A 72,089-nucleotide genomic window follows, 5' to 3' on the forward strand; every position below is an offset into this window, starting at 1 on the left:
TTGGGGTGAGTGTTTATTTGTACCCTGGGTACCTCTGGAACTATAGCAGGGTGACTGTTACCCCAATGTTTCTATATACGTGTAACCTTGTTATGAGCTAAGGGGGCCCAGCCTGAAGGCCAGTTAGGGGGAGATTTGGGGTGAGTGCTTATTTATGCCCTGGGTACCCCTGGAACTATAGCAGGGTGACTGTTACCCCAATGTTTCTATATACGTGTAACCTTGTTATGAGCTAAGGGGGCCCAGCCTGAAGGTCAGTTAGGGGGAGATTTGGGGTGAGTACTTATTTGTGCCCTGGGTACCCCTGGAACTATAGCAGGGTGACTGTTACCCCAATGTTTCTATATATCTGTAACCTTGTTATGAGCTAAGGGGGCCCAGTCTGAAGGTCAGTTAGGGGGAGATTTGGGGTGAGTGCTTATTTGTGCCCTGGGTACCCCTGGAACTATAGCAGAGTGACACCCCAATGTTTCTATATATCTGTAACCTTGTTATGAGCTAAGGGGGCCCAGCCTGAAGGCCAGTTAGGGGGAGATTTGGGGTGAGTGCTTATTTGTGCCCTGGGTCCCCCTGGAATTATAGCAGGTTGACTGTTACCCCAACTATTTTGTGTCTATCAATAGCGTATTTACGGAATCAATTTTTAGTCTATGTTTGCACTTTTGCCTGCCCAAGATTGACATTTCTTTCAATTTAAATATGTTAGGATCAAAAATGTACAAAAATGTAAATGAATAAGTGATCTAAGTGAGAAACTACCACGAATAATAACAATAATAATAATAATAATAAATGTGCCAAACAAATATATATTTGACTTTGAGAACAAAATGTGAGACAAAAATGTGGGAGAAAAAGAAGTGGCCAAAACCAATACTGTTTTTCTTATTCATTGAATTGAAAAGTGAACAATTTCAAAACTGTTTTGTTAAATGGGAGTGACAGTTATGGTTTCTGGTACATTTCTGTCATCTAAAATATGCTCGGAGAGAGAAATTTCCCTGCACAAGAGATAAGAGCTTTCTGTTTACCATTTGATAATTATACCTCTTTGAAATGGCTGCCATAATGAGACCAATCATATTCTAATTATGTGTATGTAACTAACAAAGCAGATAGTGGGAGTGGGGTAATTTTAAAGACCTGTAAGTCCATGCATTGGTAGAAATGGCTGCAGGGGGTCAATGACCCATCAGCTGACAATAGAATGTAAACGGCCTTCGTTATGTTGATTTACCAGGTCAATATAAGCCTGTGTCCCTTAGCTACTCGTCATAACTCCGGTATTTAGAATTAAGTCAGGAGGAACTTGAATCAAGTGCACTTTAACACCCAACAAACAGGATTAATTGCTTCTTGTTTCTTGCCACTGGTTCTTCCCATTGACTTGAACAGGTTGGATAATATCCAGGAGCTTGTGCAGTTGAAGCCGGGACCAGATTGGTTTAAATTGACATGCTCCTTGTTGGCCAGAACCACCAGTGAACCAGGTAAAGGATGTCAAACAGCCAAACCTGGTGACCACAATCTCACGTTCTGCCTTTGTTCGTGATGTATGGAGAAGTGGGGCCATATTGAGTTGTGTGGGTGGTCAGTTTGGGAGCCGACGTTGAGATGCCACTGTAGGAAACTTATTATATGTAATAATAGAAAGGTATTCTCTGCCACCTCCCATTGACCTAAATAGAGGCCCGCATGGGTCTAATTAGAAACATCCACAACGTGTTACTAGAATCCATATTTTTACCTGCTCAGATGAACTGCTTGATCTGACCCGCAACTGCTTTCTCTGAAAATTGGCCACCATAAAACATAATATTGTCAACACAGACTAGAAGTGACATCATCATAAACTCATGAATGATTTTGTTATAAACCAAGAAATGCCATTGTCTGGGGGCCGGAGAAGGTGATGTGAGGAAGTGAAATCCATTTCTAGACCCAATCCAATAACCATTCCCACCTAAAATTCTGACCCTCAACCAAACAAATAAAAGCTTTGAGCATTAGTGAGTTTTTTTTGTCTCAACCTGTTTGCAATTTGCATTGGGGATTATCAATTTGAAGACGTGTTAAAGCTATGTGCTGTCTGATGCTGAGCTCTAACGTCTCATAGAGCAAAATGTTGTTCAACAGCTCAAAGCGGTCTAAGAAGGTGTGCCAAATTGATAGTCTCTGGTTCTGACTTTTGAAAACAATGTCAGCCTTGTATGCTTCTTCCCAGGTTTGTGTTATATTTTTTTATAGTCAGAACAGCAGTGAAAAGAAAAGAAAGCGACAAACACAGCTTTTTTCTAAGTTACTTAGAATGCAATTTTCTTTGAATATATACAATTTTAGCTCCGGGTTTATGCACCCTCCGGCTAAAATCCCAAACCCTTCCCAAATCATAATGACTTGCGGTGAAGCAATTTAATGAAACATTCCTTGCTGAATGCTGCTGCTGTAAACGTCCCTTTTGAAGATAAGCTTTATTACATGTACAGTATGGGTCATAGTATAGGTCAGTAAAACCAGTCGACCAGCCTCTTGCAGAACCTGATGGGACAGTTCTTTATTTAGCAAGGAAGCAAAACATGAGTTATAATACCAGGATCAAGTGACTAAATAGACTCTTCCAATAAGTGGGGCTTATCATAAATATTTATGAATGCGCTGACCTTAAATAGATGGTTCAAAATATTATTCAAATCTGGTCATATATAGAAGGATCACTTGGTTAGGTTCTAGGATGAGCCAATACTTGACTTTTTTGGGGTAGCATTGAATAAAAATTTGGAGACTTCAAAAAAGTGTGTATTTATTCCATATAGTTCAGCATGACACCAAATTGACCACCATACACAACATTTTGGAGAGGTGTGTAACCCAATCCTTTCCTCAGGTGCATCATGGGTAGCATCAAAATGGCCAATATGAACATCTATTTAACAAACAGATCACACAGTGGTGTACAGGGTGAACCAAATGGAGACACTCCGTTAAGCCATCCCTTCAAATGTTCCATGTGGGTCATACAGTCCCTTTAAAGACCTAGGGGATTTTTAGGGTCAAATCTCATGTGTTTGTAAATGCCCTCCCTCAACATGGGAGGTGGTTATTGGCTGCAGTCCTGGAAGTATTGAGCAGTTCCGGTCACTCGCAGGACTTTTCAGCTTGCTAATGGAAATGGGCAACCAGACTTTGATCAACTAGGATTTTATGGCATTACAAGATTGTCACGTAAAAACAATATTTTGTCCAAGGAACACACTGGGGTATATTTATCAAAGAGTGAAGTTAATAGTGAAGTTCCGCCACTAGATTGAAATTCGGGCACTCTCCACTCATTTCTATGGGATTTTTATAGGCGTATTTATCAAAGGGTGAACTTTCACCCATTGATAAATACGCCTTTCAAAATCCCATAGAAATTAATTGAGAGCTGCGGAATTTCACTCTAGTGGCGAAACTTTACTCTTTGATAAATTTACCCCACTGAGCGATGGACAGTGTCTGGCTACTGTTATCTATAATAGGCTACAAGATAAAAAAAAAAGATGTATTGTGCATTATTCTCTGCACTGTAACCCATTGTCCTGCCAAATCATTTGTCATTTGACCCTAATTTGAGGATTTTAGAGCCTCATTGGTTGAATGCCATAGAGAAACAACACTAATGGGGAATGACTCCAACAGCAATGACTTTTGTAGATCCTATTTAAAAATGTTCCAGAATTTCATCGATTTATTTTTTAACCTGAGACTTCAATGGACACATCTCCTCCTCCGTACTGTTTGCTACTGTTGACATATAAGTGGAATGAACTGCCTTTGGCTAAATATATATTAATAACAGGGTGACAGAAGAAGGGAAAGTACAGAAAAAAGAAAGGTGTAAAAATCACTAGGGGTACCAGCCTCGGCACCCTCCCACCCCTTTCATCAGTGACTTTAACATGTTATGTCCTAAAATGCTGACATTCTTATATCTCTTCACATGCTGAGGTACTTTAACCCATTTTGCCTCAGTCTGAACTCATTCAGGGGCTTCCTGCGAGCCTGAGGCAAAATGGCTCATTCTAGATATTTCGGGTAGGGCATAAATAATTGGAGTTACTAGGGGCTGCCTAATAAACTGGTTACCTCATATATTCTAACAAGGACTTTCTTTCTACCCCTTCACCTTGTGAATTTCAACCATATTCCATGACTCAAAATGGGTTTTAATTCTTACTAACATCTTCCTTTCTGGCAATTGTTGATAAATCTGGTACAAACTATCTCTGTGATCCATAAGAGTTATTTACAAAGAAGTGCAAGAGCACTAAGGCGAACATAAACACTTCCCTTAGTAATCATCCAAGGAACACTTTAGTCTGGCTTCCTTCTGTACCATCAGGGTTGTACTGGGGTGGCAGAACGCAGGGATAAAAATTTTGTGGGCTGCGGCCTTTTGGGGACCCGCCGACCCAGACCCGATTCCCTTCTGTAATCGTGTGACCTGACCTCCTGCCTGGCCCTGAGAAAAGGAAGTAAAGTATGTGCCAGTAGGGGGCAGAGGGGGTGGTGGTTGCACCAGGGGGCCAGATGGCTTGTGACTGGGGCAGGGAGTGGGTGTTGCAACTTGGGGCGGGGGACCTGGGAGGGTTGCTGCTGGGGCGGGAATGCCAGAGGGGTGTGTCTGATGCTGTGTTTAATGCAAGATCATCAGACACAAGAGCCCCCATGTGGTCCTCTGATATCACTCAAGTGGTGCAAGTAGTGGGGATGTTTTGCATGCCTCCTCTTGGCTGCTCCTCATGAATACAGTGCTACAGAGCAAAGGCAGCTCCATATTTTTGGGGGCTCTGAAACAAAGCACAGAGACAATCTAGTGTGAAGGCAGGTTGCAAAAATATTGAGGACTGCACCTTTTTTTTTGTAGCTTTCTCAGTTGTAAATGACCCCTTGTGCGTGCTTTACATCTAAGCAGCTCAAATTTGGGATACTCAACTCAAGTAGACCAGTCTGATCATTTCTCACTACGAAATAAGTAAACCATTTCCTCAGCGTGTGGAGCCTCATTTCAGTAGTCTGATAGCATGAAATAAAAAATATGATTATTGAGTAACCTTGGGGTTCAAACTCCCCATTTGTGTCCACTGGATTTTTAAATTGGTAGATAGTGACCAACTTTTTCTTTGACACAATTAGATTCAATTCAGATGATCTGCCCATGAACTGTTTATTATGGATTGTTTCCTCCCATTGTTCACTGGACTGATTCATTGTAAGAAGGGAGCTCAAAAGGTGCCTTAATGTTAGATACCAAATTTCTCACCCTGGAAGCTCCTTCTTGGTTTGCTTGCACAAAGTTGTCAAGCCGGAGTTACACTTGCAGGATGACTTACCACAAATGACATCATATTGAAAGATTAAAGATGCCCAAGGTCCTGAGACATAAAACCAGCCCAGATTAGTTGGGAACAAGTTGGAACCAGTTGGACAGCTCTGATGATCTATATAAAGCCAACCTCTCTGGGGGGGTTCTACACAGAGATATCTGTCAACCCTTAGTGCAATCCCAACAAAGGAGAAAACATGTTGGGATTCCTAAGCCTTATGTTGATTCTCCTCCATGAGACAGGTAAGGACGAAACCATTGCAACCTCCCATGGGAATTTGCAATTGTTTCTAATGTTATTTTAATAGTCGTATTGTTTCTGACCACCACTTATGGTGATGTGTTCCACTGTGCTGTGTTACTTTGTATCCCTGATTGAGATAGGGCCATTTATTGATGATTGCCTAGGATGTGCCTCTCAGTTATAAGACAAATAATTTATTTTTGTTTAATAACTTCTTGTTGGTCTCTCCTGTCCTTAGGGTCTGCAGGAGCAGCATCGCTATCAAGTAAGAAGAACTACCATACAATGTGAATGGAGGCATGCATGGATTAATACAAATGGATGGATAAATAGAATGGATGAGTAGATGGTGGACGGGTTTATGGATGTATAAGTAAAGGGTGGGGTAGCTAATGGATAAGTAACTGGTTGCTGAATGAATGAATTGAGGCATAGTTCATTGAATGCATGGATGTTGGTCATGGCTCAATAATGGGAACCAACAACATTTAAAATCTTTGTCTTCTTTCCTCCCTTCAGGTTCTGAAGAAACATATGCTCTATCAGGTGGGGGCACCATTTTATACACTGAGAACAAATTAACCAATTAATGAATAAAATGGTGAATGAACATGGTAGCTGGCAAAATTTACAGTAAAAATATAACACCAGGCATTGTGCGCTCAAGAGACGTGGATGCAGCCACCATATCCAGGGATTTTGGGTCTGAATGTGACCTTTAGAATGAATGAAATATCTCACTGTCTGTGCTCTCTCCCAAGTCTGCGGTGCGCCAATGGTATCAGAACGGATAGTAGGGGGAACGGACAGTAAGAAGGGGGAATGGCCCTGGCAGATCAGTCTGAGCTACAAAGGGGAACCTGTCTGCGGGGGATCCCTTATTGCCAACAGCTGGATTCTGACTGCTGCTCACTGCTTTGATTCGTAAGTCTGCAATTCTCTACTGCACAATTACTGCACAACTGTACTATACTCCACGTACCAGCCTCATCATATATATATATCTCCTATTAATGCTCTGTACCTTATCACTAACAGGTCTCTGTGTCTCTGCTGAGCAAACCTCAGGCTGCAAGTTGTATCTGCACATTATCTGCTCCTATATACTGCCTTATTCCTGCCTCTCTACTGCACTCTAGGCACACACTACTCTGTCTTTCTTCTCAGCTAACCCACAAATACCGCTTTGCTCCCCACACACACTTTCTACCATCTCGGTCACAGCAGTGGAATAGCCAGTGTGCAGGGCTGCCATCAGAAATCACGGGGCCCCGCACAACAAAATTTTCTGGGCACCCCTCGCCACCCCTCCCTCAGTATGAAGGCCACACAAGACACAGGCATTAAAACATGAAGTGCCCCCCTGCAAGTTAAAAAAATAACTTTGGTGCCCAGCTCCCTCCTACAAGTTTTGGTGGTCAGGTGGTGGTTAAAGAAAAAAACATTGGTGGCCAGGGCCCCACACATTTAAAAAAACCAATTAGCCAGGGCCCCCACACATTTAAAAAAAAAAACAATTAGCCATGGCCCCCACACATTTAAAAAAAAAAAAACAATTAGCCATGGCCCCCACACATTATAAAAAAACAATTAGCCATGGCCCCCACACATTTAAAAAAAAAAAACAATTAGCCATGGCCCCCACACATTATAAAAAAACAATTAGCCAGGGCCCCCACACATTAAAAAACAAACAAACAATGAGCCAGGGCCCCCACACATTTAAAAAACAATGAGCCAGGGCCCCCACACATTTAAAAAAAAAAAAAACAATGAGCCAGGGCCCCCACACATTTAAAAAAAAAAACAATTAGCCATGGCCCCCACACATAAAAAAACCAATTAGCCAGGGCCCCCACACATAAAAAAAACCAATTAGCCAGGGCCCCCACACATTAAAAAAAAAACCAATTAGCCATGGCCCCCACACATTAAAAAAAACCCAATTAGGCAGGGCCCCCACACATTTAAAAAAACTATTAGCCAGGGCCCCCACACATTTTAAAAAAACTAGCAAAGAGCCCCCACACATTTAAAAAAAAAACTATTAGCCAGGGCCCCCACACATTTTAAAAAAAACTAGCAAAGAGCCCCCACACATTTAAAAAAAAAAACTATTAGCCAGGGCCCCCACACATTTAAAAAAAACAATTGGTCAGGGCCCCCACAAGTTAAAAAAACTGCACGTACCTTAGCCAGGGAGTTCAGATGCCGGTATCTTCAGTTTTTTTTTGCTCTGATTCGCCAGTGAAATGTTAGTCCCGGTAAAGCCGCATGGTGATTGGATAAAGTAGAGGGGAGGTTCAAACTTCTCCCAACCAATCCGCATGTAGCTTTACCGGGACTTACATTTCACTGGCGAATCAGAACACAAGAAGAAGTCATCGGAGCTCGGATGCAGGGGCCCGGCTTTGCAAGTAAGTGCAAGAAAGTGCAGCACGGCCGGCCCCCTTAACACCCCAAAACATCCGGGCCCGGGACAACAGTCCCCCCTGTCCCCCCCCGATGGCGGCCCTGGCAGTGTGCACCCTGCTCAAACAATCTGCACTTTGACCCAAGTCATGTACAGGTCTGTATTTGTCTCTGCTAGGGATGCACCAAATCCACAATTTTGGATTCAGTCAAACCCTCGAATCCTTTATGAAAGACTCGGCCAAATAGCAAAGCAAATAGCGTATGCAAATCAGTAGGGGGGGGAGAAAACGCTGCATTCGGATAAAAAAAAATGCTGGCTCCCAGCAAAATAAGAGACAGCAAGGTGCACTGTTGGCAATAAATATGGAAATCTTTTGCTTTGCAATCTATTTATAGTATGCATTTTTGTCTCTGCTTTGCACCTTGCACCCTACACCCATACTTGTATCGTTCTGCTTGTATTACATAAGTTAGACACATCCTCATATAGCTTTACATATATTGCCCTCTGCTTTGAGATACTCAGCGTGATCCCTTCTCACATGCTGTTCTGTACCCTACTCAGTGACAACTCTATCATGTTTAGACAAATGAATAGGACATGGCTCTATCTTCCTGGCTCTACTCTTCTTGGCCTTGGCCTCTTGTCTGTGTAATCCTTTATTCAGTAATGTTATACTTCTCCTGATGACCCTACTCTCACTCTTCCCTGCACCATCATTGCTGGTCTCCTTCATATTCTCTCTGCTCACTGTTTGTATCAGACCCACATCATTTCTTGCTCCATATGATAATGGACTATAATGAGTCGCCTCGATTAGTGACCCAACGCATTATTATTCGAATGAACCAGATCTGCCTGCTGCTTGTTCATTTGCTAATGTTCCTTATCTATGCATGCTTCTTTTTGGTTTTCTACTAACAGATAGCCTGGGCACCTACCTCATCCAGAGAGAATTTGCACTAGATTTCATTAAACAACCCTGTATCCTCTTAAGAAATTCCAGAGCATGTATCTGTCAAATGAAACATACTCTTCACTCTTTTTAAAGCTGGGACCACAAAAACAGGAAAAATTTGCCAAATTCATCAACTACGCTACACTGGCTTTGTTAGGTTTAGTTCTGGTCTGTATGTTGCCCCCATACTTGGGTGCATTCCTGTTGAGTCTTCTCCTAAAAGTACAAAAAGAGCCTAAGTGCAGAAGAAAATACCCCCTCTGTGTGGGACGAGGTGCCTGGATCAATTCATGGTTTATTTTGTTACAACTAAATTCATTGTATTATTTCTGCTTGGGAAAAGTTTTTTGTTCTGAAATTTAAATTTTTTTTACTATTATTTTTTTTTTTAACATTCTGTTATACTCCCCATTATAGTTCACCCCTATAATGGATGGTTTTTTTTTTCATTTTAGGCAAAACGTTTCCCAATATAAAGTTTACCTTGGGGTTTATCGATTGTCTCTCCTTCAAAATCCCAACACAGTCTCCAGGAGTGTGAAAAGAATCATCATACACCCAGATTACCAATTTGAAGGATCTAATGGGGACATTGCACTGATTGAAATGGATCAACCTGTCACCTTTACCCCTTACATTCTCCCAGCCTGCCTCCCACCCCCAGCTGCTCTGCTTCCTGCAGGGGTGAAATGCTGGGTGACTGGGTGGGGAGATATCAAAGAAGGACGTAAGTTGATATTTAACGGCATTTGAGTATTAAAGAAGAACCTTTGTTTTGGCAGGTTTCTTTCATTTCTTCCTTCATTCTCTTACCTCTTGATCCTGGCTCAACTTCTTATTTATTTACTGCTGTTCTTCCTTCATTTTTTCCTGTCCCCTCTACTCTCTTTCTACATTACCTCCTGCCTTCCATTCATCCTTCTCTTTAGCCTTTCATTTTTGGAATACTGGGAATAAATATATCCCAATTGAGGGTTGGATAAAGATTAATAGGGGCGATCAGGTCCGGACTGAGAATTAAAATAGGCCCTGGCATTTCAGGTACACAGAGGCCCAAACAGCCCCCACCAGCCCACTAAATAGTGACTTTCTATGGCACCTTATAGCAGCCCCTCTGGCATTTGCCAGAACCCACAGATTGCCAGTCCGGGCCTGGGGGCGATAACTGGACGTAATGTAGAATAAGTGCTATAAAGTTAATACATTTATAACATTCCTGGTAGTTTGATATGCCTTATTCATTTTGCTTCATAATCCACTGATCTTACTCCTTTTACTTTTCTATGATTTTCTGAAGAGCCTCTAAGTAACCCTAAAACCCTGCAGAAGGCTACAGTGAGTCTAATTGACTGGCATAGCTGTGAGTCCATGTACGAAACCAGCTTGGGATACAAACCTAATGTTCCTTTTATCCTGGATGACATGTTCTGTGCTGGCTACAAGGAAGGAAAAATAGACGCCTGTCAGGTATTGTGATATGGAATCTTTCAATGCTTTTTCTCCCCCCCCCCCTTCGAATTTTCTCTATTTTTTATGCACCCTATTACTCCTTCAGACCTCAGCCATTCTGCCTTAGATTTATTTTCAAGTGCAGGGTCTGATTTCCCTTTAGATGGCCATACAGACAGATTTAATTTGCTGATTCAGGTCCTTTAGACTGTTGGCCATGTATGGGGCCTTCCAACAGGCCCACCTGACCAATATTTGGCAAACAGTGACCAGATGTTGATATGGCAGTTTTGATTTTCCCATTGGATTGAGGACCCCATTAACTAGTTCATGTTCTCCTTGCTCAAGCAGCTCTTATCCCCACTGCTGTAATCCACTCGTTTGGCTCTTGGTGGGCAAATCAGGGGAAAGATCCGCTTGTTTGGTGACCTTGTCTTGTTAATAGTAGGTGCAGTAATTTAAGTGAGATAGGAGCATAGATGATTTAGATTTTAGAAGATGCTTCATAGAGAGAGAAAGGGACTAGCTTTGTGCTAAATGACATAGTGACATAGTAACATAGTAAGTAAGGTTGAAAAAAGACACATGTCCATCGAGTTCAACCTTTTTTTTTTTTTTTATTAACTACCTATCTGCCAGCTGATCCAGAGGAAGGCAAAAAAAACCATCTGAAGCCTCTCCAATTTGCCTCAGAGGGGGAAAAATTCCTTCCTGACTCCAAAATGGCAATCGGACTAGTCCCTGGATCAGCTTGTACTATGAGCTATTTCCCATATCCCTGTATTCCCTCACTTGCTAAACACCATCCAACCCCTTCTTATACCTATCTAATGTATCAGCCTGTACCACTGATTCAGGGAGAGAATTCCACATCTTCACAGCTCTCACTGTAACAAACCCCTTCCCAATATTTAGGCGGAACCTCTTTTCTTCTAATCGGAATGGGTGACCTCGTGTCAGCTGGAAAGACCTACTGGTAAATAAATCATTAGAGAGATTATTATATGATCCCCTTATATATTTATACATAGTCATCATATCTTCCCTTAAGCGCCTCTTCTCCAGCGTGAACATCCCCAATTTGGCCAGTCTTTCCTCATAGCTAAGATTTTCCCTTTACCAGCTTAGTTGCCCTTCTCTGTACCCTCTCTAATACAATAATGTCCTGTTTGAGTGATGGAGACCAAAACTGTACAGCATATTCTAGATGGGTGTGAAAAAATGGTAAACCGCTCAGACTCACCGCGTCTTTCTCTTGTAGGAATGCAGGCAGTCCATGCTAAATATCATCAGGTGCTGGAAAGACCTTGGCGTCCCAGGCCGTATATTTCAAAGGAAGATAAAGTTGTATTTTCCGCACACTGCTTCAGTAAAAATCCAAATTCTTTATTAATCCATTTAAAAGCGAGAACACATCACACAAGCTTGACGCGTTTCGGGCGCATGCGCCCTTAATCATAAGCATAGAGGAACAATACATGGAAATGCTCTATAAATAGTACATGAATGCAGCGCCATCTGTTGGTTAAAGCGAATATCATAAGCTGTAGTCATTACACACATCACTATAAATAGATACAAATAGACACCAATAAGTACATAATGTGCAAAGTGCTTAAAGTTTAAAAAGTGAAACTTAAAAATGATACATAATATCAAAGCGAGTGTTGAGGCCACATGGATTCCTTGTACTGAGGGTAAAAATCCAGAAGGCCTCTCGTTTGTTCAATAAAGTAATAGGATCACCGCCTCTTAGAGGGAGCTTTATTTTCTCAATAATTTTTACTCCCAAATCAGAGGAACCGTGTCCACTGCATTGACTAAAGTGTTTACTTATAGGCGATTTAGGATCAGATTTCTCAATCGCAATAAGATGTTCTCTGACTCTGTCCTTAAGTGGACGAGTCGTGCGACCCACATATTGTTTGTTGCAGGATTTGCACTCAAGTAAATACACTACATTTCTACTGCAGCAATTATTATATAATTGCTGCAGTAGAAATGTAGTGTATTTACTTGAGTGCAAATCCTGCACTCAGATGGGTTTTTTGCCTTCCTCTGGATCAACTGGCAGATAGGTAGTTAATATAAAAAAAAAAAAAAAAAGGTTGAACTTGATGGACATGTGTCTTTTTTCAACCTTACTTACTATGTCACTATGTCATTTAGCACAAAGCTAGTCCCTTTCTCTCTCTATGAAGCATCTTCTAAAATCTAAATCATCTATGCTCCTATCTCACTTAAATTACTGCACCTACTATTAACAAGACAAGGTCACCAAACAAGCGGATCTTTCCCCTGATGTGCCCACCTAGAGCCAAACGAGTGGATTACAGCAGTGGGGATAAGAGCTTTAACCAACAGATGGCGCTGCATTCATGTACTATTTATAGAGCATTTCCATGTATTGTTCCTCTATGCTTATGATTAAGGGCGTATGCGCCCGAAACGCGTCAAGCTTGTGTGATGTGTTCTCGCTTTTAAATGGATTAATAAAGAATTTGGATTTTTACTGAAGCAGTGTGCGGAAAATACAACTTTATCTTCCTTTGAAATATTCTAGATGGGGCCTTATCAACAGGCTTAATTAGCCTGCCATCCAAAGAGGAAGGTTTGCGTGGAAAGACTATTAGCTCTGCTTCAGTTCAGGTGGAGCTGGAGATGGGGACAGGGAATAAGCATAAGTCAGGAACATTGAGGAAGGCACAGCCTTCCCAAAAACAGTTTAACTTCTATACACGTATATACAGTAGATACATAATTATAAGTTCTCCAATGGAAAGCCTTCTATACATAGACACCCCTACAAAAAACAACATCAAGGTTACAGTGAGAACTTTGAGAAGGGTCAAAAGGAGCCCTCAATGCAATAAAAATCCTTCTGACAGAAACAGAAAGTATTTCTTATCATTATCCTACACACAGAGCATGGCCTTAAAACAAAAAATAATTGGTTTTAACCCTCACTTAAAAGATTAGGTTGTCTGCAAGGTTGGATATGTGGCTCTTAATTATTAAACCAGCAGTTCTGGAAGCCAAGTTGGCCACGGTGACATCTATCTACCTTGTATCGAGACAACAGATACAAATCTAACCTAGCCTAGGTTTTCCTTACTGAGTTGTATAAGGAATGTCATATTTTCCATACAAAGTCATTGACTTTATTTGTATTTATAGGGAGACTCTGGAGGACCTCTTGTATGCAGAGTCAACAACACATGGTGGCAATACGGCATTGTCAGCTGGGGTATTGGATGTGGACAAGCTAACCAACCGGGTGTCTATACCAAAGTCCAGTATTATGATGCTTGGATCAAGCAGTACATTACTTCAGTTCAAATCAGTAGTGCTGTAGACATGACAAAGCTCCTTGAACAGTCCATGAACAGGAGTGTTGAGTTTCTTGAGACTACAAATATAACAACCAACTCCAGTGGGGCAAGTTTGGAACTCGTTAAGGCTTTAGGTGGTGGAGCTGACAATCAGGCACGGTCCCATCTAACCATATCCCTTTCTCTTATGTATTTCTGTCTTAGTCACCTGTGGTAAGTTGTGGCTTGATACGTTCTCCCAAAATGAACAAAACATTCCACTTGAACATTAATGAAGGAAAAAAGAAGATTGACATAACATAGTGGATCTTCCATTAGTGGAATTTTTGAGATGGTATCTCCCCCACAAGTTATTTCCTTAGGTCTTAGGAGTCAACAACACAGTAAGACCCTGATGAGTTCATCCATGAAATGGTCTTTCTATGAAATACAACTCCTACTACCATGTTAAGGTCCTAGATTCCTATACAGAGAGGACCTTCATTTCTGTCTGTTTTTGGCATTGACTTATTGCTACCTAATAAAATATGTTCCTCTGTTGCTGTTTCACAATAATTATGCCAGATAAGAACTATACTCCTATCAGAATCTTTTATTACCCAGAACTCAATCCAAGAAATATGTTGTTAGTACTACTGTTACTCTAGCAATAGCGTCTTATATATGAGGCTTTATGTTGAATCTGCTACTTTATCATTATTATTATTATTATTATTATTATTATTAATAAAATGCCAACATATTGCCCAGCGCTGTAAAAATAAACGTGTTATACAGAGAAATAACATACATACTGTGTTAAGCATTTCAGCAAATAGTCCTGCAGCTACAGTATTTGTTTCTCTGTATTCCATGTTGTATGTTGAAAATGCATTTGTTTCTAGTTTCGAGTAAACGTAGTTATGGTCGACGTTATTTGTTGCATTATATAGCGCAGAACGATGAAATTGAAAGCACTTCCATGTTATCGTTGATCCCACCTCCTTGGTTCTTCAGAGCATTAGTGACATGAGGAGAATGCAGTTAATCCGCTTATTCTTCTCAGTTTAGCCCTGTGCATAATCACCTGCGACACAGGCAGCAGCTGTGGGAAGGGTTGGTTTATACAGAGCTCAATATTTCATTTCGGGGAGGGGGTAGAGCGATAGGAAGGTAAAACAATCATCTACTGTTGCTTTATAATAAAAAATAAGGCGGTATAGATATATTTTAATGAAAAGAATAGTCAAAATACATTTTCTGTATAATTTCTTGTTGGCACATGGAGAACTTATCTCCCATCTTCATTTTCCTCTCTCCACATCCCATTCCAAATCTCTCTTTGAACTTCCTATCCATTCCTGTCTTCTACTGTTCTCTTCATCCCACTTTTCCCTCTACACCTGTTTCTATACCCTACTTTACCTACAACTTCTGTATCAGTGGTCTGCATACTGATGATGTGCCGGTTGACCTGAAACCCCTGGTGAACCGTGGGTTGACATGGGCATAACTACAGAAGAGGCAGGCCCAGGAGGTCCCATTAGGACCTAATTCATATACAACTTCAGTAAATATTGGTAAAACAGGTCAACCTCTAGACATTTTGAAGGCCTGAAAAATAATTTGCTGTGGGGCCCAGTGATATCTAGTTCCGCCATTGAGGGTTCAGGTCAAAATTTTGTCAACCAGTATGGTTTAGGGTTGGATGCGGCTCAGAATTGGGCAGTTCACTTCTCCACTGCTCCTACATCTTCTGTATCAGTCAGTGGTCTGCATACTGGTGATGTGCCGGTTGACCTGAAACCCATGGTGAGCCGTGGGTTGACAGGGGCATAACTACAGAAGAAGCAGGCCCAGGAGGTCCCATTAGGACCTAATTCATATACAACTTCATTAAATATTGGTAAAACAGGTCAACCTCTAGACATTTTGGGGGCCTGAAAAATAATTCACTGTGGGGCCCAGTGATATCTAGTTACGCCATTGAGGGTTCAGATCAAAATGTTGTCAACCAGTATGGTTTAGGGTTGGATGCGGCTCAGAATTGGGCAATTCACTTCTCCATTGCTCCCAAAGATTCCCTGTCTTGGAACCAGAGGCTCATACAGAAGTAACGTAGAGAGTGAGAACAATGGAAACATTTCACGGGTCAGGGCCAGGTTGCGGGTTTTGTTTTCCCAGACCCACTGCACACAGGTTGGGTATTTGCCCGTCAATGTTTATTTCAGCTCAGTGCTGCTCCTAGTGGCAGAAGAGAGAGCTGAAACACTGACAGCTACAACCAACCTCATTTTCTGCTGGATAATTAGTGACGAGCCCTAAGCTTAGCTTCTCAACAGCTGCTCAGAGCCCACTGAGCATGTGAGTGTCACAGACACTTTCCAAGATGGTGACCCCCTGTGACAAGTTTGAAGTCCTGGATCATTGCTGCTCTTGACAAGCTGAAACTTTAGCCTCGTGCAATAAGTTCACTATATAAAATAGGACATTTTAGCCCCATTCATTATTAGGGTTTAGTTCTCCTTTAATGGGACTCTCTTGCCCCCAGGCACACAATAGAATATCTTGTGCTCATTTTAGGTAATAGTAATTTTTGCTGCCTGCACTTGTATGTCCTTTTATTGCTGGCATAAAAAAAAGCATTTTCTTAAAGGGGTTGTTCACCTTTGAAATAACTTATAGTCTGATGTAGAGAGTGATATTCCGAGACAATTTGCTATTGCTTTTCATTTTTTATTATTTGTGGTTTTGGAATAACAATATATTTGTAGCCTTACTGAGCGTTTGTTTTTGAGAAGGGGTCAGCGACGCCCATATGAAAGCTGCAAAGAGTCAGAAGAAAGTGCAAAGCTCATTCTAAGCAAATTTTGGGATCATAAAACTGAATTTGCAACTTAGTTCAGGTCTTCTAAAAAAAAAAGTTAAAGGGGTTGTTCACCTTTGAGTTAACGTTTAGTATAATGTAGATATTCTGAGCCAATTTGCAATTGGTTTTTATTTTTTATTATTTGTAGTGATGGGCGAATTTATTCGCCAGGCGCGAATTTGTGGCGAATTTGCGCGATTCACTGCTGGCGAATAAATTCGTGAAACTGCCACGAAAATTTGCTGGTGAATGCGTCCAAGAAAACAGACACCGGCGTCAAAAACGAGACGCTGGCGCCGTTTTGCTAATGTTTCTCGAAGCGAAATGGCGCAAATTTGCCCATCACTAATTATTTGTGGTTTTTGAGTTATTGAGATTTTTATTCAGTAGCTCTCCAGTCTGCAATTTCCACCATCTGGTTGTTAGGGTCCAGATTCCTCTAGCAACCATACATTGATTTGAATAAGAGACTGGAATATGAATAGTAGAGGCCTAAATAGAAAGACGAGTAATAACAAGTAGCAATAACAATAAAGTTGTAGCCTTACAGAGCATTTGTTTTTTTTTTGTTTTTTTGTCACTGACCCCCTTTTGAAAGCTGGAAAGAGTCACAAGAAGTAGGCAAATAATTCAAAATCGATGAAAAATAAATAATGAAGACCAATTGAAAAGTTGCTAAGAATTTGTCATATTAAAAGTTAACTTAAAGGTGAACCACCTCTTTAATAAACATTCTGATTGTTTTATAATTTCCATTTTGCTGCCTTACAGAGCTGATGGTTGTTATAGAATGGCCAATTCTAAGCAACTGTTCAGTTGGTCTTCATTATTTAGTTTTTATAGTTTTTGAATTAATGGTCTTCTTCTGACCCTCTTGAAATGGGGGTCACTGACCCTATTTAAACATTAAATGCTCTGAAAGGTGGGAAATACCAGTCTATACAACTGGAGGTGGAGTAGGAAACAAGACTAATAAAGTTTCACCAAAACTCTTTTCTTCAGAACGGAGAGGCCTGTGCAGCGGGTTGGGACCCCCAGGTGATGATCCAAAGAGCTGGACTGAGGATTATTCTGCACAGTAATGGGAAGGAACTTGAATGTTTTCTTACATTTATATGTAGCTGGAAGTCCTCAGACTCAGTAGAAATGAAAGTCCCTCAATACAATAAAAAAAAAACACCTTAATTTTGCATAAAATATTGTAGTATGTTTGGGTACCGGTCCCCCTGTAATAAAAGAACTTTGAGTGCCCTATGGAAATGTTCTGATGTTTAGGAAAGATGTGAGAAAGGTTTCTAATTTTTTTCATAAGCAGAAGAACATCAGAGCAGCCTCTTTCTTTCTCCTGACAACTTCCTTGACTACTTGGTGGTCAGACTGGTGGGAAACTGACCAGCAGGTGGCGCTGTTGGAACAAAATTCATTCATTCTACAGGGATAACATGATTTTTTCCAAACACATCAGTTAATAGTGCTACTCCAGCAGAATTCTGCACTGAAATCCATTTCTCAAAAGAGCAAACAGATTTTTTTATATTCAATTTTGAAATCTGACATGGGGCTAGACATATTGTCAGTTTCCCAGCTGCCCCCAGTCATGTGACTTGTGCCTGCACTTTAGGATGGAACTGTTTCTGGCAACCTGTTATTTCTCCTACTTAATGTAACTGAATGTGTCTCAGTATGACTTGGCTTTTACTATTAAGTGTTGTTCTTAGATCTACCAGGCAGCTGTTATCTTGTGTTAGGGAGCTGTTATCTGGTTACCATCCCATTGTTCTTTAGTTTGGCTGCTGGGGGGGGGGAAAAAGGGAGGGGGTGATATCACTCCAACTTGCAGTACAGCAGTAAAGAGTGACTGAAGTTTATCAGAGCACAAGTCACATGACTGGGGGCAGCTGGGAAACTGACAATATGTCTAGCCCCATGTCAGATTTCAAAATTGAATATTAAAAAAATTCAGTTTGGTCTTCGGAAAAATGGACTTCAGTGCAGAATTCTGCTGGAGCAGCACTATTAACTGATGCGTTTTGAAAACAACCTGTTTTCCCATGACAGTATCCCTTTAACAGCACATGTATCCCTTAATATCTTGGAATCTAAAAATAAATAAATAATGACTGTACATTGCAAAAGTGTTTAGTATAGTCCCTTTATTATTTACTTTAAAAGAATGGCAAGGAAAATTATGTCAAGGGACAAGGATTAATGGGACGTGAATATTAAACAGCGATAGGGTGGCCCCAGTTTTTTGGTTTGACAGTGTAATGCACCTGTCGGGCAGTAGGTGGCAATCAATACTATTTTTTATCTCTATACCAGTGGTTTTTCAAGGGGTTGGAAACTCAACTGTAATGTTGTCCCACGGCGCCCCCTAGTTTTCTACAGAAGTTACTGAAAAACAATTATAGATACAAAAAAATCCACCAATGAGAATTCTACTGATCATAAACTTTATTATTAACGCAAAAGAAGTGACCAATGAGAACGCTGATTCCCAGCACTATGTCAGGCATCTTGCTGTTATGTTACATATAGAGATAATTATGTCATTTTATTCTTCATTATATGACACTGGAATCAGACATGGGGATAAAGGACAGCCTTGTTCAGTGCTGGGAAACTGGGCTTAAAGCTTCCAACTCCAGTTGCAGGCACAGAGAATGGGGTCGCCTGGCACTTTTGCATTTTTTGCACAGATCTAGGGGGATGATGTGTGGCCATTAGGCTTCTTCCTCCCCTAAACCCTGGCCCTATTAGGATGCACCTTGGAGATGGGAGCTCTTCGGAGGGTTACTTCTTTATCCCACCCCCTCCCAAACGTTTTGGCAGGAGGGGAGTAGACAAAGGGACCCCCTTCGCCTTGTGGTGAAAGGGGGTTCAAAGACCCTTGCGCCCTTGCTGTGCCTTTTTTTCAGGAGGGTTGGGGATAAAGGGGCTCCCCCTAACCTCAGTGAAGGGGAGTCTGATTCCGATGACTTTTTGTGCCTTTTGGCAAAGTGACCCTGGAGTTTGGCTAAGTCAATGCACCCTTATTGCACGTTTGCACGGTTTGTGTTTGCAATTTCAGATTTTTTTTAGCATTCTCAAGTTTCAAAAGAAGAATAATTCAGAAAAAAAGAACACGGAGCCAGATTGATACAGATCGGCTGGGATTCTCATTGGAGGATTTTTTGCATTTTAAAGCAGTCGCTGGCTGTGGAGATTTGGGGAAAAGCTTTATTGTGCAATATTGCTTTAAAAATACAACCCTGATGTTGCTGGACTACAGCTCCCAGCATGCCTCAACCTTCATTATATGTTACATTGTTCTGGGATTTGTAGTCCAACAACAATTGAGTAAAGTTTGGTTGAGCAGTGCAGTGCAGCAGGGTTTACTACCAGGGTTTCCACTTGCCCGGTATTTCACCGGCTTAGCCCGTAAAATACCAGCCAAGGCCCGGTTCTGGAAATACAAATTTACCATCAATGTATTAGCCGGTTAATTTGTAATCCCTATGGTTCTGCCCCTGGCCCACCTCAGATCCACCCCTCTCGAGGCAAAACTCTGTGACTCCGCCCCAAAACATCATAACCCCGCCCCACAATGGCACAATCCTGCCCCTATCTGGCCCACCCCCACCCTTTACGTCACTGGCCGGTAAAGCCAGATCTAAAAGGTGGCAACCCTATTTACTACCTGTTTAAACTTTGGGGCAGGCCACCAATTAGGGCTCAGTAATAATAAAACAGTAGCTTGTACTTGATCCCAACTAATATATAATTAGTTTTTTCCACTAAAAATATAGATAATAATCATTACTCAAGGCAAAACTAGTCTATAAGGGAGTTATAAGTTCGAATGGCAAAAACTAGAAAAAATTGTGTTGTTTTTACAATAAAATCTAAATTTTTAGTGGAAAAAAAAACTTGAATTTTTCGAGATTTATTAAACCCTGAGGATGGAAAAAGTCGGAATCCAAAATTTCAGACTTTTCAGGCAAAAATTCAGGAAAAATACCCAAAAAATCGAGCGATTCAGGAAAAAACTCTGAACACATCATACCTTTCAGACTTTGACTCCCGAACGGATTAAATTGTGGTTTTTTTTAATAATAAATAAGGTCCAATCGTGGATTCTAGTTTGGTTGGACTTTTTTAATTAAAAATAATCAGAAAAATTTGGATTTTGATAAATAAGGCCCTTAATGTTTAAACGATTTTTTATTTAACGAAGTATGGTGATCAAAATTATGGTAAGATCGCTTATTAGGAAAACCCCAGATCCCAAGCATTCTGGGTAACAGATCCCATACCTGTATCAGTGTGCATGTTACAGTATATTATAATTTTAGTATGCATATTACACCAAATCTTGGGGCATACACCCTGTTAAAGGGGAACTCACCTAGCTGTATAAATGCACCCATCATCAGAGGTCTCATAAATACCATATATGCATTATTGATTATATCAAATAAGCTCTTATTATCTAGCATTTTTTGCAAACAAATCTAAACGTAAAAATCTAGATTTGAAAACGACATATTTGTGTTTAAAATTCATAACATTGGTTTTACTTTGCTGCATTTTCTGTACCAGCCAGTAGATGGAGTCGCTAGTTCGGTCTATTTTATATTAAAAGGGATGTGAAAAAACCGGCTGCACTGCACTGCTCAACCAAACATTTCTCAGTTATTGCTGGACTACAAATCCCAGGAAAATGTAACATATGATAAAGGTTGAGGCATGCTGGGAGCTGTAGTCCAGCAACATCAGGATTGTATTCTTAAAGCAACATTGCACAATAAAACTTTCCCAGCACTGAACAAGTCTTTTCTTTATCCCCATGTCTGATTCCAGTGTCATATAATGAAGATTAAAATGACATAATTATCTCTATATGTAACATAACAGCAAGATGTCTGACATAGTGCTGGGAATTTTTTCTTAAGCAGAAGAACATCAGCCTCTTTCTTTCTCCTGACAACTTCCTTGACTACTTGGTGGTCAGACTGGTGGGAAACTGACCAGCAGGTGGCGCTGTTGTAACAAAATCCATTCATATTAACAGCACATGTATCCCTTAATATCTCAGAATTAAAAGAAAATAAATAATGAATGTACATTGCAAAAGTGCTTAGAATAGCCCCCTCATCAATTTTACATTCACTTATTTTTAAGGTTTACTTAGAGCACATAGTGGCCTCTCTAGGGTTTCCCAGTGGTCCCATGAAACTGCCCCAGTAAAAATTTCATTCTACAACTGTAATAGAGCATCAGCAATGTGACCTCCCCATACACCTAAATGTCAGTTCTTTTCCCAAAGTCACCTCATACTCTCTCCCACTATCACCCCTCCCATGACATTTATCTCCTCCAAAGGCCAACCCTTCTCTTCTTGTGTAGATATTCTATATTGTTGTCTGCATACTGAGCACGTACACTCTCTACCACCCCAGGGGTTCCTTCAATTTGGCTTCATTATTAGTGTGTTAAATAAGCGCTATTATTATTGTATTAAAGTGCTTGTTTTAACCTATGTATATGGTTTAATGAATGCAGATAAAGTAATTCTAAATCTCCCTTGTTCTCTACCGGTGTGGAAGTAGGACAGGATCACATCCCACCATTTTGAAAGCATCAGTAGGACATTATGGGGTGGGAGAGAAAGATGATAACATGAAAGGATGGGCAGCAGAAAAGGAGGGGAAGCAGGAAAGGATGGGAAGTAGGAAAGGATGGGCAGCAGGAAGAAGGAAAGGATGGGCAGCAGGAAAGGATGGGCAGCAGGAAAGGATGGGCAGCAAGAAAGGAAGGGCAGCAGGAAAGGATGGGCAGCAGGAAAGGATGGGAAGCAGGAAAGGATGGGAAGCAGGAAAGGATGGGCAGCAGGAAGAAGGAAAGGATGGGCAGCAGGAAAGGATGGGCAGCAGGAAAGGAAGGGCAGCAGGAAAGGATGGGCAGCAAGAAAGGAAGGGCAGCAGGAAAGGATGGGCAGCAGAAAAGGATGGGAAGCAGGAAAGGATGGGAAGTAGGAAAGGATGGGCAGCAGAAAGAAGGAAAGGATGGGCAGCAGGAAAGGATGGGCAGCAGGAAAGGATGGGCAGCAAGAAAGGAAGGGCAGCAGGAAAGGATGGGCAGCAGGAAAGGATGGGAAGCAGGAAAGGATGGGAAGCAGGAAAGGATGGGCAGCAGGAAGAAGGAAAGGATGGGCAGCAGGAAAGGATGGGCAGCAGGAAAGGAAGGGCAGCAGGAAAGGATGGGCAGCAAGAAAGGAAGGGCAGCAGGAAAGGATGGGCAGCAGAAAAGGGTGGGAAGCAGGAAAGGATGGGAAGTAGGAAAGGATGGGCAGCAGGAAGAAGGAAAGGATGGGCAGCAGGAAAGGATGGGCAGCAGGAAAGGAAGGGCAGCAGGAAAGGATGGGCAGCAAGAAAGGAAGGGCAGCAGGAAAGGAAGGGCAGCAGGAAAGGAAGGGCAGCAGGAAAGGAAGGGCAGCAGGAAAGGAAGGGAAGCAGGAAAGGATGGGCAGCAGGAAAGGATGGGCAGCAGGAAAGGAAGGGCAGCAGAAAAGGAAGGGAAGCAGGAAAGGATGGGCAGCAGGAAAGGATGGGCATTAGGAAGGGAAGCAGGAAAGGATGGGCAGCAGGAAGGGAAGCAGGAAAGGAAGGGAAGCAGGCAAGGATGGGCAGCAGGAAGGGAAGGGCAGCAGAAAAGGAAGGGCAGCAGGAAAGGAAGGGAAGCAGGAAGAAGGAAAGGATGGTAAGAAGGAAAGGATGGGCAGCAGAATGAAGTAAAGGATGGTAAGAAGGAAAGGATGGGCAGCAGGAAAGGATGGGCAGCTGGAAGGGAAGCAGTAAAGGATGGGCAGCAGGAAAGGATGGGCAGCAGGAAAGGATGGGCAGCAGGAAGGGAAGCAGGAAAGGAAGGGAAGCAGGAAAGGATGGGCAGCAGGAAGGGAAGGGCAGCAGGAAAGGAAGGGAAGCAGGAAAGGATGGGCAGCAGGAAAGGATGGGCAGCAGGAACGGGAATGAAGAAAGAGGTCAGGATGGCTGATATTACCAGCAGACATAGAAGAAATAAACAAAATCAACAGACCAACATGAGAATATGGCGGAAAGGCTGTTGTTCTTTATTTAGGGGTTAATCCATACAGTAACATTCAACCACTAATTCACCGCAATGAAACCTTTATACCTTAACTAAAGACCATGTCTCACTGCCGTAAAGCTTAGGAGCCACCATTACAATCACAACCATCCTACCTGATTGGGTGGCATTAACCCCGTATGTAACAACAACAACAACAACAGAATACAAAAAAACATAATTTTTTTTTAAAAAAAACTTAAAAAAAAATAACACTAGGGGGTGTGGGGGTGTGAGCGTGTTCCAGATGAGGCAGGTCCCAAGAGAACGTGCACTGCCCACACTCAGGTATTTTTACCCCCCCACCTTACCTCCCTCCTGCAGCCAAATCCCTTACCAGCAGCACCTTCCCACTAATGAATTACCCCCTTCACCTGCCCCCACTATCCCATGAGGCATTTTGCCTATTTTGCTTGGCCCTTACAATTTCACTGGTGATTTTCAATGAGTCTCCAAATTTCACATTCATCTTGAATTTCATCAAAATGCAATTTTGTTTCTAAGTTGTAAAAAATAATCTGTCCCTTGTTTGCACAAAAAAACTGGGACCCTCTGATTCCATTGTGAAAAGGAGCCTTAGCCTGATGTCACAAGAATCTGGGAATGTGCCTACGGGTGGCCCCACTAGGAACAAAATAATAATGCCCACACAGTATTGGTTAAACTGAATAACTCAGTCTAAAATAAATGGCCAACTAATACAGGCAGCACTCCTAACCGGCGGCAACAGGGCCTCACTAACTAACTGGCTAGCGCAATCTGTCTAGCTAACTAACGAGGCAAAGTCCTTTAATGTCCTTCAATAAAACAGTCTCTGTCTCTTCGCTTCTTTAGGGTACTGTCCCTTTAAACAGAATAAACACAAATCCTCTTCGGATGCTTTACAGGTTGTCTTCAGGTGAGTCCAGCACATTCAGTCACACAGTGCGACTACCAGCCCCTTTGGATGTTCAGATAGGAATCTCCTGCTGTTTGTTCCTCCAGTCTGTATTCCTCTCACACTCTCTGTCTCTCCAAGCACAGTATGTGGCTTCCCTGTGCAGCCTGATCCAAATGAATACTTGTGGTGCAGCCTCTCAGCTCTCTGGGCCCACCAGCAGCTCTCTTGCTTCCTTCTCTGTCCACCATGCGGCTCTCTATGCCAGACTTTCTTCTTTTGCCAGTCTCTGTGACTTCCTCTTCCTGTCAGCCACTCACTAGCTGCTGTGTCACTTCCTGTTGCACTGAATAGCTGGTTGCTAGGTAACAGACACAGGCCCTGTGCTTGATCTCTTACAGGAAGAATTTGCGAAAACTCATTGAAGTCAATGGGAGTCAAAATAATTTGATGCGACAATTTTTAGAAGCACTCTTTTGTCCAAATGCATTCGCCATTGGGCGTCCGAATAATTTTAATGCGCAACAATTTTGACTGCACAAATATTTTTGTCACAGCAAATTTTTCTGCTGCAAATTTACCTGTCTGTCTCGCAAATCCATGCCTGGCGACTAAATTTGCCTGGTCCGGAAAACCCAAGGTCCCAAGCATTCTAGAGAACAGGTCCCATACCTTTAATACCAACACAGTACATTTAAGAACATATTGGAGCTCATTTATAAACACTGAGCACATTTGCACCTGGTAACCCAGTAACCCATATCAACCATTAGCTTTTTTGTCGGTCAGCTGCAGGCTGAACAATAAAAATATTTGATTTGACATCTGATTGGTTGCTATTGCTTACTGCCCACGAGCAAATGTGCCCAGTGTTTATAAATGACCACCATTGTACTTAAGGGCTTAGAGAGAAAAAATGTTTTTTCATTGAAGCAGACGGAAGACACGGGGAAGCAGTTTGGGGAAATTAGTCGCCCCAAAGAAGAGGCAATTAGTCGCCGGGCGACTAAATCTCCCCGAATCTCCAGGTGTGCCCTTACCCTAAGGGCAGTGGCACATGCTGCTACTGGGGGAGATTAGTCGCCCCAACGAAAAATCTCCTCTTCTACGGGCGACTAATCTCCCCTAAAAGCCTTCCCGCCCGGCTAGACTATAATTCACCAGCGGAATGGCACTCAGAACACTTTATTTTCCGAAGTCGCCCAAAGTTACCTCACGAGGAAACTTTGGGTGACTTCGGAAAGCAGAAGAGATCCCAGTGCCATCCCACCGGCAATTTACATTCTAGCTTTTAGGCGGCAAGGCTTTTAGGGGAGAATAATCACCCGTAGAAGAGGCGATTTGTCGATGGGCAACTAATTTCCCCCAGTAGGAGTGTGTGCCACTGCTCTAAATGGGACTATAGACACAGGACAGACAAATATCTTACATGGGTCCATGAACAGCGCCTTTTTGTCTTCATTTGGGCCAATTGCTCCACTTCCCTTTTGACTTTTTCATTAGGACCAATAAGCCCCGTTCCATTAGGATCACAGGATTAATGGTCTGTCTGCCCCACACGCAGCCGTAGAAACCCAGAAGGTCAAACAATATGGTTGACATTGGCTAAACGGGCCAATCAAATCAGAGAACACATGATCAGTTTAATGTAACCTTATACCACTTTCTGTTCCTGCCCATTCAACACACATAGTGGTGGACCATGATAGAGTTCCAATGTGCCGTTGGTGCTCGCGTGGCGTCTCAAACAACAGAAATGGAGAAAAGAAGAAGATGCACTCATCAAATTTGATTGTGGTGTATCCAAAGTACCTCCAATATTTTATTGGTGCGGAGTACAAAAATAAAATATCTCCAAAATTTTATAGGTGCGGAGTACAAAAATAAAATATTTTTGTACTCCGCACCAAATATTGGAGGTACTTTGGGTACACCGCAATCGAATCGGATGAGTGCATTTTCTTTTTTTCTCCATTTCTGGTTAGTTCTCACGCTGAGTCACGTGATCTGAAGGTAGCACCGACAAGGAAGCGTTTAAACGATTGATTCCTAATTGCATTGATCATAAACAACAGGGCAATAATAATGTACATAGACTGGAAATCGTTACCCAACTGGTATAATATAAACATATTTATAAAGCTCCATTGTGGTCAAGTTGTGTATTTTTTATGCAAGACTAACGATGAAGATAACTTATTTTACACCACATTAGACAGGCAGAATAGGAAGTCAAATGCCATTTATAATTACAGAAGAAGCATTGCTAAAGCGCTGAGATATAAATGCCATGTATTATCACTGTTGGAATGTCATTTTAAACTGGACTTTCCTTTGGCTCACTCAGAAAGTATGTGCAGTGTCATGTTCCTCAGCGGTTGTTGCCTAGGGCAAGTCTGACGTGGTGCTTTTTCCACCAAGGTTTTCATATTGTGACTGCAGTACCTGGCATGACCTTGTAGGTGGCGCACATCTGACTAGTCCTGCAGTACAATAGGAGGCAGACCTGTTTGGGGAGTTCAGTCTTGTGTATTGTACTCAATCATTTATTGTCTTCAGCTGATCATCAAACAATGATGTCTAATCTTCACACTGTTTGGCCTGTTTGAACATGTTTTAATTATAACTAATTCACGTATGTCACACCGGCTGAACTCCCAGCAGTCATTACACGTGCCAGTTAAAGCCGAAGCAGAAAGAGGTCACGAGATGACATGTATAGCATCAAGGGACAAAAATAAGCACACTTAGGGGCAGATTTATTAAGGGTTGAAGTGTAAATTCAAATTTTCAAACATTTTTTGTGAATTATGCAAACTCGATTTGAGTTTTAATTCAAATTTCAAGATTTAACATACTTTGGGGCAAATTCAAGTGCTGGAGCGCCTAACGCTAGTGTGAATTCGCTAGCGTTGGGCATTTTCGTTACTTCGCTGATTCACTAATGGACGCTGGCGTAACTTTGCTAGTTTTACTTCACCCTTACGCCTGGTGAAGTTGCGCAATGGACATAACTACGCAAATTCACTAACGCGCGCAATATTCTGAACGCTACCTTTTACGCCAGACTTCCTTCGCCACCTCAGACCAGGCGAAGCGCAATAGAGTAGATAGGGATTGCTTCAAAAAAAGTTAACATTTTTTCTAAGTCCCAAAAAACCCTGGCGTTGTTTCTTTATTATGGGTGATAGGCTGAAAAAGATCAAAAAATTTTTTGGGGCTCCCCTCCTTCCCCCCTACATTTCCTAACTCATGGCAACTTAACTATACAGTGGGCACATGTGTAGGGCAAAATAAAAATGTTATTTGATGTTTTGAAGGTTTCCCAGGCTTGTGTAGTGATGCTACAAATACTTCCATTGAAATTTGAATTTGGCGCCGTATGCAAATTAACCATCGCTAGCGTAACTTCGCTTTGCTTGGCGAATCAACGCTAGCGCAACTTCGCAACCTTACGCTACCCCTGAGCGCAATTTCAGATTTTAGTGAATTTGCGTAGCGCTGGCGAAAATAAGCCTGGCGAAGTGCGGTGAAACGGACGCCAGCGCAACTACGAATCTTAGTGAATGTCCCACTTTGACTATTCGCTACCTAAAACCTGCCAAATTACTGCATAGTCAACAGGAGAGGTCCAGGGATCAATTTGGTGATGTTTGTAACCTTCCTAACATTCAAGGTTTTTTTTGGGTTTTTTTTTAATTTGACTTGAGTTTTTATAATTCGAATCAAATTAGATTCGATTATTCAGGTCGTTTCAATTTGACAGAGTTGAAAAAAATTCTGATTGGTTGAAATCCAAGGGGCAGATTTATCAAAGGTCAAAATGAAAATTCTAATTAAAAAATTGGAATTTTGAGCTAATTTTTGTGTACTTCTACTAGGGAATAGTCTTTAAAAATAACTATATCAAATTTTTTGGACTTTTTTCACCAAATCATTTGAATTTTAAAGTTTTTGCCTACCGCGCTTCAAATTGAGATAGGTGCCTCTCCCATTGACTTATACTAGGGATGCAAGTTTTTGGATGCGAATCCAAAATAGTGGATTCGGTGAATCCTTAACTTATACATGACCTTGACAGGTCTGAGATGACGGCCTTTCGGATTCTGGCTTTTTGCAGCATCGGGGTATAATAAATCTCCAAAAATTTGGTTTTTTTTCATATAGAAATTCTAGCTTAGAATTTTGATAGAAAAAAAAATAGAATTTTGAGAATTTAACATTCAGCTTTTAATAAATAACCAACATATTGTTGAGTTCCCTGCTTCTACTCTCATCTTATTTGCAAGTGTGAGCCGACCTACTAAATTTGTGTGCAATATTGCAATAAACATCAAAGTAATATTTATTGGTTCACATTAGGTTTATTAATTAGAAAAACTAAACTAAAATTGCATAAAAATCATTTTAATTAAATTAATTTAGTCCTTTGTCTCCACCACAATCCAGCTGTACAGGAGCAGACATATCCCAACGAGAATTGTGTGTATGTGTAGAGCAGGTGAGTGGGACTTGTGGGCATAACTTGATGCGTATGAATTATCTGTGGTTGCGTTGTATGAGGAGAGCCATGAACGGAAAGCGGGCACCAGGGTATAAACGCCGGGTCGGTTTGCAACAGCACATCCGTCTCCCCAACTCACAATTCCGACTTGATACCAAACTCCTTGTATATCACAAACAAGGGGTCCCCCAGAGTCTCCCTGCAAAACAAATTAATGAATTCAATGTAGTTAGTTGTCTTTATATCTCAATATTATTTACCCATTGACCCTAATGACCATGACTGAATGAAGATCATGGAGTTGTTGTTGGAGAATACCTAGAGCCCATTCATTTAGTGGTCTTCGTCAGTCTAGGCCTACATTCCAGAGTGGCTATTATGATGTGTGGGATGTAAAATTATGGCTGCTTAAATTCATGTACAGCATCCCACACATCATTATAGCCACTCTGGAATGAAGAAGACAACTAAATGAATGTTGACCACAACATTTCCCGTGAATTTCCTGTGGATACTAAATGGATTTCCAATGAATTCTCAGGGAAATAATGGGATGCTGTACATGAATTCAGGCAGCCATGATTTTACATAAATTTGGCTCCGCAGGGTTTCCGACCTCTTTCGCCAGTGGGTATTTTTCAGCCTGAATATTTTTCTTTGGCATAGTATTTTCACCTGAATATTTTCATACTTTGGTTTTTATGCAACCAAAATTTGCCTCCAAACCAGGAATTCAAAAATAAGCACCTGCTTTAAGGTCACTGGTAGCAACATCCAAGGGTTTGGTGAGCAACATGTTGCTTGCAAGCCACTTGTGAGCAATTGCACAGATCCTGGTAATGCCAAGTGGAGTGATGTAGTGAGCTAAACCAATTTTATTGCAACTCATTTCTAAGTCAGTAGAACAGCTAGTAAATAAGCTCCTGAGGCTCCTATGACAGCCCCCACATGTTTCAGTGCATGAGCCTGTCTAGGGTTTGAGAAACTTGTGAGTTGGGTTATCATTGCTTTTCAAGCTAGGGAGATCTTTGAGGAGAAACGTCAGTTAAGGAGACATCAGACCTACCTGACAGGAGTCCTTCTGGCCAGCGGCATATCCAGCACAGATCTGGTCTGTTGGAACTATGGCAACACTGGAACTGATCGCAGTTCCAACATGATACATCTGGTCACAAGTGTTCCAACTTATCAGTGGCGTCATCACCTGTTGGAGGGTCTGTGGATATGAAAGACTCACTGGGAAGAAACCAGATAAGACAACAGCCTGAACGTTAAAAACAATCTCAGTACTTTTGGGGAACATACAGAAAGATATAACTAAATGTTCTGCTCAGACGGAGGACAAGGTGAGGGGTGCATACCGACACAGTATTCTAGCAAGACAAGTTTATTGCTACATACTGATTGCTTGACCACGAGTATCCTGCCCAGTGAAAGGCCAAGGTTAGTGGCTTATACAGAATAAGAACCTACTGATACTCTATCCAGATGGAGAGTAGGGGGGGGCTAAATAACTAATGAATAACCAGAGATGTCATGGGAGCCGAGCACAGAATCATAAATGATGTAAGAAGTCATGAAGAGTATGAGTAGGGTTGTCTCTTTGCGGAAGGGCAGACAGTGATGTACAAAAAGTGATGGAGGGCACGGGGTTGTGACGCAAAGTGGAGGACTGAGTGGAGCAAGTGGGCATGAGGGTGAATTTCAGGGAATAGAAAGAGTATAACTGAATGAATCGGGGGCTTATGTGGGCAGGCCAGGGCCTCAGCTGGGTACAACATTCCCCTTTAAGGGGAACTACGTTGCATGTAAATTTTTAATACTGGCCTCGGCAGGTGTTTTACCGGCTAGGAAACCCTAGGTGAGGTATGTCTAAAAAAATGGAAGGGTGCCTAATAAAATTGACATAACAGCTTCATATATGATACGGATAGACAAGAAAAATGGTAAGAGAAGAAGAACAAAGGATATTAATTATGTTGACTTTTACATGAAGGTGAGCGCTGATAACATATGGAAGACTTTGAGTGACTAAACCCCAAGCAGAGGTGTTGTATCTAAGGGAAACTATCATGAACAACAGGTCTGTGGTATTTAAAGAATAAAGTCTAGAAAAACATTTTGACAAGTTAAATCATATACAACTTATTGCAACAAGGTTAAGATTTTTTTTTTTTTCAGCAGCCTCCCCCACCCTCCAGAATGCCTGGCTCCCAAGTCTGTGTCAGTGACTGAGAAAACTGGGAGTGACCCATTGTGACACATGATTTGCTGCTGAAAAGTTGTCTTTGGTTGAACCAAGTGTTTTTATTAGATGGAAGAGATGGGGGAGAAGCACAACTTGGCCTTCAGAAGAGCATTGCAGATTACTGTATTCAGTGAGAATCAGAGGAGGTGAAGTCTGTCAGTGACTCACAGCATCAGTGCATCGTTTGCCCTCAAGAAAAACAAGTTAGGTTGAGAAACAAACAGATACATAATTATATTAAAGGGATACTGTCATGGGGAAAAATTTTTTTTTCAAAATGAAGCCGTTAATAGCGCTGCTCCAGCAGAATTCTGCACTAAAATCCATTTCTCAAAAGAGCAAACAGATTTTTTTATATTCAATTTTGAAATCTGACATTGGGCTAGACATTTTGTCAATTTCCCAGCTGCCCCCGGTCATGTGATTTGTGCCTGCACTTTAGGAGAGAAATGCTTTCTGGCAGGCTGCTGTTTTTCCTTCTCAATGTAACTGAATGTGTCTCAGTGGGACATGCGTTTTTACTACTGAGTGCTGTTCTACCAGGCAGTTATCTTGTGTTAGGGAGCTGTTATCTGGTTACCTTCCCATTGTTCTTTTGTTTGGCTACTTGGGGGGAAAAAAGGGAGGGGGGTGATATCACTCCAACTTGCAGTACAGCAGTAAAGAGTGATTGAAGTTTATCAGAACACAAGTCACATGACCTGGGGCAGCTGGGAAATCGACAATATGTCTAGCCCCATGTCAGATTTTAAAATTGAATATAAAAAAAATCTGTTTGCTCTTTTGAGAAATGGATTTCAGTGCAGCACTATTAACTGATTCATTTTGAAAAAAAATGTTTTTTCCCATGACAGTATCCCTTTAAATAAACCACTGTTAGAAAAAAAATTAACGCCGTCTTGTAAAATAGGTGTTTTAAATATGTCAATAACTTTGAAGGATTTGTATAATCATTACAGTAATCTTGCGGCCCTGGGAAAAACACTTGTTTGTCAATTTAGCCTGGAAAATTAATTTTTCTTGGCAATTTCATATTTCACTTTGTCTTGCAGTTTCAGCAAAAGAGTGAATTCTTGCCTTCATTGCCATCTTTTAAACACAAACATTTATGTCTTAGAAACTCATTATCCACATTATTTTCTGGTACAGCAAGTAAGCTTGATCTACAGGGGCCCAAGTGGTAACCAGAAGTATCTTACCAAGAGATTCACAGAACAGTTTACTTTTTACTCGACTTGGTATGAAATGAAAAACACTCACCTGCAGAGCCAATATTGCCCCATCCGGTGACCGAGCATTGCATGCCTTCATAAAAGCTCTGGGATGTTGAAGGCACACACACTGGAAGGATGTACTCGGTATAGGCGATGGGGCTTGTTAGCTTCAGTAGAGTGATATCTCCTGGGCCTCCTGGGCTAGTGAACAATGGGTTGACAAGAACACTGTCTACATTGGATATGATTTCATTAGAAGTTGTGATTGATAGCTGGTATGCGCCAAGCCGAACCTGATAGTCCGCTGGAGACCTAGAACTGGTGGAAAAAAAACAAATAACTTAGAGTGACAAAGGCTTATGCTCCCTTTTTCTGTGTTTGTAGTAGATATACAAAAATATTTAGGAGCACAAACACGTATTTAGCTAAAATTCCACCTTAGGATGGGCCTTCAGTAGTAGTAGTAGCAGTTGAACATAGAGGCATTTCCCCAATCTTACCCTATGACTTCATGTCTTCACCAGCAACACTATATTCTGGAGTGGAGGTCGTGTAGTACGAGTACCTTGGTTGCTAAAGGTGGCCATAGACGCACCGATAATTTCGTACAAAACAAATTTTCGTACAATATTCGGTGCGTGTATGGTGGAAAAAGAGCCGACCGATATGGGCACAAGACTTGGATATCGGTCGGCTCGTTGATCGGGCTGGATGGAAAATTTTGATCGGGCGCCTTTGAAGGCACCCAAACATCAACCATTGTTAGTGCTGAGTCATCAGATACAGGTAGAATTCTATTGTTTCTATATGTATATCTGACGACTCAGCTCTACACGTGTGTATTGAAACAAACAATCTTTCTTGGAAACGTCTTTTCCAAGAAAGATCGTAAGTCTATGGCCACCTTAAGTCTATAAAATCAGGGAACTAGTTCTACATAATTCACTGGGAAGAACTGATCATATGCTCATCATCATCATAGGCTTGCAGAGAAAACCCCCTTCCTGTTGCAATATTCTTTGTTTGCCCTAGGAAACATTTACCCCAAAACATGCTTCTCAACACAGAAAGCAATATAGTTCTATTGACGCTCAAAGACACTTACTATTGAAAGCAGTGGGCGGCTGTCAGGACCCACTGGTTGGAGATCAGAGACCCCCCACAGATATGGGACCCTCTGTAGCGTAGACTGATCTGCCAAGGCCATGCTCCATTGGTGGCATCAGTACCTCCCACTATCCTACTCGAAACCAATGGAGAACCACATGTCGGAGAGGTAGAAGTTGTATTCTGAGAGAATGTGGGGGGTGCAGAAACTGAGGGGGAGAGATTTTAAAGAGTGAAGGTTAAATATCTTAGCACCTGCAATATCTGTACAGCTATGCCTCCTATGAATATTCAGAACCCAGGTACTTTAATCCCCCTTAGCCTCTGTGGTTATTTACTGAACCATAATTAAGCATGAAGTGGCTCTACATAAATTTGGCACAAATCTTAACACCTATATTAGTTAAGCAGCCACTTCGGTCCTTTGATAAATGATTGTGTTTGCACCAACAGTGGCTTCTGCAAACTGATTGCAACTGTCAAAGTAACATAGTAAGTTAGGTTGAAACCTTTTAAGTTCAACCTTTTAACATTTTTTAACCTGCCTGCCAGTTGATCCAGAGGAAGGCAAAAAACCCCCATCTGAAGCCTCCAATTTGCTTTAGAGGGGGAAAAATTCCTTCCTGACTCCAAAATGGCAATGGGACCAGTCCCTGGATCAACTTGTACTATGAGCTATCTCCCATATCCCTGTATTCCCTCACTTGCTAAACACCATCCAACCCCTTCTTATACCTATCTAATGTATCAGCCTGTACCACTGATTCAGGGAGACAATTCCACATCTTCACAGCATTCCAGTCTTTACACATAGCTAAAATTTTCCATACCTTTTACCAGCTTAGTTGCCCTTCTCTGTACCCTCTCTAATACAATAATGTCCTGTTTGAGTGATGGAGACCAAAACTGTACGGCATATTCTAGATGGGGCCTTACCAGTGCTCTATACAGTGGAAGAATGACCCCCTCCTCCCATGACTCTATGCCCCATTTAATACAAGTCAAGTCCTTATTTGCCCTTGATGCTGCTGACTGGCATTGCTTGCTACAGACAAGTTTATCATCTACAAGGACTCCAAGGTCCGTCTCCATTATGGATTTGCCTAGTGCAGTCCCATTAAGGGTATAAGTGGATATTGTTACATCCCAGGTGCAGGACTTTACATTTATCAACAATGAATCTCATTTGCCACTTAGCTGCCCAGATTGCCAGTTAGTCAAGATCCTGATGCAAGTGCCACATCCTGGATGGAATTAATTGGGCTGATAGTTTTGTGTTATCTGCAAACACTGATACATTACTTACAACACCCTCCCCTAAGTCATTAATGAACAAGTTAAATAAAAAGTGGACCCAATACTGAGCCCTGGGGGACCCCACTAAGAACCTTACTCCAAGTAGAGAATGTCCCATTAACAACCACCCTCTGTACCCGATCCTGTAGCCAGTTTCTTATCCATGTGCAAATGACTTCATTAAGCCCAACAGACTTTAGTTTAGAAAGCAGTCGTTTGTGGGGCACAGTATCAAACGCTTTGGCAAAATCCAAATAGATCACATCTACTGCCCCCCACTGTCCAGCATCTTACTTACCTCATCATAAAAAGCAATCAAATTAGTCTCACATGACCTATCCTTCATAAAGCCATGCTGATTGTTGCTCATAATGCCATTTACTATACTGAATGTGATCCCATAACAAGCCTTCGAATAACAGATGTCAAATTTATTGGCCTATAATTGCCAGGATGAGATTGTAATCCCTTTTTAAATAATGGTTATCATTGTAAAAACTCTCAAAAAACATCCTGTCAACCATCAACTTAAATCTGTCCATCTGAATCTGGTCAATGATGTCATGAAGGTCCAAGGAACAGTCATATCAAAAAAATTTAAGTATTTTCAATGAATACAAATATAATGCAGTGTTGCCCGGCACTGGTAAAACTGGTGTGTTTGCTTCAGAAACACTACTATTGTTTATATAAATAAGCTGCTGTGTAGCCATGGGGGCAGCCATTCAAAGGAGAAAAGGCTCAGGTTACACAGCAGATAAGATCGGTAGAACATAATGGTGTTATCTGTTATCCACTATTTAACCTGTGCCATATAGACTTTTATACACAGCAGCTTGTTTATATGAACTATAGTAGTGTTTCTGAAGCAAACCAGTGCAGGGCAACAGAACATGATATTTTCAAACACTTTCTTTATTTGGTGTTACTGTTCCTTTAAAGTGGATAGAATTTAGGGCAATGGCAATGATCCACAAGGAGATTAATGGCCTGCTACAAATCTCTTCTTCTGTGGGCAACTAATCTCCTGTAAATTCTTTCCCACTGGAGATAAAATTAATAATTGGTGGTAAAACCCATGTGTCTCTTCAGTCGTCTGAAGTTTCCTCGAGGCAACATCAGGTGACCTTGGAAGACTGAAGCGACACATGGGTTTTACCACCAACGTTTCACTTTATTCCCTTCCCAGTAGTAAAGCATTTAAAGAAGAAGATTAGTGGCCCACTGAAGAGGAGATGTATTGCTGCACCACCAGCCTTATTGGAGAAAAGGGGATGAAAACAAGTTGCTGCAAAATAACCAAATCAGTAGAGGCAAGATTAAAGGACTAATCCTAAAAGCAAATGTGTATTTACTCAAGATCATATTAAAGGAAGGGAGATTAGCGTTGAGATCTTTGTTTGCAGTCAGAATAGCTTCATAATGACTAAAAAAACAGCAATTAGTCAAACATAAGTTGACAAGGGCGGAGTGTCAAGTCCTTTATTTATATCTATTGATCTTCCGTTTATTTGAACTAAGGCAAAGAGCAAACCTTAGCGATTTGTTGATCAGCTGCGTGAAAATATCATCACCCTGGGTGTTACCATGAACAAATAACAGGTTAAACAACCTGCTCCCACAATGACACTTTTCTAAACACTATAGGAGACCATGCAGGACTCATCATCAATAGAGGGGTAGTGTTCCAACATCCCAAAATGGAAGAGTGCATCACTTATCCAACACATCATCTGCACAATGGGTTTCAAAGGAGTTTAAAGCTACAATTGTATGCAGGAAAAAATGCAATACAACAAAGTTATTATCTGAAAGTTTAAGTATTGGTTTGGAAGACTAAACTCCACCACTGTGTACAAGTTGCTTGGTAATAAAAGGGCTCCTCCTTCAACAGTGATAGATATAACGTACACACTTTCCCCACCCAGTCTCAATTTCTAAATGGTAGGACACATCTGCTCACATTGGCACATTGGAGCTTTAGTTTTATAGTGAGGCTACTGGGCCCCATAGCATATTCATTTCAACAAAGACTCCAACATTCATCCCGATTCCCAGAAAGTTCCTTGAGCTGGAGTAAATCCATGTTGGCTTTTAGGATCAGTATAGAGCCCCTTAATCTTGCATTTACTGATTTTGTTATCTTCTAGAAACCTTTCATTTCTTCCTCTTTACTCCAATATAACCTACATTTGGTGTATAATATTTTTTTTGGAAATATTAACATTGAACGTGCTTATACCTGATTGGAGGTGCAGCGCTCAACACAAGGCCTCCCTGTCCTTCCCACCAGCAGTTTGGAGATCAGAGACCAATGGCACACTTTGTACTCCACCCTGTACCTAATAAGTTACCCCCTGTCACCGTGGGGTCCTATTGCCAAAACTTCAATGGGCTTGGTAAAGTCAATAGAAATAAGAACAGAAGCAACTCATGTAAAATTGCACAAGATATGGAAGTTTTCTATAGAATTCCAATAAGTACGCTGGTTCCTACACAAGTTTTCTAGCATGGTTATTGACAGTATTAAATTCGGTCTGTTTCTGGGCTGCTTTTTATAGTGGCACCTTTAATAAGTACGTAGAGGACTTCTAGTAATCACTTTCAATTTATTAGTGATTATTTGCATGTTATTTTATACACTGTGACCTAATGTAACTGCATTGTGGATAAAAGCATCATTTTACCTGTTGCCGACAGCTTCATCCTGGGGTCTTACAAAATCCCAGTACTTCAGTGACCCAAAAATACATCTTACTCTTTTATCAAATGTTCAGAACCAATTTAGTGTCTCTAAAATAGAGAACAAACACAAAAAGAGCCACCCCAGATGGAAATGCACATTATATATTTTGGGGGTGCTCAAAGACACACAAAAATGTTGGTGGGTATCTTTCTGAGCCTGGACAGTCTTTACAGAACCAGAATGCACTTCCAAACCTGATTAACACCAGACTGACGCCAACCATAGAATCTGCCCTCTGAGAAGAACTTCATCCTGGGAAAAGAGGAGTTAGAAACCCAGAAGGTAAATGGGGCTGGCGACAACCATAGGATCTACACTCTGAGAAGATCTTCCTCCTGGGCAAAGAGGAATTAGAAACCCAGAAGGTAAATGGGGCTGGTGACAACCATAGGATCTGCACTCTGAGAAGATCTTCCTCCTGGGCAAAGAGGAGTTAGAAACCCAGAAGGTAAATGGGGCTGACGACAACCATAGGATCTGCACTCTGAGAAGATCTTCCCTCTGGGAAAAGAGGAGTTAGAAACCCAGAAGGTAAATGGGGCTGGCGACAACCATAGGATCTGCACTCTGAGAAGATCTTCCTCCTGGGCAAAGAGGATTTAGAAACCCAGAAGGTAAATGGGGCTGGTGACAACCATAGGATCTACACTCTGAGAAGATCTTCCGCCTGGGAAAAGAGGAGTTAGAAACCCAGAAGGTAAATGGGGCTGGTGACAACCATAGGATCTGCACTCTGAGAAGATCTTCCTCCTGGGCACATATGAGTTAGAAACCCAGAAGGTAAATGGGGCTGGTGACAACCATAGGATCTGCACACTGAGATGATCTTCCTCCTGGGTAAAGAGGTGACCCAGAAGGTAAATGGGGTTGGTGACAACCATAGGATCTGAGAAGGATGTTTTCTTGGGCAAAGATCAGTAGAAATACATAAGGTAAATGAGGTTAAAGGAGGAAAAAGTAACTTGAGATAGCGTAGATAGTGATATTCTTAGACAATTTGCAATTGGTTTTCATTTTTTATTATTTAAGGTTTTTGGAGTTATTTAGTTTTTAATTCAGCAAAGGTTAAATTAGAATTTTAAGCAATCTGGTTGCTAGGGTGCAAATTCCCCTACCAACCATGCACTGATTTGAATAAGAGACTGGAGTATGAATAGGAGAAGGGCTGAATAGGAAGATGAGTAATAAAACGTAGCAATAATAATACATTTGTAGCCTTACAGAGCATTTGTTTTTGAGAAGGGGTCAGCCACACCCATTTGAAAGCTGCAAATAACTATAAAAATATAAATAATGAAAACCAAGTTGCTTAAAATTAGCCATTCTATAACATACTAAAAATTACCTTAAAGGTGAACAACCCCTTTAAACAGCACGTGGCTCCAGGCCATGACAAACACTAGAGTGCCCAGTGATCTACTTTTGTTGCCGACAGTCCCAATAGAATCCAACAGTCCCAACAGATCCAATAGAATGAACCAAGAACAGATCAGACTGCACAAGTCCAACAGTCTCTTAGGAATTAGTAGTTCATACAATAAAAACGTATAAATATATATAAATAAATGAAATAAATGTAGCCGTGCCAAGTTGTTTAAGTGGTTTAGACATAAGCAATTCCATTCAGTCCTAGTGCGGAGTAGGTTCTTTCTTTGACCTGCTAATGATTCCAATAGAGTCCTCCCCAAAACTGGTAAGGCATGGAAGTCTATACAGTATAATGAATCACATACCCCACAGCCCATAATACTTATATACGTACTTACCCAACAGAAGCAGGGTGAGCCCAGCAAACTCCCAAAACTCCATTGTTTCTGCCACACTATGAGCTGCTGTTGAAGCAGTGGGTACAACGGAGCACGATCACCTCTTGCCCAACATCTTTTCAAGGAATCAGTTTGTGTTCCTCCCAGGTAGGAGTTCACTTTGTTGTGCTGTATACGTCACACTCTGCATGGAGGTAAAACACACAACTGGATATAGTCATTTCCCAATCTCACCAAACCTGTTTTGGAAGGACTATTCCTTGCCCTTAGCAAGTAATTACATGACAAAGGCAACACAATGGTTTGTGTATGTTGTACAGGGTACATCCGAGCAGCCAATGGAAACCAATACGTTTAGCCGGTCTCACCGGTACTGTCTGACTCTGCTTGTTGTTATGTATCGTCATGTGTCACTATGACTGTCAATACGTTGGTATCCAGCCATCTCTCTCTACAACTGTTGTATATATAGTGAATAAAGTAACCCCTATTGTAAAATATAAGGATATTAGAAGTCACTAAGGAGTTCAATGACCATATAAAATCATGAGGCTGAAGAGACAGGGGAGAGAGAGAGAGAAAGAGAGAGAGAGAGAGAGAGAAAGAGAGAGAAAGAGAGAGAAAGAAAGAGAGAGAAAGAGAGAGAAAGAAAGAGAGAGAAAGAAAGAGAGAGAAAGAAAGAGAGAGAAAGAAAGAGAGAGAAAGAAAGAGAGAGAAAGAAAGAGAGAGAAAGAGAGAGAGAGAAAGAGAAAGAGAGAGAAAGAGAGAGAAAGAAAGAGAGAGAAAGAGAGAGAGAGAAAGAGAGAGAGAGAAAGAGAGAGAAAGAGAGAGAAAGAGAGAGAGAATCTGTCATCTATGTATCCATAATCATCTCATTCTTTAAAGTCGTTTATCTCTATCTACAGTATATGTCTCATCTTTCACCTCTCTCCCTATCCGTACCTCCCAACTGTCCCGTTTCCATGGGACAGTCCTGATTTTTGACAGCTCAACCCGCAGTCCTGGATTTTTACTGAAATTTCCCCGACTTTCTCTATGATCTCCTGCAAGCACGCCAGAAATAGATACAAAGTTTCTAAAACTTAATTAAACAGGAGGCTTTTGGCAGAGAGCCCAGAACACTCAGCAGCTGCACTTACTGATACATTTGTAACAATGTAAAATAAGCAGGTCTCTTGGGGAAACTGTGACTTGCATCTTAAAGGGCAATTCACCTTCATTAGCAAAACTGTAATAACACATAAAACCCCCTAGAAATGTGTGATCAAACTTTCCATAACCTGCCAAATTTTGTAAACTGGATGTGGTACTTAAGTGGAGTAGCCATAAAATGGGCGTGGTGAAAATAAAAATTCCCACACCCACTGCAGCAAATTCATTCATTATATATGCCCCAGCCCAACCCCCTCAGCCCCCAACCCATGCACCTTATATTATCTTTTTGTGGCCATGATTGGGGCAGATCTGGGTTAGCGGGGCCCACCAGGTTTTTTCCCGGCATCCCGCCAGCCCAGTCTGACCCTGGATAATTACGGACAGTAGCAAGGGTCAGCCATGTGAGCTGCAGGTGTAAATACTATGAGAGTAATATAAACCATGTATATTAGTACCTGCTAATTAGTCATTACACAGGAACTTTTGTTGCTTAATTTCCACTGAATAAGATTATACAGTGTTACACGTGACATTTTCTACAGAGATTCCATCATAGTATCTCAGGAAAAGTCCAAAGGTATAATACCCCAAAACAAATGACCTGTGTGTTTAAGTATTTCTAGTAAATTGCAAAGCCCTTTAATGTCTCGCTTTGGGGCAGTGTTGTGATACAGAAGAAGCCCATAGCACGTAAGTCCAACAGCACAGCGGCAGATTTTGTCTTGATAACTTACACCATGATCCTATTTCATTTTAAAGTGAAGAAAACTGCCTTGGGGTCAAAATAGCACGTTTTTGTAAGTACAAGGCTGAGATCAGTTATAGCACTTTATTCTGATTTCACCCTAAACTCAAATCTTAACTGCTGCTCATTAAGGCTCATGGTATATTCCAGCAGACGTCTATTAACCAGAACTCAACCAAATATAAAATTGTTGAACATACTTAGTGTGGATTACTGTATGGCCTATGTGTTATATGAGAAGACAAAGTGTGAACTCAATGGTCTGTCTGGAAAGGAATATGAGTTTTTCCTGTAAATCGTATGTTCTTTGGCTTAAACACCTTCTGGCTGCAAAGAAATCCCAGAGGAACTTTATACAGGTTCTGTTAGAAAAAAAAAAAGTGTACAAGGGTAGTCATGTGCGGGTCAAGAAATTCCCCACCCAACTCTAACCCACAAAACTCTATTCCGCACCCACCTCTAACCCACAAAACTCTATTCCGCACCCAACTCTAACCCACAAAACTCTATTCCGCACCCAACTCTAACCCACAAAACTCTATTCCGCACCCAACTCTAACCCACAAAACTCTATTCCGCACCCAACTCTGACCCACAAAACTCTATTCCGCACCCAACTCTGACCCACAAAACTATTCGGCACCCAACTCTGACCCACAAAACTGTATTCCGCAACCATGTCTAACCCACAAAACTGTATTCCACCCCCAACTCTAACCCACAAAACTCTTTTCTGCACGCAACTCTAACCCACAAAACTCTATTCCACACCCAACTTTAACCCACAAAACTCTACTCAGCACCCAACTCTAACCCACAAAACTCTACTCAGCACCCAACTCTAACCCACAAAACTCTATTCCGCACCCAACTCTAACCCACAAAACTCTATTCCGCACCCAACTCTAACCCACAAAACTCTATTCCGCACCCAACTCTAACCCACAAAACTCTATTCCGCACCCAACTCTAACCCACAAAACTCTATTCCGCACCCAACTCTAACCCACAAAACTCTATTCCGCACCCAACTCTAACCCACAAAACTCTATTCCGCACCCAACTCTAACCCACAAAACTCTATTCCGCACCCAACTCTAACCCACAAAACTCTATTCCGCACCCAACTCTAACCCACAAAACTCTATTCCGCACCCAACTCTAACCCACAAAACTCTATTCCGCACCCAACTCTAACCCACAAAACTCTATTCCGCACCCAACTCTGACCCACAAAACTCTATTCCGCACCCAACTCTGACCCACAAAACTATTCGGCACCCAACTCTGACCCACAAAACTTTATTCCGCAACCATGTCTAACCCACAAAACTGTATTCCACCCCCAACTCTAACCCACAAAAAACTCTATTCTGCACGCAACTCTGACCCACAAAACTCTATTCCGCACCCAACTCTGACCCACAAAACTCTATTCCGCACCCAACTCTGACCCACAAAACTCTATTCCGCACCCAACTCTGACCCACAAAACTCTATTCCGCACCCAACTCTGACCCACAAAACTATTCGGCACCCAACTCTGACCCACAAAACTGTATTCCGCAACCATGTCTAACCCACAAAACTGTATTCCACCCCCAACTCTAACCCACAAAACTCTTTTCTGCACGCAACTCTAACCCACAAAACTCTATTCCACACCCAACTTTAACCCACAAAACTCTACTCAGCACCCAACTCTAACCCACAAAACTCTACTCAGCACCCAACTCTAACCCACAAAACTCTATTCCGCACCCAACTCTAACCCACAAAACTCTATTCCGCACCCAACTCTAACCCACAAAACTCTATTCCGCACCCAACTCTAACCCACAAAACTCTATTCCGCACCCAACTCTAACCCACAAAACTCTATTCCGCACCCAACTCTAACCCACAAAACTCTATTCCGCACCCAACTCTAACCCACAAAACTCTATTCCGCACCCAACTCTAACCCACAAAACTCTATTCCGCACCCAACTCCGACCCACAAAACTCTATTCCGCACCCAACTCTGACCCACAAAACTATTCGGCACCCAACTCTGACCCACAAAACTTTATTCCGCAACCATGTCTAACCCACAAAACTGTATTCCACCCCCAACTCTAACCCACAAAAAACTCTATTCTGCACGCAACTCTAACCCACAAAACTCTATTCCACACCCAACTTTAACCCACAAAACTCTATTCCACCCCCAACTTTAACCCACAAAACTCTATTCCACCCCCAACTCTAACCCACAAAACTCTATTCCACCCCCAACTCTAACCCACAAAACTCTATTCCATATCCAACTCTAACCAACAAGACTGTATTCTGCACACAACACTAACACAAAAAATGTAGCTGTTGTCAGAACTGCACTGAACCTACAGCCATGTGTTCCTGCTCTGTATGCTACTACCAGGACAGAGTCTTCAGGACCAGAGAAGAGGGTACTGCCCCAGTCTGACCTATCCCAAACCTGCAATGGTCATCCAAATTTCAACCCAAACCCATGGAACATCACAAATGGGGTTGCATGTGAATTTAATATAACACGGTTATCAGCGTGTTTGTTATATTTTCTCATGGCTGAAGTAGAGTCACTTGAATTCGTAAGCACATTAGGAGGCAAGATAAGGGATGCCTATGTCCCACCAAGCGCACATAGATGTAGGACTGTCGTTACTGTATATACAGAGAGTCCACAACTTTGCATCTCCAGTACAAGAGCTGCATAAGCTACAGGCAAAGTGCAAAAAAAAAAGGAGGGCAAACAGCAGCCATTATGGTAGGAACTAACAATAGGCAGAGTAGGCACACGCCAAGGCGCTACAAAATGGGAAGCCTCAATTTGAACAAAACAATTAGTTATTACCTTTAACTCCCATTGCCCTGAGTCCACCCACTCCTGAGATGCAATCAGAGCAGCCCACAGGTGAGTGGGAGCAGGACTGTGGGGAGCACTGGGAAAGCTATCAGAGGGGGCTGTTGTGGTGGGGATTGTGGGCAAGTAAGCAGACACGGGCTAGAGGTGTTTGTCCCGTACCCCTTTGCCCGGCACTGACGCCCAAGTTCTATACTTCCTATGCATACCAGTATCTCCCGTAAGCAGAACTCTTAGAAAAAATAAAAAAGCTGTAGGTTGAAAATGGAGTTTGGAGCACTCGCTTCTACCTTAGTGCAAATGCCACACGACACCTATATATGAGCCATAGGCAAGTGAACTGGAGAAACTGTTCAGTTAAACAAGTTTGATGACATAGGGAAATTCCAGATGAAATCATGGCTCCCTTTCCTATAGCAAATACTCATAAACAAGACCCATAACCAGTGGTGTTGCAACTCTCAATATCAATGTCCATACTCCCATACGATCCTCTAGATACAGCTCTGTCCAAGATATATAGTGGGCCAATTATCCGATACATATAGTAGTCTATAGCTTGGAATGGGCTTTAAAGACCCTGTGGAGGAGCCCATGTAGCCTGAAGGACCTCAACTGGACAATGTTGCTCAAGAATACAGGCTAAAAGATTTTCTCTTAAAAGAGATTAAGAGATTATTTAGGGATAATCTGGCCCTAGAACATGGATCAAGTGCAACAATACCACTACGAGTAAAAGGTGGAGCCAAACCTCTACCGAGCCTCTCTTTGGACAGGAGCCTCCTCTTTCCCACACTCCTGGTTCCTAAATAAAGTTTACCCATAGGGATTCATTCTCCACAGCTTTATATATAACTCACAGCAGTTAGTGGAATAATACTCAAATCTACAGGAAGAAGAAGAACAAGGAAGAAATCTGACCAAAAGAAAACATTTTCTTTATGCCAATGACTTTGCACTCGATGCCCTAAGCAACTGGGCTACTTTTACAGCTCTATAACCTTTCCACCAATACCTCACCCTCCTTCATGTGACTGAGAACGTCATTCAGCAGGATATATATATATATATAATTCTTGACAAAAGATTAATTCCTATGGCCCGCCCCATCTGATAAAATTATTGGCTGAATGTATTTACCCACAAGGAAGTGGGGTGAACAGTAGGTGGAATGGATATCTGGCTGTGCCATGAATAGACACATTCTACTATTGTATCAATCTAATACAACTATATTCCTTTCAGTTAATTACTGTGACAAAATCTAACAAAGTGCAAACATAGTAAAACTAATAGCAAGGACTGTTTCTTACAGTGGAGATCAGATAGGAACTGTGCAGCCACTGGGACAGAATGTTCTGTTATACAGATAGCTAGAATCTCAGCTGCCATAAAGCAGGAAAAGGACTGCTGCTACTGGGACAGAAGTTTTTGTTATAAAGAAAGCTAAATCTCAGCTGCCAAAAAGCAGGAAAAGGACTGCTGCTACTGGGACAGAAAAGTTCTGTTATAACAGATAGCAGAAATCTCAGCTGCCCAAAAAGCAGGAAGGAAATCGCTGCTTAAAAATGGGGATCAAAATAATTGTGCAGCCACTGGGATAGAATGCTCTTTTTATACAGATAGCTAGAATCTCAGCTGCCATAAAGCAGGAAAAAGACTGCCCGTTTTTCAATGGGGATCAGATAGGATCTGTGCAGCCACTGGGATAGATTGTTCTGTTATACAGATAGCTAGAATCTCAGCTGCCATAAAGCAGGACAAGACTGCTGTTTACAATGGCATGTAAGACTAAATATACAGAACCAAACATTTACTTTGCATTTAGGAATGAGCAGCTGAACCCAATAAGAACTACAGATCCACAGAACCAAATGTCCAAGTGAATCCCATGTCAACAACACATAAATATCCAATAGTGTTACCTGCTCAAATCCCTGATTGAAAGGTTTATCCCTGAATCCTGTTTTCGTGTGAAAAATTCATAATAGAGATACTAAAATAAACAAAGTGAATACAAATCACAGCACTGAGATAGTAAGTCTGTTATACATTCTACCTGTGCAGGTATGAGGCAAGTATGGGCGTGTCCTTGTGATACTCAGAGGGGACAGGTGTGTAGTAGCCGTTTGCAGAGCTTTAATTGGGCAGCAGAGGGCGACATAAGGCAAATACAAATGGCTCCCCCCCCCCAGACAGAGGTTGAATTCGCAAATGAAGGTCGAGATTTGGCATTTGGCAACCCTATTACCTGCTTTAAGAATACAGGAGAGCAGTTAATATGTATTTCAGTTCCCAAACTCTCTCTTTACAAAGCTTGTAAGAATCTCCAGTGAATAATATCTCCCCTTCTCTCAGGCATTAATCTAACTACACGGGCAAAGCTTGCTCTGGTTATACAGCTATGGGCCCTGTTATCCAGAATATTCAGGACTAGGGATTTTCTGGATAAGGGATCTCCATAAAACCTTAAGTCTACTATAAAATCATGTAAACATTAAATAAACCCAATAGGCTGGTTTTGGATCAAGTAAAAGCTACTGTTTTATTAATACACAGAAAAAGGAAATTGTTTTTAAAAATTTGGATTATTTAGAGAAAATGGAGTCTATGGGAAATGTCCATCCTGTAATTCGGAGCTTTTCGGATAACAAATCCCATACCTGTACTCAGGTGCCAGCAATTACTAATCTGCTGCTTGAACCTTATTGGTTGTTAGGGGTTACTAGACCGACATGCACGTTGTACCTAGTAATTATATTACCCCTTTAATGTCAACTGTTTTTGGTTAGAGGACAATAAATGGGAGATGGGGAAAGGTTAGATTTAAGGAAAATAAGAGAAAGTGAGAATTTCTCAATGATCCAAGCGAACTGGAAATTACATCACAGAATAGACCTAAATCTTTCTCATATAACAGAAACTTGTCATAATAATTATTGCTTTCAAAGTATTGTTTGTTCATTGGCTGTTTGTGCTGATTTCAATCTCCTGGTTTCACAGGACAATATAAAGACAGAAACTGAATCTGCTACACAAACCTGAAAAGTAATGTTTTGTGCTGTGATTAAAGGGGAACTGTGTGAGATATAAACATGCCCCCAGGCAGTAATCTATAGGCATTACCAGTTTTATTCACATAGTTCTGATTTGTTGTTTTTTTCTGGTGCTAAAATATTCAGTCGTTCTTTTTGGCTCATGCTTAAAATAGGCTGTCAGATTTGCAATAGCTATGGTTGCTATGGATTTATGGCCCTGGTAACCAGGAATGAGTTTAGAGGGCAGAATAGAAGATCAGAGAATCAATAGGAAAGAATCTGAAAAATATATAAGCAATTGAAAATACAAATAACAGATTTAATATTCAGTCTAGAAAGAAAATAGTGGGGATAAATATTCTCTGGGAAGGGAGTGTGACTGTGGGATAGCAGGTATAGTAGGGAGGGATGGTGTCTATAGTAAACAGTGGTATAATAGTCTCTGGGAAAGGGAGTTTTGCTGTTTGGGGGTAGGCAGGTATAGTAGGGGGGAAGTGATCCTAATAGTAACAGGGTTTTAATAGTCTCTGGGGAAGGGAAATGTGACTGTGGGATACAGGTATAGTAGGGAGAGATGGTGCCTATAGAAACAGGGATAATAAGTCTTCTGGGAAGGGAGTGTGGACTGTGGGAATAAGCAGGTATAGTTTGGGAGAGATGGTTTTCTATGGTAACAGTGGAATAATAGTCTCTGGGAAGGGAGTGTGACTTGGGATAGCAGGTATAGTAGGGAGAGATGGGTCTATAGTAACAGTGGATAATAGTCTCTTTGGGAAGGGAGGTGACTGTGGGATAGCAGGTATAGAGGGAGAGATAGTTTTTTTTATAGTAACAGTGGATAATAGTTTTCTGGGAAGGGAGTGTGAATGTGGGTAGAGGTATAGTAGGGGGAGAAAGGTGCCTATAGTAACAGTGGGGAAAAATAGTCTCTGGGAAGGGAGTGTGACTGTGGGATAGCAAGGTATAGTAGGGAGAGATGGTGTCATAGTAACAAATGGGGTAATAGTTCTTTGGGAAGGGAGTGTGAATGTGGGATAGCAGGTTTAAGTAGGGAGAGGGTGGTTTTCTAAGTAACCGTGGGTAATGCTCTGGGAAGGGAGTGTGACTGGGGATAGCAGGTATAGTAGGGAGAGATGGGGGCCTATAGTAACAGTGGATAATAGTCCTGGAAGGGAGTGTGACTGTGGGATAGGAGGTAAAAGTAGGGAGAAATGGTGTCAAAAGTAACAGTGGATAATAGTCTCTGGGAAGGGAGGTGTGAAATGTGGGATAGCAGGTATAGGGAGGGGGGAGATGGTGTCCCATAGTAACAGTGGTAATAATCTTTTGGGAAGGGAGTTTGACTGGGGATAGCAGGTATAGTAGGGGAAGGATGGGCCCTATAGTAACAGTGGATAATGGGCTCTGGGAAGGGAGTGGACTGTGGATAGCAGGTATGTAGGGAAGGGGATGGTTTCCTTTTAAATAACAGTGGATAATAGTCCCCCTGGAAGGGAAATGGGATGTGGGATAAAGGTATAGTAAAGAGAGATGGTGTCAAAGTAACAGTGGGAAAAATAGTCCCCCTGGGAAGGGAGTGTGACTTGTGGGATGCGGGGGATGTAGGGAGGATGGTGCCTTAGTAACAAATGGATAATTAGTCTCCCGGGAAGGGAGTGGGGATGTGGGATAGCAGGTATGTAAAAAGAGATGGTGTCTAAAAAACAGTGGGAAAAAGTCTCTGGGAAGGGAGTGTGGACTGTGGGGATAGCAGGTTAAAAGTAGGGAGAGATGGTGCCTATTTGTAACAGTGGATAATAGTCCCCTGGGAAGGGAAATTGATGTGGGATAAGCAGGTTTTTAGTAGGGAGAGATGGTGCTATAGTAACAGTGGATAATAGTCTCTGGGAAGGGAGTGTGCTGTGGGATAGCAGGTAAAAGTAGGGAGAGATGGTGCCTATAGTAACAGTGGGATAATAGTCTCTGGAAGGGGTGTGACTGTGGGATAGCAGGTATAGTAGGGAGAGTGGTGTCTATAGTTAACAGTGGGATAATAGTGTCTGGGAAGGGAAATGTGACTTGGGGGGATAGCAGGTTTTAGTAGGGAGAGATGGTTCTTTTAGTAACAGTGGAAAAAAATAGTCTCTGGAAGGGGTGGTGACTGTGGGAAAAGCAGGTTTTAGTAGGGAGAGATGGTGTTTTATTAAATAAAAAAGTGGTTAAAAAAGTCCCCTGGGAAGGGAGTGTGACTGTGGGATAGCAGGTATAAGGGGAGAGATGGTGCCTATAGTAACAGTGGATAATATTCCTGGGAAGGGAGTGTGGACTGTGGGAAAGCAGGTATAGGGAGGGAGAGGGTTATGCCCATAGTAACAGTGGAATAATAGCTCTGGGAAGGGAAATGTGACTGTGGGATAGCCAGGGAAAAGTTTGGGAGGATGGTGCCTTAGAACAGTGGATAATAGTCTTTTGGGAAGGGAGTGTGACCTGTGGGATAAACAGGTTTAGTAGGGAGAGATGGTGCCTATAGTAAAAAGTGGATAATAGTTTTTGGAAGGGAGTGTGACTGTGGGATAGCAGGTATAAGTAGGGAGAGATGGTGTCTATAGTAAAAAGTGGGATAATAGTGTCTGGAAGGGAGTGTGCTTGGGGATAGCAGGTATAGGGAGGGAGAGTGGTGGGCTATAGTAACCCGTGGTAATAGTCCCCCTGGGAAGGGAGTGTGACTGTGGGATGCAGGTATATAGGGGAGATGGTGTCTATATACAGGGATAATTTGTCCTCTGGGAAGGGAGTTTTGGGCTGTGGGATAGCCCGGTATAGTAGGGAGAGATGGGCCTAATAGTAACAGTGGATAATAGTTTTCTGGGAAAGGGGGTGTGACTGTGGGGAAAGCAGGTATAGTAGGGAAGATGAATGCCTTTTAGTAAAAAAAGTGGATAAAGTCTCTGGGAGGGAGTTTTGACTGTGGGATAGAGGTTTTAGTAGGGAGAGAGGTGCCTATAGTAAACAGTGGATAATAAAATCTCTGGGAAGGGAAATGGGGACTGTGGGTAGCAGGTATAGTTTGGGAGAGATGGTGTCTATAGTAACCGTGGAAAATAGCTCTGGGAAGGGAGGTGACTGTGGGATAGCAGGTTTTTAGTAGGGAGAAAATGGTGTCTTTTAGTAACAGTGGATAATAGTCTCTGGGGAAGGGAGGTGACTGGGGTAGAGGTATAGTAGGGAGAGAAGTGTCTATAGTAACAGTGGGTAATAGTCTCTGGGAAGGGAGTGTACTTTTGGGATAGCAGGTAAAAGTAGGGGGAGAAAGGTGCCTATATAACAGTGGGGATAATAGTCTCTGGGAAGGGAGTGTGGGCTGTGGGATAGGCCAGGTAAGTAGGGAGAGATGGTTTATAGTAACAGTGGATAAAGCCTTGGAGGGAGTGTGACCCGTGGGATACAGGGGATAAATAGGGAGAAGATGGTGTCTATAGTAAAGTGGGATAATAAGGGCTCTGGGAAGGGAGTTGTGAATTTTGGGATAGCAGGTATAGTAAAGGGAGAAAATGGTGCCTATATAACAGTGGTAATAGTCTCTGGGAAGGGAGTGTGACTGTGGGTAGCAGGTATAGAAAGGGGGGAAGATGGTGTCATAAGTAACAGTGGATAATAGTCTCTTGGGGAAGGGAGTGTGACTGTGGGGTAAACAGGTTTTTAGTTTTGGGAGAAAAATGGTGTCTTTTAGTAACAGTGGATAATAGTCTCGGGAAGGGAGTGTGACTGTGGGATAAACAGGTATAGTAGGGAAAAGAAAGGTGCCTATAGTAACAGTGGATAATAGTCTCTGGGAAGGGAGTGTGACTGTTGGGGGTAGCCCGGTATAGTAGGGAGAGATGGTCCTATTTGTAACAGTGGATAATTTGTCTCTGGGAAGGGAGTTTGACTGTGGGATAGCAGGTTAAAAGTAAAGAGGGGATGGTGTCCCCAAATAACGTGGGAAAAGTCTCCCGGGAAGGGAGGGGGGACTGTGGGATAGCAGGATAGTAGGGAGAGATGGTGCCTATAGTTTAAAAGTGGATAATAGTCCCCTGGGAAGGGAGGGGTGAACTTGGGGATAGCAGGTATTTGTAAAAAAGAGATTGGGTGTCTAAAAGTAACAGTGGGATAATAGTCTCTGGGAAGGGAGTGTTTACTGTGGGATGCAGGGTAAAAGTAGGGAGAAAATGGTGCCCCATTAGTAAAAAGTGGATAATAGTCTTGGGAAGGGAGTGGTGACCCGTGGATAAGGGTTTTAGTAGGGAGGATGGTGCCTATAGTAAAGTGGATAATAGTTCTTGGGAAGGGGGAAGGGACTGTGGGAAAGCAGGTATAGTTAGGAGAGAATGGCCATAGTAAAAGTTGGATAATAGTTTTCTGGGAAGGGAGTGTGAAATGTGGGATACGGTATAGTTTGGGAGAGATGGGTGTCTATAGTAAAGTGGGATAATAGTGTCTGGGAAGGGGGTGTGACTGTGGGATAGCAGGTATAGTAGGGAGAGAGGTGCCTATAGTAACAGTGGGATAATAGTCTCTGGGAAGGGACTGTGACTGTGGGATAGCAGGTATAGTAGGGAGAGATAGTGCCTATAGTAACAGTGGGATAATAGTCTCTGGGAAGGGAGTGTGACTGTGGGATAGCAGGTATAGTAGGGAGAGATGGTGTCTATAGTAACAGTGGATAATAGTCTCTGGGAAGGGAGTGTGACTGTGGGATAGCAGGTATAGTAGGGAGAGATGATGCCTATAGTAACAGTGGGATAATAGTCTCTGGGAAGGGAGTGTAGCTAAATGTTAAAAGAGAGAAACCCAAAATCCAACTAGCGGCAATAAATTAACAACCTTCAGGATTTTTTTCAATACCATTTAAATTTGCTATGGTGGTCTATGGTGCACTGGATCCTGCAAACACAGCCTCAATTAATTTTTAAAACCATGTTTATTAATACATTATAATAGAAATTACCAAGTTTTATTACTTTTTTTTTTAAACATATGGGATTATTTAATAAAATCTGAATTGATCTCATACTTTATTTAACAAATCCACAACCAAACTCCCATATACGATTTTAGGTTTTTTTAACCTCAAAAAAAAATTTTTAATCGGATCATGGAAAAACTCTATAAAATCAAAGCGATAACCTGAATTGCTCAAATTTTTCAGGCTTTTCCACCAAATTGCTTAAAATTTTTTGTACTTTTTTCCCAGAATCACTGGAATTTTTCATGTTTTTTCCTGAAAACATTGGATTTCGAGCTAAATCTAGCACAGACCGCAAAAACTTCAAATTGAGATAGGTGCCTCTACCATTGACTCATACAGGACCTCGACAGATCTGGGGTGGCGAATATTCGGATTCTGGCTTTGCAGCATTGGGTACAATAAATCTAAAAAACAAATAGTTTTTTTCCCTCTAGAAATTCTATTTAGAAAACTAGAATTTTTCAAGGAAAAAAATAATTTTTTTTAGAGATTTTAACATTCGGATTTTAATAAATAACACTCATATTGTTGAGTTCCCTGCTACTACTCATCTTATGAGTCTGACCTACTTAATTTGTGTGCAAAATTGCAATAAACATCAAAGTATTTTTTATTGGTTCACAGTAGGTTTATTTATTATAAAAAAAAAAAAATGCACAAAAATCATTAAAATTCATTTTATTTAGTCCTTTGTCTCCACCACAATCCAGCTGTGCAGGAGCAGACATATCCCAATGAGAATTGTGTGTATGTGTAGAGCAGGTGAGTGGGACTTGTGGGCATAATTTAATTTGGTTGCGTTGTATGAGGAGAGCCATGACCCGAAAGAGGGCACCAGGGTATAAACACCGGGTCGGTTTGCAACAGCACATCCATCTCCCCAACTCACAATTCCGACTTGATACCAGACTCCTTGTACTTCACAAACAAGGGGTCCCCCAGAGTCTCCCTGCAAAACAAAAACTCATCTCAGTTAATTAATTCAATGTAGTTTGTTTTCTCAATATATATCTCAATATTATTTACCTATTGACCCTGATGACCATGACTGAATGAAGATCATGGAGTTGTTGTTGGAGAATACCTAGAGCCCATTCATTTAGTGGTCTTCGTCAGTCTAGGCCTCCATTCCAGAGTGGCTATTATGATGTGTAGGATGTAAAATTATGGCTGCTTAAATTCATGTACAGCATCCCATTATTTCCCTGAGAATTCACTGGAAATCCATTTAGTATCCACAGGAAATTCATGGGAAATATTGTGGTCAACATTCATTTAGTTGTCTTCTTCTGCATTCTAGGCCTACATTCCAGAGTGGCTATTATGATTATGATGTGTGGGATGGATGTGGGTTGGTATGATTTTTTCAACCAGCACATGGCTTGCAATGATATCTAGTAACCTTAGTCAACTGTCAGCCTTCCCAAACGCTTAATTTCCGGATATATCATTATAACGATAATGTTGGACATTTCTTGAACATAGAAATTCTCCAGCTCTTTGACAGTTGAGTACCTATGAAGCACATAATGTTCCAGGACTTCCGGATCTTCTTTTATTTACTGCTGGCTGGGGAATTTCTGCAAGTCGCTTAACCAAAAGCTCTGGCTCTGCAGGATTTCCCACCTCCTTTGCCATTGGGTTATTTTTCAGCCTGAATATTTTTGTTTCGGCATAGTATTTTCACCTGAATGTTTTCATATTTTGGTTTGTTTTTTTATGCAACCAAAACTTGCCTCCAAACCAGAAATTCAAAGATTAGCACCTACTTTGAGGCCACTGGGAGCAACAGTGAAGGGTTTGGTGAGCAACATGTTGCTTATGAGCCACTGGATGGGGAGCAATGGCACAGACACTGGTAATGTCTAGTGGAGGGCAGTTTGATGTACTGAGCTACACCAATGTTATTGCAACTCTTCTCGTGGTGCATTAACAAACCACTGGGTGTTACACATATGTACATCAGACAGTCAACTTCTGAACGCCCACACCAGTTTCGGTGCATGAGCTTGTCTAGGGATTGAGAAACTTGTGAGGTGGGTTATCATTGCTTTACAAAATAGAGAGATATTTGAAGAGAAACGTCAGTTAAGGAGACATCAGACCTACCTGACAGGAGTCCTTCTGCCCAGCGGCATATCCAGCACAGATCTGGTCTGTTGGAACTATGGCAACACTGGAACTGATCCCAGTTCCAACATGATACATCTGGTCACAAGTTTTCCAATTTATCAGTGGCGTCATCACCTGTTGTAGGGTCTGTGGATATGGAAGATTCACTGGGAAGAAACCAGACAAGACAACAGCCTGATGGAGTGTAGGGGAGTGCTGAATTAATGAATAATCACAGATGTACTTTACATCTGTGATTGCAATGTGCTTTATTTTGCATTTTCCCACGATTAAACTGAATCACTGCAAATAATGTAATTTACTTGCCGGCGAAGCAAATGTTACCAAAATGTGCCCAAATGGCATTTTTGGGAAACTGACAAATCTACCCCTATGTCAGTAGCTCAAGAATGCAAAAAGGAATTTTGGAAGCCAAGTACAGACTCATGAATGATGTAAGAAGTGATGTAGGGTATGAGTAGGGTTGTCATCTTTGAGGGAGGGCAGTCTGTGATATAAAAGGTGTCTGACTGAGTCATAGAGGGCACGGGGTTATGACGTAAAGAGGAGGACTGAGTGGAGCAAGAGAGCATGGGGGTGGATTTCAGGGAATAGAAAGAGTATGATTGGAAGATTCAGGGGCTTATGTGGGCAGGCCAGGGTCTCAACTTATGGGTACAAAATTGCCAGCAAGATTAAGGGTACTAAATTGCCAGTAAATTTGTTATACTGGCCCTGGCCTTGGCAGGTGTTTTACCGGCTAGGCAACCCTAGGTATGAAGTATGTCTAAAAAAATGGAAGGGTGCCTAATTGTAACACTCTCGTAATTAGGAACCTTGGATGGTGATGGGGACACTCTCATGCACAGGGAATCCCTGTGGATTCCGGTGTTCACCAACGCTCTTTTGGGGCCCCTTTCTGCTGAGGAAACCGACAAGGAATAAGTGCCTATAATAGAAAAAGTCCGTAACCGAGGTACCGGCAGGATAAGACAAGACAAGGTTGAGAATCAGTCAATGGGTCAAGGCAGGCAGCAGGAATCGGAGACAAGAGTCAGGCAGAAGTCAAAAATCAGGAATTGAAATCACAAAATCAACACTTCGGCAGGATCAGTAAACTGAAGCCAGCTTGGGCACTCTCAAAATGGAGGACTGGCATTTTAAAGCTGTTTTGGCACCAAGAATTCGAATTTGGTGCCTTAACGTGATGTCACGACGCATCTGCCATCCAAGCAATCTTGGAGAGACGCGCCGGGAGTTAAGAGATCTAGCCAATCTCCCAGCACGTCATAAAACTAATAAAATTGACATAGCAGCCTCATATATGATATAACCAGACAAGAAAAATAGAGAAGAGGAACAAAGAATATACGTGATGTTGACTTTTACATGAAGATGAGCACTGATAACATATGGAAGACTTAAGCTGGCCATAGATCACATATGGAAGACTTAAGCTGGCCATAGATCACATATGGAAGACTTAAGCTGGCCATAGATCACATATGGAAGACTTAAGCTGGCCATAGATCACATATGGAAGACTTAAGCTGGCCATAGATCACATATGGAAGACTTAAGTTGGCCATCAGACAACGTTCTGCTCATTAAATCACAGACAGCAATCGTACGAAAATGATGTCCGACAAATGATAGTGACAGTCACCCACTGATTCGGTCAGATAGGCAACACATGCAGAGATCTTATCGGTAGCCAATATAAACATTTTAACTTGTCCAATCGACTAAACGACCAATCGCCATGGCACAAAATATTTCGGACACTCCACACACGATCTGAAAATTTAGATTCGTACGACTGTATCTTTGCGTCTATGGCCAGCTTTAGGTGCAACACCTCTATTTGGGGTTTAGTCACTCAAAGGGGAACTATCATGAACAACAGATCTGTGGTATTTATAGAATAAAGTCTAGACAAACATTTGGACAAGTTACACCATATATAACTTAAGCATTGCAACAAAGTTAAGGCTTGTTTTTTTTTTTAAAGCAGCCTCCCCCACCCTCCAGAATGCCTGGCTCCCAAGTCTGTGTCAATGAGAAAACTGTGAGTGACCTGTTGGGACACGATGGACTGAAAAGTTGTCTTTGGTTGAACCAAGAGTTTTTATTAGATGGAGAGATGGGGGTGAAGCATTCCCGCCCCACCCCCTCCCTCAGCTCAGGACACAAGTTGGCCTTCAGTAGAGAATTGCAGATTACTGTATTCATCGAGAGTCAGAGCATGTGACATCTGTCAGTGACTCACAGCATCAGTATGTCGGTTGCCCCCAGAAAAAACAAGTTGGGTTGAGGAACAAACAGATACATAATTATATAAATAAACCATTGTTAGATAAAAAAAAATAAAACCTTTTTGTAAAATAGGCATTTCAAATATGCTATTTATTTTCGTGGATTTTTACTATCATTACAGTTCTCGTGCGGCCCATCTGGGAAAACAGTTGTTTGAAATTCAGCCTGGAAATTCCCAGCACCACTCATATTTCACTCTGTCTTGCAGTTGCAGTTTCAGCAAGAGAGAATTATTGCCTCCGTTGCCTACTGTTAAACACAAACGTTTATGTCTTAGAAACTCATCTTCCACCTGCCACATTCTTTTCTGGAACAGCAAATGAGCTTGATCTAAAGGGGCCCAAGTAATAACCAGGAGGATCTTACCAAGAGATTCACGGGACAATTAACTTACAGAGTAAGAGAATGTTCCATTTTAATCAACTTGATATGAAATGAAAAACACTCACCTGCAGATCCAATATTGCCCCATCCGGTGACCCAGCATTGCATGCCTTCATAAAAGCTCTCGGATGTTGAAGGCACACACACTGGAAGGATGTACTAGGTATAGGCGATGGGGCTTGTTAGCTTCAGTAGAGTGATATCCCCTGGGCCCCCTGGGCCCCCTGGGCTAGTGAACAATGGGTTCACGATAACACTGTCTACGTTGGATATGATTTCTTTGGAAGTTGTGATTGATAGCTGGTATGCGCCAAGCCAAACCTGATAGTCCGCTGGAGACGTAGAGCTGGTGGAAAAATAATAAATATAACTAACTAAATAGAGTGGCAAAGACTTACTTACCCTTTTTCTGTGTTTTTAGCAGATGTACAGAAATATACAGGAGTGCAAAAAGGTATTTACCCCAAATTCTGGGCCTTCAGTAGTAGTAGCTGAACATATAGGCATTTTTCCCAATCTTACCCTATGACTTCATGTCTTCTCCTGCAACACTATATTCTGGAGTGGAGGTTGGTGCAGAACGAGTACCTTGGTTGCTAAGCCTATACAATAATGGAACTAGCTCTACATAATTCACTGGGAAGAGCTGAGCATATGCTCCTCATCATCATCATCATAGGCTTGCAGAGAAAAACCTTTGCTGTTGCAATATTCCTTGTTTGCCCTAGGAAAGGTTCACCCCAAAACATGCTTCTCAGTGATTCTAGTTTGCACAGAAAGCAATATAGATCTATTGACATTGAGAGACAGACACTTACTATTCAAAGCAGTGGGCGGCTGTCAGGACCCACTGGTTGGAGATCAGAGACCCCCCACAGATATGGGACCCTTGGTAGCGTAGACTGATCTGCCAGGGCCACGCTCCATCGGTGGCATCAGTACCTCCCACTATCCTACTTGAAACCAATGGAGAACCACATATCGGAGAGGTAGAAGTTGTATTCTGAGAGAATGTGGGGGGTGCAGAAACTGAGGAAGAAAGATTTTAAAGAGTTACAGTTAAATATCTTAGCACCTACAATATCATTTGTACAGCTATGCCTCCTATGAAAATTCAGAACCCAGGTACTATTATCCCCTTAGGCTCTGTACTGTACCATAATTAAGCATGAAGTGGCTCTACATAAATTAGGCACACCTACATCAGTTATGCAGCCCCATGTGGTGTTTGCCACAACAGTGGCTTCTGCAAATTGATTGCAACCGTCACAGTTATCATTGTAAAAACTCAAAAACTCACCCTGTCCACCATCAACTTAAATCTGTCCATCTAAATCTGGCCAATGATGTGATGAAGGATAAGGTGGATAGACTTTAGGGCAATGGTCCACAAGGAGATTAAGGAGACAAGGAGACAAATCTCCTCTTCTGTAAATTCTTTTCTGCTGGAGATAAATTGAATCACTAGCGGTAAAACCCATGTATCTCTTCCGTCTTTTGAATTCATCTGAAGTTTCCTGTTGAGGCAACTTCAGGCGACCACGGAAGACTGAAGCAACACATGGGTTTTACCACCAAGGATTCACTGGAGGAAAGCATTTGAAGCAGATTAGTGGCCCACAAAAGAAGAGATTTATTGCAGGCAATTAATCTCCTGGTGTGCCACTGACCTTATTGGAGAAAAGAGGGAAGAAAACTAGAATAACCAAATCAGTTGAGGCAAGATTAAAGGGCTAATCATAAAAGCCAATGTGTATTTTTTGAAGCTCATATTAGAGAAGAACTCAAGCCAAATCACCTGCATAATAGGTTTCAACAGAGCCTAAAGCAACAATTGTATGCGGGAAACAAGGCAGTACAACAAAGTTATTCCCTGAAGTATTGGCTGGGATGACTAAACTCTACCACTGTGTACATGTTGCTTGGAAATGATAGGGCTTCTTCTTCAACTGTCCTTCAACAGTGACAGATGTAGCTAGCACACTTTTCCCCATCCTATCTCAATTTATATGGTAGGACACATCTGCTGAGATTGGCAAACGATGGTCATTTAGAAAAATAAAATTTCTGCTTGGAGTTTTAGTATAATTGTGAGGTTACTGGGTCCCACAGCATATTCATTTCAACAAAGAACACAATGTGCATCTTGATTCCTGGCAAGTTCATTGAGCTGGACTAAATCCATGTTGGCTTTTAGGATCAGTATAGAGCCCCTTAATCTGGCATTTACTGATTCTGTTATCTTGTAGCAACTTGTAATTATCTTCCTCTTTACTCCAATATAACCTAGATTTGATGTATAATACATTTTTTGGAAATATTAACATTGAAAGTGCTTATACCTGCTTGGAGGTGCAGCGCTCAACACAAGGCCTCCCTGTCCTTCCCACCAGCAGTTTGGAGATCAGAGACCAATGGCAGACTTTTTACTCCACCCTGTACCTAATAAGTTACCCCCTGTCACCGTGGGGTCATATTGCAAAATCTTGCCACTGCCCTGTACCTAAGCCCATGTTGCCCTGGGGTCCCATTGTCAAACCTTCAATGGGGTGAAGTCAATAGAAACACAATAGCAACAGAAGCAACTCATGTAAAATTGCACAAGATATGGAATTTTTCTATAGAATTCCAATAAGTACGCTGGTTCCTATACAAGTTTTCCAGCATGGCCGATTGACAGTGTTAAATCCGGTGCTAAAAATTACATTACTGGGCTGCTTTTTATAGTGGTACCCTTAATAAGTATGTAAGAGGACTTCAAGTAATCATTAGTGATTATTTGCATGGTATTTTATACACTGTCCGTGACCTAATGTAACTTCTAACAAACTGCATTGTGGATAAAAGCATCATTTTACCTCTGGCCTACAGCTTCGTCCTGGTGCCTTACAAAATCCCAGTATTTCAGTGACCCCAAAATACATCTTACTTTTATCAATTGTTCAGAACCAATGCTGTGTCTCTAGAATGGAGAACCTACACAAAAAGCTAGATTCTTTGTTTGACCTGGTAATGCTTCAATTTAATAGAGTCCTCCCCAAAACTGTAAGGCATGGAAGTCTACACAGTTATAATGAATCACATACCCCACAGCCCATAATACTTATATACGTACTTACCCAACAGAAGCAGGGTGATCCCAGCAAACTCCCAAAACTCCATTGTTTCTGCCACACTATGAGCTGCTGTTGAAGCAGTGGGTACAACGGAGCACGATCACCTCTTGCCCAACATCTTTTCGAGGAATAATAAATTTGTGTTCCTCCCAGGTATGAGTTCACTTTGTTGTGCTGTATACGTCACACACTGCATAGAGGTAAAACACACAACTGGATATAGTCATTTCCCAATCTCACCAAACCTGTTTTGGGAGGACTATACATTGCCCTTAGCAAGTAATTACATGACAAAGGCAACACAATGGTTTGTGTATGTTGTACAGGGTACATCCGAGCAGCCAATGGAAACCAATACGTTTAGCCGGTCTCACCGGTACTGTCTGACTCTGCTTGTTGTTATGTATCGTCATGTGTCACTATGACTGTCAATACGTTGGTATCCAGCCATCTCTCTCTACAAATTATATATAGATATAAGTAGAGAATATTATCTGTTTTTCATCTATGTATTTATAATGATCTCCCTCTTTATAAGTCTTTTATCTCTATGTCTCATCTTTCTCTCATCCATATATCACCTCTCTTTCTCTATCCATTCCTCCCAATTGTCCCGTTTTCCATGGGACAGTTCCAATTTTGACAGCTCAACCCGTAGTTCCGGTTTGTTACTGAAATGTCCAGAGTTTCTCTTTGATCTCCTCCACTGATGCCAGAGAAAGATACAACGTTTCTAAAACTTAATTAAATAAGAGACTTTTGGCAGAGAGCCCAGAATAGGTGGCAGCTGAACCTAAGATATATTTGTAACTGTTTAAGATAAGCAAAGAAACAATTGTAACTGTTTAAGATAAGCAGGTCTCTTGGGGAAACTGTGACTTGCAGCTTAAAGGGCAATTCACCTTCATTAGTAATGTAATAACATAAAACATGTTTAACACATAAAACATGACCCTAAAACCCCCAGAAATGTGTTCAAACTTTCCATAACCTGTCAAATGTTATAAAATGGATCTGGTATTAAAGCGGAGTGGCCATAAAATGGGTGTGGTCAAAAGAATTATTTTTGCAGTCAGTGCTGTAGGAATTTCCCATAATCAGCTGCTGAGAAAAGTTTAAAACAGCAACGGGCTTTGTAATTTACTAGAAATACTTAAACACACAGATCATTTGTTATGGGGTATTATACCTATGGACTTTTTCTGAGATACTTTTATGGAATCTCTGTAGAAAATGTCACGTGTAACACTGTATAATCTATTCAGTGGAAATGATGCAACAAAAATTCCTAATTAGCGGGTATTAATGTACATGGCTTATATTGCTCTAATAGTATTTAGATCTGCAGCTGACACTTGCTACTGTCTGTCCGTAATGATCCAGGGTTGGACTGGGCTGGTGGAATGCCGGGAAAAAACCTGGTGGGCCCAGTGTTGCATTTGAGATTACAGAGATTCCATCATAGTATCTCAGGAAAAGTCCATAGGTATAATACCCCAGAACAAATGACCTGTGTGTTTAAGTATTTCTAGTAAATAGCAAAGCCCTTCACCGACTCTTTTGCGGTGTTAAACTGTTCTCAGGAGATGTCTCGCTTTGGGGCAGTGTTGTGATACAGAAGAAGCCCATAGCACGTAAGTCCAACAGCACAGCGGCAGATTGTGTCTTGATAACTTTCAGAAAGATCCTCTTTCATTTTAAAGTGAAGAAAACTGCAGTCAAAGACTTGGGATCAAAATACTATAAGGCTGAGATCAGCACTTTATTCTAATTTCACCCTAAATTCAAATCTGCATTAACTGCTGCTCATTAAGGCCCACGGTGTATTTTAGCACAAACCAAGAAACCAGATTTCCAATTGTTCAAAATTTCAAATTGTTGAAACAACTAAGTGTGGATTAGTATATGGCCTATTTGTTATAGTGAGGACAAAGTATAAACTCAATAGAAGTCACTTTTCCTGTCTGGTAAGGAATAAGGGTTTTCTTATTCGTAAACAGTCTGTTGTTTGGCCTAAACACCTTCTGGCTGTGCAGAAACCCCCCAGCAACTGGCTTCATACTGGTTCTGTTAGAAAACTAAGTGTACAAGGGTAGTGATATGCGGGTCAGGAAATTCCGCATCCAACTCTAATCCTCAAAACTCTATTCCGCACCCAACTGTAACCCACAAAATGTTGCCATTGTCGGACCTGCACTGAAACTACAGCCGTGTGTTCCTGCTGGGTGTGCGGCTTCTGCATGCGCCTCTGGCTCCAGGACAAGGAGTCTTCAAGATCAGGGAAGAGAATATTTCCCCAGTCTGACCCATCCTTAATCTGCAATAGTTGCCCAAATTTCAACCCAAACCCGTGGAACATTACAAATAGGGGCTCATGTGTATTTTATAAACACGGTTATCAGTGTGTTTGTTATACTTTCTCATGGCTGGAAGTAGAGCCACTTGAATTCATAAGCACATTAGGAGGCAAGATAAGGGATGCCTATGTCCTAACTAGTACCCTGAAACCCCCGAAACGTTGATACACGGGTAATGAAAAATAAAAGGGGTAAGCTCCCCACCTGCAAGAAACATGGTGTTGTGCAACTCTCTTCCATTTGATGCTACATATATGATTGACGAATGCTGACCATCTAGGGAGCTCTGCACCACTAGGCAAGAATATCATAGGAAAGGAGAGGAGGTGCGGTCATTTTCAATTTTTGACTACCTAGCACCCTCCCATATAAATGTAGGACTCGCAAGCACTGTCATTACTGTATTTACAGACAGTCCACAACTCTGCATCTACAGTACAAGAGCTGCATAAACTATGGGCAAAGTGCAAAAAAGGGGGGCAAATAGCAGCCATCAGGGCTGGAACTAACAATAGGCAAAGAAGGCACACGCCTAGGCACTTCTAAATGGGGGGCCTCAATTTAACATAAAAATGATCAGTTATTACCTTTAATTTCCACTGCCCTGATTCAACCCACTGGAATCAGAGCAGCCCACTGGTTAGTGGGAGGAGGACTGTGGGGAGCACTGGGAAAGCTATCAGAAGGGGGGACCGTTGTGGTGGGGATTGTGGGCAAGTAAGCAGACATGGGCTAGAGGTGTTCGCCCCGTACCCCTTGGCCCGGCACTGACACCCAAGTTCTATACTTCCTATGCATACCAGTATCTCCCATAAGCAGAACCTTTTAAGAAAAAAAGGAAAAAGCTATAGGTCAAAGATGGAGTTTGGAGCACTCCGTTTCTGGATGTATCAGTTGAAATGCCACACGTGACAAGAGCCTTAGGCAAGTGAACTGGAGAAATGGTTCATCTAAATTAAGAAAAACAAGTCTGATCAGATAGTGAAATTCCAGATGAATCATGGCTTCCTTTGCTATAGCAAATACATAACCAAAGGTGTTGCAGCTCTCAATATCAATGCCCATACTCCCATACGATCCTCTAGATACAGCTCTGTCCAAGATATATAGTGGGCCAATTATCATCATCATCATCATTTATTTTATGTATCAGATACATACAGTAGTGATGTCATACACAGCAGTCTACGGAGACTACAGCTTGGCATGGGCCAATCCAGCCTGGATCTCAACTGGACAATGTTGCTCAAGAATACAGGCTAAACGATCTTTTCCTCGTCATTTAAGAAATTATGGATAATCTGGCCCTAGAACATGGATCAAGAGAAACAATCCCACTACGTGAAAAAAGGTTAAAGATCTCTAAAGCCAAACTCCTACAAAGCCTCTCTTTGGACATGTCCCTCCTCTTTCCCACACTCCTGGTTCCTAAATAAAGTTTACCCATAGGGATTCATTCTCCACAGCTTTATATATATAACTCACAGCAGTTAGTGGAGAAATACTCAAATCTACAGGAAGAAGAAGAAAGAAAACACGTTCTTCATGCCTATGACTTTGCACTCGATGCCCTAAGCAACTGCGCTACTAATACAGTCACCAACTCTATAACCTTTCCACTGATACCTCACCCTCCTTCTTGTGACTGAGAACGTCATTCAACAGGATAGTTTTTTTTTTCTTGACAAAAGATTAATTCCTATTGAACCCACCCAATCTGATAAAATCATTGGCTGAATGTATTGACGCACAAGGAAGCCGGGTGAAAAGTGGGCAGAATGGATATCTGGTGGCGTGCGCCATTATTAAATCCCATGGGTAGATCTGTGTCTCATAAAACGTCTACCAGAAACTTGTCATAACAATTATTGCTTTTAAAGGATTGTTTGTTCATTGTCTATTTGCATACCTCCCAACTGTCCCGCTCAACCTGTAGTCCCGCGTTTGTACTTTCTCTGAAAAAGATACAACGTTTCTAACTTAAATGGCTTTTGGCAGAGAGCCCAGAACAACCACCAGGTGCACTAAGATACTTTTTTTAACAATTTTGAGATAAGCAAATAAATTTATGTGAAAAGAAAGAAAAAAGCACCCCGTTACTATCAATACTAGTAATTGGTCTCAAGGTTACTCTAGTACTAATTCCACAAACAACCAACTCATTGGAAATCTAACATTGTAGTTGTGCAACAACACCCCCTTAAAAAATTGGTTGGTCAGGGTATTGATTTAACCCAAAAATTGCAGGTTAAAGTGCTTAGTGCAATTAATTAAATAAATAAATATATGCCAATGTTGTAAACAATGCCCTTTAATTAATTCTAAATAACAATTACTTAGCAATTCTATAAAGTGCCAAGTGATAAATAATTAATTAGTAAGTTAATTACATTCCATGAAGTGCTGTGCTAATAATTAAAAAAAGAGGATCCCCAATTGATTTATACAAATAGTGAATTAATCAGTAAACTTGTTCCTAAAAATTTAATTAATTATCGGTTAAATTATTTCCCAATCATCTCAGTTAATGAAGAGATAGTAGGAAGAATGAAAAATAAGGCAGTGGAGTTGTCCCATAAACTGCTACGTGTTTTTTTCTATCCCTGGGACACCACAAAGATGTAGAAGACAGGGAAACCGGGACTGTCTCCTTGATTATTTAACTTGCCCTAAGCTGTTGAAGAGCTGACTAAGCCTCACAAATGCCACAAATCGTCGGTCCCCTTACAGTTCCAGTGCAGGAATGTGATAGGGAGGTAGAGTAGTTGAACAGAGTGATGGATTGAATTACACGCCACCCCACTTGACCAATTCCCAATTAAATATCTAAAGACCACTATAAGCTTGACAATTAAAATCAAATAGATTATAGTTACATAGTTACATAGTTACATAGTAACATAGTTAAATTGGGTTGAAAAAAGACAAAGTCCATCAAGTTCAACCCCTCCAAATGAAAACCCAGCCCCATACACACACCCCTCCCTCCTTTTAATTAAATTCTATATACCCATATCTATACTAACTATAGAGTTTAGTATCACAATAGCCTTTGATATTATGTCTGTCCAAAAAATCATCCAAGTCCCTCTTATAGTCATTAACTGAATCAGCATCACAACATCACCCGGCAGTGCATTCCACAACCTCACTGTCCTGACTGTGATGAACCCCCTACTCTGTTCCTTTAAATGAAACTTCTTTTCCTCTAGTCTGAAGGGGAGGCCTCTGGTACGTGATTCTCTTTATGGGTAAAAAGGTCCCCTGCTATTTGTCTATAATGTCCTCTAATGTACTTGTAAAGTCTAATCATGTCCCCTCACAAGCGCCTTTTTTCCAGAGAAAACAACCCCAACCTTGTCAGTCTCCCCTCATAATTTAACTCTTCCCTCCCTCTAACCAGTTTAGTTGCACTTAGTCTCTGCACTCTCTCCAGCTCATTTATATCCCTCTTAAGGACTGGAGTCCAAAACTGCCCCCATACTCCAGATGAGGCCTCACCAGGGACCTATAAAGAGACATAATTATGTTTCATCCCTTGAGTTAATGCCCTTTTTTATACAAGACAGAACTTTATTTGCTTTAGTAGCCACAGAATGACACTGCCCAGAATTAGACAACTTGTTATCTACAAAGACCCCTATGCAGAGCTTCAACAACGCATTTCGCTAGTTTAGCTTTTTCAAGGCAACTGGTGGCCCGTCGGGAGATTTAAAACACTTCAGGGTTCTACGTCATCCCGGAAGTCTCGTGAGAGTTCATAGACATAGCTTTCAACTCATGAAGATCATCTCAGGGATCGCATGTTGCGTAGGCAACCCTTAAAGTGCCGCAACTTGGCACTAACCAATGGTTCGACCTATTCTGACATGTCATCCAATTAACCCTTAGTTATTCTGGTCCTAATTGCCTCGGATTTATTTATCACACGCTTCTCCTTCAATGGCCATCAATTTGATTATGTATATAGATACATTATCATATTTATTTATTTATAAAGTAATCAATCACCCATACATTAATTATTAATTACAATCAATTTAACATTACAGACTTTATTCTATGTAAATATAAAAATCATCATATGGTTAGGGGCAGATTATTATTATAGAGACCTGAATTTAATAAAATCAAGAACATAAATTAATTAAATGAATACAGTAAATAGATTATTTTCATTTATTCCTTTTGGGGAAACAGAGTTCAATTTGAATAACCAGTAGCTTTCCAAAAACGCTGGCGACTTTTCCTTTTTTGAAGCGGAATTGCCTGCAAAAGTCCTGATAAACTTTTTTTGGCTGACTTAAACTTTTGTTGGGTAACTAGTTTTCTCCAGACATTTCATAACATATGGAACATTCATTTTACAGTGGGCTCATGTGTAGGGCATTATATTAACTCTCTTGTCTTTATTAAGGTTCCCTGGACTTGTGTAATAAAAAGTGGTAATTTCAAGCATTTGTGCCAACATTTATAATAAAGACGTCCATACAACTTTAAATTACCCGCCCTATGCAAATTGACCTAAGCGCAAAATGACTAGTGAATTTTCGCTAGTAACAAATGAACGCTAGCGCATGTTCAGTATGAAATGCTCGCACAGCAGATGGAACGCTAGAGAAAAGTCACCTGCGTTCGACGCATTGGACGAAACTGTGCACTTTAGTGAATTAGCGTATTCGTAGCGCATTTGGGTCTGTCAAAGTTGTGCGAAGTATAGCGAAGTGGTCGCTGGTGAAAATTTGCCCTTTAGCCGATGTTGCCCAGTTTATCACAACTGAATTGTTGTTGAATTACAATATGCAGCACCCACCTAGATCAGAAATACTTGATATTCCATGCATTACCAAAGAAAAAAATATTAATAATTATTTTTCCATATAGGTTGTCAGGATATGGTATCAAATATATATGATCAGATTCAGTTCAATGAGAAAACTTTATTTCATGGTTTAGCACAAGAAAACACCATTCAAGTCTATGGACAAATCTGAAATTGCATTAGGAGATGTCTTCCTAATCAAACTTTTAACCCCTCAACTATATTATTACAGGAAAGTACAATCAAGTCTATCAGACTGGATACCAAAAGTGTGCCCCAAAAAAGAATGAAAGTGCCTCCATCTTGAATCTAGGCTTGAGATATTCTTGATGTTCCTGGTATGGAGTGGATCACAAGAAATGATTGTATTCATTAGATCCAGCTTAGCCCTTGGCAAACACAATGAACCAGAAGCACAAAAGGCCAAGCAGATGGGCTGATTTAATTAAGGAACATGAGGAGATGGTATTGGCCTCCTGTAGAGTGGCGGTTGTTGTGGGTACACTATTTGCTGTGCCCACAATATCTACAATAATTTTCTCTTCTGTTGTGTTGAGCCATGACTGGTAAGCAGGTACCAGGGTATAAACACCAGGTCGGTTGGGGATGGCACATCATTCCCCCAACTCACAATGCCAATTTGATACCAGACTCCATGTAATTTACAGCCAAGTGGTCCTCCGGAGTCTCCCTGTAAGACAAAAAGGACATTTATTTCAGTTTCTAGATGGTAAATTTCTGGCCAAGCTTGTTTTTAGGCCTTGTACAGAACCTACTAACATTACTCTGCAGAACTGGGAAGTCCCTGTGTACAAATTGTCACTGGAGATGATCAGGCTACAGGGTAGACATCCAGTTAGAAGAATAGAAGATGTTCCTCAAATGATACAGCCTTGCATGATGCCAATCTGACAGCTTTCCTTATATACCACATATTTATTGTGTATTTATTTGTGTATCTACTGCATAGGAAAGTTGGCTGAAAATCCAGAGATGTGCGGTTCCAGATGTATACTGTGTAAGGGGCCAGTATACCAATAATCTCCATACTATGCAAATCTAACAAAGGTTTAGAGTTATCTTCAAGGCTTATAACCCAGAATGTCACATTCACTAACTTTGCTTCATCAATTGGTTAAAAGAAATTCAACTTTGTGCCCATGTATATATATATATATATATATATATATATATATATATATATATATATATATATATATATATCAATGAGGCCTATACACAATTGTCCAACACCATTAAGGAATAAATGTATGTTTGCCAGGGATTCTGAGAAAGCAGGGACCATAATATAATAATTCCTTATTTGGTGGTGATACAGGACAACAGAAATTAGATGGAAACAGAAGGGGAACCAAAATGTTGTCATTGTTTGATTATCTGCTCAATGGTTGATATTTGCATTGTGCTAACTGCTCCATTCAGTGGCTGTACAGTTCCCTTCACTGGTTCCACAATACATTCCTGGTTCTTACTGTATGCCATAGGCAGCCTTAAACCTTCTGCCTTCACATATTGATAATAGGTGAGTACAGAGGACCTCTAGTGGAATGATGTGACTCACCAGGGAGACAACCTGCTACATTTGGTTACAAGTTGCCGTGCTAATAAGTGGTGTCATCACGTCTGAGAATTTCTGAGGATTTGGTAAATTCACTGAAAACAGACAATATATGTAAATGAAAGACATACACATCTAAACATGTTGTAAATATATTTAGTGTTGTGCGCTGTTCATTGATGTTTTTAGATTAGACACTAGAGGTCTCACTGTGACCAGTGTAAGTTTACATAGTTGCAGAGTTAAATAGTTATGTTGGGTTAAATAAAGACCAAAATCCATTGAGTTCAAGTCTCCAAATGAAATCCAGCATCCATACATACACTGACTCTGAACCCTCCATGCACTCACACCAACTACATATACTGTATCAATATCTACACTAATTATAGATTTTAGTATCACATTAGCCTCGGATATTATGTTTTTCCAAGACATCATCCAAGTCCCTCTTAAAGGCATTAACAGAACCAGCATCACAACATTACCCGACATTTCCCACTCTCACCGTCCTCATGTGAAGAACCTTCTACATTACTATCTCCTCTAGCCTAAAGGGGTGGTCTCTGGTGTGATGATCCATTTTATGGAAAAAAGACCCCCCTCTGTCTGCTTTAGAGCTAATTCTGCCCCATCCAGTTACCCAGCATTCCATGCCTTCAGTGAAGTTGTCAGATGTTGAAGGTAGGCAGACAGGTAGGAAGTAGTTGGTGTATGTGATGGGGCTTGTTAGTTTCAGTAAGGCAATATCTGCTCTGTTTGTTGAGCCGTCATACATTGAGTTCACATTAATACTATCGACTCTGGATGTGATCTCATGTGGACTAGTCAGAGACAACTGGTATGCCCCCAGCCGAACCGTATAGTCTGATGGAGACAGGGAGCTGGGGGAAAATAACAAGCACCATGGGGCATTAAGTTAAATAAAACCTTATATATGAGAAGGAAGGGTTAAAACTAAGTAAGCCTTAACAGAAAGGTCCACCTAAATAAACCAGTAAACCCTCAAAGTAATTCTGCTCTGAGTCTCCTGTCAAAAGAAACACCACATTTCTTTCCTTCTATTGTGTACTCATGGGCTTCTGTATCAGACTTCCTGTTTTCAGCTTAAACCTCCAGGGCTAGGGCTTGAGCATGCTCAGTTTGCTCCTCTCTCCCTCCTCCCCCTAGCCTAAAAATTTTAGGGGCATTTGCCCTGGGTACCAGGTAGGCTGGGCGGGAGAAAGGAGGGGTCTAGGTAGGGTTGGGGGGTAGGGAGTTTTTAAGGTTTGGGTTGAATTCTCCTTTAAACCTCCTTGCCCCGGGCATGAGCATGTTAAGTTTGCTCCTCTTCTCTCCCCTCCCTTATCTGCTGTAATCTGAACCAAGAGCTATGAGTGAGCAGGGACAGACTCAGGCAGGAAGTGATGTCACACAAAGCTAATATGGCAGCTGCTATCCTAAACAAACAGAGAGATTCTAGAGCTTTTTACTCAGGTATGGTAAAACATTCTACAGAATAAATATGACATTCTTGCTTGCACTATTGAAGCCAATCTATTGGCAATAAAATGCATCCATAACTTTCCTTCTCCTTTAAAGGATCTAAATAATGGAAAGACCAAGAACCTGGTTCCAAGCAAATTGGACCAGCAAATGGATATGGCCTGTCAAATATGGATTGACTCCCGTTGTCTGACAGATGAGTTTAAAAGAGGCTCTTGCCTTGACAAATATATATTGTGCTGGTGCCTGAAAATGATGCAGTATGTTAGTAAATCAGAGTGATTTTGTGAAACAGCATTTTGCTTAAATACTGGAAACATGTGAGTCAATTTCTTGTTTGTATTGTGTGTAAGTGTCTATTATTAAAGACTGTATACTGTAATACTGTGTCGTTTTATCCTCATTTATGGTTGAGTTTCCAACACATTTTATATTCCAGCCATTAGATCACATGCATCAAGGGTCAGTGACGTTCTAGCTGAAACCCACCTGTCCATCTTCTGCCCAATATGTTTTTTCTCTTTTGAAAGGTAAATTAAAGAGTTCTGTGTATTACACAGTTAATCAATCAGCCGTCTTTATTTCCCATAAAGTGGCAGATATTTGGATGATTGAACTCAACTGGTTCTTTTGGCAGCAATCAGAATATCTCAATTGATCATAACCATTGGATTCATAACAATAAATGTATTTTGGTCAGTAAATTAAGGCAATAATACATTCTTATTATTATTATTCTTTTAATGCAGTCACAAAATAGAGTCGAGATCACTAGTTCCTTTTGTAAAAAGAGCTACATACAGTTCAAACCAAACCTTTTCATATTCAGGACAACATTTGATATAGTCTGATTTTATCTATATATATGGGGTTGTTATTCTGGGCCTCACAGTGCTAGCTCTGTGTATGGGAGGAGTAGCTGCCCCCAGAGTCTGGATTTAGACAAAAGTATGAGAAGAGTAGGTTGTGTCGGTCTAACTTTTTATTTGGTAGCTTTACTGGCGTTGTTGGTGGTCACGTCCGACTTCCATTCCTCCATGTGCTTCACAGTCCAACCAGTCTCCCAGGTCTTTAGGTGAAGTGTGTTGATCCCTCTGATACCACTCGCATCCTCGCAGGGTACATCATCACACACTGGATGTTCAGTTGTCACATGTGTTTCTTGCACTCTATAAAGTCAGCTCTCTGTTTCTGTACCTCCGCCGAAAAGTCTGCATTAATGGAAACAGTGCTGTCTTGGAAGGTGATTGAGCCTTTCTGTCTGGCTAGCTTGAGCAGCCCGTCCCGGTCTCATGCATTTAGTATTCTTGCAATAAGCAGTCTGGGAGGTATCCCAGCAGGTCTACGTCTCGCTCAATTGCGAATGTCTGTGAAAGGGAATGTTGACCAAATTTGTCCCTTAGCCAGGATTCCAGAAATTGCTCCGGGGCCTCTCCCTCCACGTTCTAAGGAAAGCCCACAAACCACAAGTTGTTTCTTCTGAGCCTATTCTCAAGGTTGTCTCCTTTTTGCTGTGCCATTTGCAGGGATTTTTGCAGGTAGGCAAGTATCCTCCAGTGTGCTTATCCTTTGCTCAGCTCGGTTTTAGCGATGATAAGTAAAGCGCACGTG

The 72,089-nt window shown here is 41.4% G+C and overlaps 2 protein-coding genes across 2 annotated transcripts; one reads left to right on the plus strand and one right to left on the minus strand.

The window, feature by feature from the left end:
* Window positions 1-5,532: 5,532 nt before the first annotated feature.
* MGC68910 (uncharacterized protein) lies at window positions 5,533-14,302 on the plus strand (the record flags this gene model as incomplete). Its single annotated transcript, NM_001086379.1, is given in 7 exon segments — window positions 5,533-5,608; window positions 5,848-5,874; window positions 6,129-6,155; window positions 6,371-6,533; window positions 9,439-9,710; window positions 10,281-10,450; window positions 13,610-14,302. Coding segments are annotated over 4 exon segments (963 nt in total). The 3' UTR covers window positions 13,982-14,302.
* A 14,659-nt stretch (window positions 14,303-28,961) lies between these two features.
* LOC100037197 (uncharacterized) lies at window positions 28,962-60,312 on the minus strand. Its single transcript, NM_001097888.1, is given in 5 exon segments — window positions 28,962-29,320; window positions 30,188-30,357; window positions 32,630-32,901; window positions 33,689-33,899; window positions 60,239-60,312. Coding segments are annotated over 5 exon segments (978 nt in total). The 5' UTR covers window positions 60,282-60,312; the 3' UTR covers window positions 28,962-29,038.
* Between the last annotated feature and the right edge of the window lie 11,777 nt (window positions 60,313-72,089).

Source organism: Xenopus laevis, chromosome 9_10L (genome assembly GCF_017654675.1).
Source record: "Xenopus laevis strain J_2021 chromosome 9_10L, Xenopus_laevis_v10.1, whole genome shotgun sequence".
Classification (NCBI taxonomy): Eukaryota; Metazoa; Chordata; class Amphibia; order Anura; family Pipidae; genus Xenopus; species Xenopus laevis.